Consider the following 70,990-nt stretch of genomic DNA (forward strand, 5'->3'; position numbering starts at 1 on the left):
ATTGCTCCAAGGTACTTAGCAACTTGCTCTTCAGTAATATCTTCATCCTCTTCAGAGGAAGGATATTCATCAGAGCTCATGAATGGCAGAAGTAAGTTCAATAGAATCTCTATGGTCTCTGTATGAGTCTCAGATTCCCTTGGTTCCTCAAAGGGGAACTTCTTTTTGTTCAGAGGACATCCCATGAGGTTTTTCTCACTGGGAATCATGTCCTCCTCACTCTCTCTAGGTTCGGCCATGCTAGTCATGGTTATGGCCTTGCACTCTCTCTTTGGATTTTCTTCTGTATTTTTTGGGAGGGTTATAGGAGGAGTTTTAGTAACCTTTTTACTCAACTGACCCACTTGTGCCTCCAAATTTCTAATATAGGATCTTGTTTCATTCATGAAACTTAGTGTGGTCTTAGATAGATCAGAGACTATGGTTGCTAAGCCAGAACGACTCTGCTCAAAGTTCTCTGTCTGTTGCTGAGAAGATGATGGGAAAGGTTTGCTATTGCCAAACCTATTTCTCCCACCATTATTGTTATTGAAGCCTTGTTGAGGCTTCTGTTGATCCTTCCATGAGAAATTTGGGTGATTCCTCTATAAAGAATTGTAGGTGTTTCCATAGGGTTCTCCCATGTAATTCACCTCTTCCATTGCAGGATTCTCAGGATCATAAGCTTCTCCTTCAGAAGAGGCTTCTTTAGCAATGCTAGATGTAGCTTGTAATCCAGTCAGATTCTAAGAAATTATATTGACTTGCTGAGTCAATATTTTGTTCTGAGCCAATATGGCATTCAGAGTATCAATCTCAAGAACTCCTTTCTTCTGAGTTGTCCCATTGTTCACAAGATTTCTTTCAGAAGTGTACATGAACTGGTTATTTGTAACCATTTTAATGAGTTCCTGGGCTTTTGCAGGCATTTTCTTCAGATGAATAGATCTACCTGCAGAATGGTCCAATGACATCTTGGATAACTCAAACAGACCATCATAGAAGATACCTATGATGCTCCATTCTGAAAGCATGTCAGAAGAACACCTTCTAATCAATTGCTTGTATCTTTCCCAAGCTTCATAGAGGGATTCACCTTCCTTCTATTTGAAGGTTTGAACTTCCACTCTAAGCTTACTCATCTTTTGAGGTGGAAAGAATTTAGCTAAGAAGGCATTGACCAGCTTTTTCCAAGAGTTCAGGTTGTCTCTAGGTTGTGAGTTCAACCATATACTAGCTCTGTCTCTTACAGCAAAAGGGAAAAACATGAGTCTGTAGACCTCGGGATTAACTCCATTGGTCTTAACAGTGTCACAGATTTACAAGAACTCAGCCAAGAACTGATGAGGATCTTCCAATGGAAGTCCATGAAACTTGCAATTCTGTTGCATCAGAGAAACTAATTGAGGCTTAAGCTCAAAGTTGTTTGCTCCAATGGCAGGAATAGAGATGCTTCTTCCATAGAAGTCGGGAGTTGGTGTAGTAAAGTCACCAAGCACCTTCCTTGCATTGTTGGCATTGTTGTTATTTTTGACTGTCATGTTTTCTTCTTTTTCAAAAATTTCTGTCAGGTCCTCTCTAGAGAGTTGTGCTTTAGCTTCTCTTAGCTTCCTTTTCAGAGTCCTTTCAGGTTCAGGATCAGCTTCAACAAGAATGCATTTATCTTTGTTCCTACTCATATGAAAGAGAAGAAAATAAATAAGGTATGGAATCCTCTATGTCAAAGTATAGAGATTCCTTGATGTGTCAGAGGAAAAGAAGAATAGAAGGATGAGGTAGACAGAGGAATTCGAACTTATAGAAAGAGAGAGATGGGGTCCGAATTATCAAAGGAGGATAAGTGTTAGTGATTAAATAGAAAGGGATGAGAGAGAAGAAATTTGAATATTAAAATTAAAATGATTAATTAATTAAAAAGATTTTTGAAAAAGTGGTTAGTGATTTTCGAAAATTAGAGAGAGAAAGATAGTTAGGTGGTTTTGAAAAAGATGAGAAATAGTGAAAGATTTGAAAATCAATTTTTGAAAAGATAAGAAGTTAGAAAAGATTTTTGAAATCAAAATTTGAAAAAGGTATGATTTTGAAAAAGATATGTTTGAAAAGATATGATTGAAAAACAATTTTTTTTAAAAAGATTTGATTTTTAAAATTGATGACTTGACTAACAAGAAATTAAAAGATATGATTCTAAAATTCAAATATTGAACCTTTCTTAATAAGAAAGTAACAAACTTGAAATTTTTGAATCACAACATTAATTATTAGCAAGGATATGATTGATATGATTGATATGAGAGGATATGAAAAAGATAATATTTTGAAAGATTAGTTTTAAAACTTGAAAAATTGAAAAGGATTTAAATTGAAAACAAAACTACCTCCTTGGTGCTATCCTGGCGTTAAACGCCCAGAATGGTATCCATTCTGGCGTTTAACGCCCACTTGGCTACCTCCTTGGGCATTAAACGCCCAGCCAGGTACCCTGGCTGGCGTTTAAACGCCAGAATTCCTTCTTCACTGATAGTTTTGAGTGCCCAGCTTTTTCTCTGTGATTCCTCTACTGTATGTTCTGAATTTTCAATTCTCTGTATTATTGACTTGAAAAGACATAATTTTGAAATTTTTTTTTGAATTTTTAATGATGTGAGAGAAAAACAACAAAATGAAACTAATCATGAAAAACTAAGATCAAATAAACAATGCATGCAAGAACACTTTGAATGTCAAGATGAATATCAAGAACATAATTTTTTTTTGAAAAAAATTTTAAGAAAAGAAAGACATGCAAGACACCAAACTTAGAAATTTTCATACTAGAGACATTAACAAATTGAGAATGCACATGAGAAACAACAAAAGACACAAAATAAGATAATTTAAAGATCAGACAAAGAAAATCATTAAGAACAACTTAAAGATCAATGAAGAACACAATGCATGAGTTTTCGAAAAATGCAAGAAAAAATAAAAACATGCAATTGATATCAAACTTAAAAATTGACACTAGACTCAAACAAGAAGCACAAAATATTTTTGATTTTATGATTTTATAAATTTTTTTGTATTTTTTTCGAAAATTATTTTAAAAAAGAAAATAAGAAACCCAAAATTTTTAATAAGAATTCCAGGAATCATGCAATGTTAGTCTAAAGCTTCAGTCTAAAAAGATAAGACTTGGCTAACCAAGCTTCAGCAGGACATTACATACAATAGCCAAATTGATGGGAATCAACTAGCTCCTGTGATGATAAAAGCATCATCTGAAACTCTAGAATTCATTCTTAAAAATTCTGAAGGAGAAAATAAAAAGAAAAATACCTAATCTAAGCAACAAGATGAACCGTCAGTTATCCAAACTCGAACAATCGCTGGCAACAGCACCAAAAACTTGGTGCACGGAATTGTGATTCACACTTTTCACAACTCCGGTACCATTAACCAGCAAGTGCACTAGGTCGTCCAAGTAATATCTTACGTGAGTAAGGGTCGATCCCACGGAGATTGTCGGCTTGAAGCAAGCTATGGTCATCTTGTAAATCTCAGTCAGGCAGATTCAATTGGTTATGGGGTTTTGATAATTAAAAGATGAATAAGACATAAAATAAGATAGAGATACTTATGTAATTCATTGGTGGGAATTTCAGATAAACGTATGAAGATGCTTTGTTCCTTCAGAATCTCTGCTTTTCTACTGCCTTCATCCAGTCATGCGTACTCCCTTCCATGGCAAGCTGTATGTTGGGGGATCACCGTTGTCAATGGCTACTGTCCATCCTCTCAGTGAAAATGGTCCGGATACGGGTTACGTATGGCTAATCATCTGTCGGTTCTTGATCGTGTCGGAATAAGATCCATTGATCCTTTTGAACACTGTCACTGTGCCCAACAGTCACGAGTTTGAAGAGTGTCACAGTCATCCCATCCCAGATCCTACTCGGAATACCACAGACAAGGTTTAGACTTTTTGGATCTCAAGAATGCTGCCAATTGATTCTAGCTTATACCACGAAGACTCTGATCGCACGAAATGGAAGACTCTGTTGTCAGGAGAGGCAACCATGCGTCGTGAACCAGGAGGCCAAGAGATATGCATTCAAGCTTGTTTTTAAGTAGAACGGAAGTGGTTGTCAGGCACGCGTTCCTAAGTGGGAATGGTGATGAGTGTCACTTGATCATCACATTCATCATGTTAAAGTGCGAATGGATATCTTAGAACAAGAATAAGCTTGAATTGAATAGAAAATAGTAGTAATTGCATTAATTCATGAGGAACAGCAGAGCTCCACACCTTAATCTATGAGGTGTAGAAACTCCACCGTTGAAAATACATAAGAACAAGGTCTAGACATGGCCGAATGGCCATGCCTCCCAAATAACATGAAACAATCGAAAAAGGGTTCAAAGACCTGATCCCAAGATCAAAGGTGATCCAAAGATGAAAATATAATAGTAAAAGGTCCTATTTATAGTGAACTAGTAACCTAGGGTTTACAGAAATAAGTAAATGATGTAGAAATCAACTTATGGGACCCACTTGGTATGTGCTTGGGTTGAGCATTGAAGCTTTCACATGCATAGGCTTTTTTTTGGAGTTAAACGCCAGCTCTGGTGCCAGTTTGGGTGTTTAACTCCAGCTTTTATGCCAGTTCTGGCGTTTACCGCCAAAAAAGGGTCTCTGACCGGCGTTTTGACGCCAATTTGGGCCATCAAATCTCGGGCAAAGTATGGACTATTATACATTGCTGAAAAGCCCAAGATGTCTAATTTTTAACGCAATTGAGAGCGCGCCAATTGGGCTTTTGTAGCTCTAGAAAATCCATTTCGAGTGCAGGGAGGTGAGAATCCAACAGCATCTGCAGTCCTTTTTCAGCCTCTGAATCAAATTTTTGCTCAGGTCCCTCAATTTCAGCAAAAAAATACTTGAAATCATAGAAAAATACACAAACTCATGGTAAAGTCCAGAAATGTGATTTTTACATAAAAAGTAATAATTATATACTAAAAACTAACTAAATCGTACTAAAAACTACCTAAAAACAATGCCGAAAAGCGTATAAATTATTCGCTCATCACTCCTTCACCTTGTTCTCCGCCGTGGTGGCCCGGCCTTGAGCATCATTAAGTTATTTGGAGAGGGAGAGGTCCTGTTCAATGAGGCGATTGATTTCCTCACTTGCCTCTTTCACCTTCTTCTCCTCCTCGGCATGTCGGGTCTTTAGGGACTCCCCCTCGACCATCATGTTAGCGATATCTCTCTGGGCAGCTCTATGTTTCCCATCCAAAACTTGGCACTAAGCCAAGACTGTTTCCACTTTTCTAGCAATGGTGGCAGCTCAGAGAAGGCTCCAGTACATCCATCTCGCTTGAGCGGCTAGATCCTCATCCCAGAAGAAATCCTCAGTGCCCAACAAGAGCTATGAGTCAGAAAAGAACCCCACATCAACATTTTTCTCCATCATAGTGAGAACTTTCCCTGTGCTGGAGTCAGTTTTCCTCTTCTTGGGGTTGGGGATGACGATCACTTCTACCTTTAGCTCAATCACAACCCCTTTACCCCGCTCAGCCTCGTCGGTGGCAATGTTCTTGGAAGGTGTCTTGGTTAGAAGACGGGACTGAGCTTCACCCTCGCCGGTTAGGGGAGCCTTGGGTTTGGCAGTAGGGGTGTTCGAGCTATCCGCGTCACCTTTGGGAAAAGGTAAGTCATTAGACGGCTCAAAGAAGTATGCCCCATCGCCATCCCAACTGCAAAAGAAGCGAAAAGCAAAGTTATGAAATCGGAAGTAAAAGAGAAAGGCACAAGACGGGAAAAATGGAAGAACAATAAGGGACAGAATCTTACCCACACAATCGTGACCGGCCTCCCAGTCACCCATTAAGATATGGAAATTGAGGTTTTTAGGACAAAAAATCGCCAACAAGACATCAGTGATCTATTGGTTCTGCCGACCTAATCCATCTAGGTCATTTTTATTAAGTGATTGGAGCCGGCACAGAAGCTCCAATAAGTCGGAATGCGCCTTTCTCCCAAAAGGGTGACGACCTCGAGCTGGCCTTACCTTGAAGAGAGTTTCTTTAAAACATGAAATGAATCCTTGAAGAAACCAAAGATTTTCCAGTTTTGCACAGTTCGAAAGGAAAGGTACCCCTTTTATGCTTACCCTTTCGGGAGGAATTTGTAAGCAAGAAAAAGAAGAGGAAAACGTCGATGGAGGCTGGGAGCTCCAGGTACTCGCAAACCATCTCGAAGCACCGGATGTCTACCTAGCTGTTCGGATAGAGTTGCGAGGGAGCAACGTCACACTAGTTTAAGAGGCCCATAACAAACAGAGAAAAAGGAAGACAAACTCCCAGAGCTGTGAACATGGGCTTATACACCCACATCTATTTAGGAACTCCGGGAGCCTCGAGGTTGAGCTAACAAACACGTTCTTGAGGGCCTGGCACGAAAATGTTATAGTTGGCTTTCTTGGGACCACCGCCGCATAACGCTCCCAAATTGCAAAACTTTTATAATTACTTCGCAGTCACTCTAGAGGATGTGCTCGTGACGTCGGTGGTACACCAGGTGTAACGATTCACATGAGGTTGCTGTGCCATACCTACAGTGGGGCACCACTTATGTTAAAATCTCACGAAGTCGGAAGCTTGGGCTAAGCCAAAACTAAAACTAATTTCTTCAACATCATTACTATCCTATATTATACCATCTCTAGGCCTAAATCCAGAAAAAAAACACCTACGGCACCCCCTAAGAGCTAGCTAATTGGCACTAGTTCCGTCAAAGCAAAACAACAGCAAAATGCGATAATAACGGCAAAAGAAGCATCAAAGTGGGCAAAATAAATGTAAAATAGTGCTCACTTACCAGTATCTGAGACAAAAGAAGATGAAATAGAAAATTGTAATAGCGCAAGATTCACAAATGGCATGGAGGCGAATGCAGCAAATTGCAGAACAAGAGGAAAAAGAAATGTCGAAGGGGGTGAGTAGCAGTTTTGAAAAGGGAGTGAAAAAAGGGAAGTAGAAAGTGAAAAACGAACGAAAAATATGAGTGTGGGGATGATAACTATCGAGGAAGAAGCTTGAATGGCCAGGGTAAAATGGACCTTTCCACTTGCTTTCAAATCTCTCGTAAATGGCATTAAATGCCCTAGGAACGAAAACCGAAACGATACCCTAAGCAACAGTTGGGGGAAGCCCACACGCGCTAAAGGCACAAATCCCGCAAACGAAGTCACGACCAGGTGAAGACAGTTGCACGGGAAGACATGAGTAAGATAAACGTGCCAATTGCGATCCTCACAGCTTGCCACGTTGGGGGTACTGTTCTGGCCTAATCCAATAAGGACTGGAGGTACACCTGACCTATTTCTGACCCGGCGAGTCCCCGACCCGCCCAAGTCAACATACCTCGCATGATGCCATCCCCTAGTGAAGGTTTGGACAGCTGGTAGATGCTTCCAGACATGGGCCCAAACGAAAGGACCCACCTGAACAGTACGGATAAAGGGAGGGGACCTGCTATTCCCTCAGGTACGTCACCTTTTACCCTAATTAGCCGCCTTATTGTACGGACACTTACTTTAGCATCGGAGTATCCTTGCAGGTGGCCTCATTCGCCGACTTACTGACGATCGTGGCCGCACTCTCCCTCGCTAAGCTCGCGCCTAGGTCCAGATTCTTATCATCCCACCATTGCTCAAACCTAGCCGTACAACCGACCATCCATCCCGGTGAACAATCGAACATAATTCAAGTTGAACTTGTTACTTTCATCAATGTTGATATTCTTTTTCCTTTTTTTTTTTCCTTTTGAACTTTAATGTTGATATTTTGCTTGTTTTGCAAATTCTTGTGATTTTGTTGGGCTACAGCGACACTTACACATGCATTGCTTACAACCATTTTGGAGAGGGACTTATCCCGAGATTGCAGCGGCAAATTGAAATGTGTTTACACAAGATAGGTTGGATTGGAGTTACAACAAAAACATTAGGAAATTGAAATCAATAACTTTAATTGGACTTTTTCCACTCCTCCAATTGAGAATCTGTAGTTAAGATGTTGAATATGAATTATTGGATTATGATGTGGATTATGGATGATGCAGGTCTAGACACAAGCTGTGGAAGTGCTAACTGCAAGCTAATACATTCCGCTTTAGCCCAACCAAGGTAGAAACTCCTCATTCTTTTTTCTTTATTATTATTATTGTTATTATTTCTTTTCTTCTCTTTTTGTAATTTACGTTTTACATTAAACTATGTGTCAACGACTCAAGGTCACTACGTTAAGGGGGAAAAGAAAAGAAAAAAGGAAAAGAAAGGGGGCCGTACAGCGCAGAGTGGTAATTGGTAGCTTCGAGCTGAAGCCTGAAAGTGAAGACTGAAGAAGAAGAGAAATGGAATTGCTTCCGGGTCCAGCGGACGCATCTTCGATCTCCAAGAAGCATGGCTTCCGATCCCTCAAAATGGTCACCGTCGACATGGATGAACCCCTCCCCCTCCACCCCGTGGGCGTCCTCTTCGGCACCCTCGACAACGGTCTCCGCTACTACGTCCGCTGTAATTCTAAGCCCCGCATGCGTGCCGCTCTCGCTCTCGCCGTCACCGTCGGGTATTCCAAATCTAATTCATTTCTCACTTCATCCTTTTCTCCGGGTTCCCCCCTCCCCTCTTTCGCCACTGCAGTTTTCATTTTCATACTCATTCTCACCTGTTCTTGTGTGCGACTACAGTTTTGGAATTTTTTTTTATTATGTGCGCGTGCTGATTATGAAATTGATGATGAACGAAACCTCCTATTTACGGGCAGATCAGTTCTGGAAGAAGAGGATGAGCGTGGAGTTGCTCACATTGTGGAGCATCTTGCTTTCAGTGCCACTAAGATGTACACTAATCATGACATCATTAAGTTTCTTGAGAGCATTGGAGCGGAGTTCGGCGCCTGTCAAAATGCCGCCACCTCTGCCGATGACACCGTCTATGAGATGTTTGTTCCCGTTGACAAGCCTGAGCTTTTGTCTCAGGCCATTTCGGTTTTGGCTGAGTTCAGCTCTGAGGTATGTTTACTAGCGGCTATGAATTCCATGTTGGTCAGTCTTGGAGGCTTTTTTACTTTATTTGTTGTGATTAGGCTGTTTTCTGCAGATTAGAGTATCGAAAGAGGACTTGGAGAAAGAAAGGGGAGCTGTCTTGGAGGAGTACAGAGGGACTAGGAATGCCACTGGAAGGCTGCAGGATGCTCATTGGGTCTTGATGATGCAAGGGTCGAAGGTACCTCTATTAAACACAAACAATTTAATGAGTCTGTCACAATTATTTGTTATTTGGTGATAACTGATAAGTTTGGAGAGCATTTTCAAACTCGTCTCACATTCCAATAATCATGGGTGTTTATTTCCAATTTCATATATTTTATACATTTCTTCTTGTTGACATGATGTATGACAGGATATATGTAGGGTACTTTACCTAATACGGCAAGACTTAGTTGTTATTGTTGATTCTTCTTATTGTCAATTAGTTTTGCTGGAATATATACTTAATATGAGATCTTACCAAATTCATGTGATTAGAAAAGTCAAGTTGCTATTGGATGATGTTAAAATGGTCTTGTAGATAAGATGTGATTTTTGGAAATTTTATAAAATTTTGTTTTGTAAAAGCATTTGATTGATTGCAGTATGCCGAAAGGTTACCAATTGGACTAGAGAGAGTGATTCGGACAGTTTCTCCAGATACTGTGAAAAACTTTTACAAGAAGTGGTACCATTTATGCAATATGGCTGTGATAGCAGTGGGAGATTTTTCTGATGCAGAGGTTCTTTTGTAATTTATCTCTTTAAAAATTTGAATGTGCTGTTTTGGTCATGGCTTATGCTAACCTTCCTCCCACAATTTCAGACTGTAGTGGAGCTGATAAAGACCCACTTTGGCCAAAAAGTCCCTGCACCTGATCCTCCACTTATACCAACATTCCAGGTTCCATCACATGAAGAGCCACGATTTTCATGTTTTGTTGAATCTGAAGCTGCAGGGGTAAGTAAGTAATGAATCAACAACCTTTCTTCAGTGACCAGTCTATTTGTGTGAAATTAACATGCTACTCTTGGTTTGGCTAATAACAGTCTGCAGTGATGATTAGCTATAAAATGCCAGCAGACGAGCTTAAAACAGTGAAAGACTACAGAAACCTACTTGCAGAATCCATGTTCCTATATGCCTTGAACCAGAGATTCTTTAAGATATCACGCAGAAAGGATCCACCCTATTTCTCTTGCTCAGCTGCTGCTGATGTTCTAACTCGTCCATTAAAGGCTAATATAATGACTGCATCTTGCAAAGGAAAAGGGACTATTGACGCACTCGAATCAATGTTAATGGAGGTCTTTATTATTTTGAGGGCTGCATTATTTTTCTTTCGCTTTCTTCCTCTTCCACTCTTTTCTCTCTTTTTCTTTCCTAATTTAGGAAGCTATGTTTTAGGTTGCAAGGGTACGGCTTCATGGCTTTTCAGACCGTGAAATAGCTATTGTTCGTGCATTGCTGATGTCAGAAATTGAATCTGCCTATTTGGAGCGGGATCAAATTCAATCTACAAGCCTAAGAGACGAATATTTACAAGTATATTTGTCTTCTTTTTCTTTTGCTCATCAAAATGTGTTACAACAAATTGTATGTTTTGGGAATAAGTTTTTCTACTTTCTTTTTTTCCCCACAGCATTTTCTCCACAATGAACCTGTTGTTGGGATTGAATATGAGGCTCAGCTCCAAAAAACTCTTCTGCCACGTGAGTTGATATATCATTTTCTTTTCTCTTCCTATATTAAATCTGTGCATGAATCCAATTTGAGAGGCCATGCAACTGACTTATATTAATTAATAACATTTTAGATATAACGGCAGCAGAGCTCTCTAAATGTTCTGACAAATTAAGGACATCATGCAGCTGTGTCATTAAGACAATTGAGCCCCAGACGTTTTCTGTAGTTGATGATCTAAAAAATATTGTAAAGAAAGTCAATCTTCTGGAGGAAGAGGGTAGAATACCTCCTTGGGATGACGAACATGTACCGGAAGAGATTGTCTCTACAAAGCCAAATATGGGGTGAGTTTGACCGCAAAAGATTTTACCCTTTTCCTAACTTACTCTTGGCTCTTAAATATCTTTCGTTACTTGAATCAGTCTTTAAGGTGTTTCACATGTGCACATATCCTTGCAGTGATAATAATTATTGTCAATTAACACTAAGTGTGTACTCTGCAGTTATTCACTAGCTCCTAGATAGCCTACTTTAGTCTTTCAAACTTCATGTTATTAGGAAAGAGTTGTTGACGTGTCTTAATTTTCTTCATGGTTTTCCTGTGTGCTAATTGATAACAGTAAGAAGTAGTTGGAGTTATACCAGTCTGCTAAGTGTAATTAGAAGTGGTTAGAGTTTGTTATAACTGTGCCAGCTAGGACAAGTTAGTTATACTAATCCTTGTCTACAAATACAGTGTAATAAGTCTCTCTCTGCAGTTGGTTCAATAATCACAAATCAGAATCTTCTACACTCTTCTCAAACTCTCTTCTCTCTCAAACTCTCTTCTCCCTCATTGAACTCAAGCCTGATACCTTTCACTAATCTTTGCAGTTTTAGTGATTATCAAAGATAATTCTAGTATAAGAAGAATTAAGCATTGTTGGTTCTTGTATAACTACTACTACTTGGATTCATCTGGAGTAAAATACAGGAAGTGCATTCTCCTTGGCAAATATTATGGTTGTTTGGATTACTTTTTGGTTGTTTCTCTGCACATCTTGTTAAGATAATAGATTTATTGTTGACTAGAATTCCAGTAAGGGATTTTCCACGAGATGAGATGTTTTGTTTTGTTTTTACTGTTTCCTTTGTTGTGTTTGGCCATTAGCTCTGTTTTATTAACCCAAAGAAAGGGAAGTGCTTGCCTGTTTTTGTTTTCCCCTGTAGGACAGGACCTGATTGTTCATATTATGCTTTAAGGCATATTTCCTTCACTAAAATATTGTTTTTCTGTGAAGTACTAAAATGCCGATATAATCTGTTTAACCAGCTGGGATTTTATTGCAATGAAGGGCCAAACTAATATCTGGGTCAATTTCTTCTATTTTAAGTTATTTTTCGGAAATAACATATCCGTATCTCATTTCCCTTTTTCATCTCTCTAAATCAGGCATGTTGTGGCAGATAGGGACTATCCAAACATTGGAGCTGCTGAACTATTTTTGTCAAATGGCATGCGGATCTGCTATAAGTGTACAGACTTTCTTGATGATCAGGTTCAATTCTCAGGAATTTCTTTCCAAATTTATGATAGTTAATACATGTTGCTTAAACGGACAGTGATCTATTATTACTACATCACTGATTGACAACCTGCTTGCAATTTTATTAAATTGCATGATTAGTATGATGGAGAGAAGGGGAGCCTTGGAACAACGGTTGAGTTGTCTCCATGTGACCTCAAGGTCACGGGTCCAAGCCATTGATGTAATTATCAGGTTAGGCTGCGTACATACCCTTTGGGTGTGAGCCTTCCCCGGACCCTGCGTTAATGTGGGATGCATTATGCACCGGGTGCCCTTTTTGTGATAAGATGGAGAATTTTATTGTAATAGAACAACTCAACGAAGTGCTAGGGGGAAAAAATGCATCTTCTTGATTATGTTTTTAGGAGTCATAATTATTCTCAGATAATTTACACATCTAAGGTGTTAATTTTGTAAAATTGAAATTTACTTGTGTGGTACTGTAAGTGTGAAAAATTTTGTAGAGATTTTGGGAGATAATATCTATGCTGTTTTTTCAAAGGGCAAAATACTACTAGTGCTAATATTAATTATTGCAGATGCCAAGTGTCTTAGATCATTGTTTTATTCTTTCTTCATCCTTTTCTTTCGTTATTGTGATCTTTGGTGGGATTAACAGCATTCGTGAGAAAATGCTTCTTTTCTCTTAATTTTATTTATGGATCTTTTTACTGTTATACAGATATCATTGTTTTAAGTTTCCAAGAAACTGAAGTTACTGTTAATACATGATCAGCTGTATATACTGGTTGTCATGGCAAGATTTGATTTTTATGCACATACATTATTATTAGGAATCTGGAAATACTGTTGCTCTCAGGAGTAATGTTGCCATTTTAGCATGAATTAATACTTTCTCAGCAGGTTATCTTCACAGGATATTCATATGGAGGCTTGTCTGAGCTCCCAGAGAGCGAGTATTTCTCTTGCTCTATGGGAGCAACCATTGCGGGGGAAATTGGCGTCTTTGGTTATAGACCATCTATCCTAATGGATATGCTTGCTGGCAAGAGAGCTGAAGTTGGTACCAAGATTGGTGCATATATGAGAACTTTTTCTGGTGATTGCTCACCTACTGACCTGGAAACTGCTTTGCAGGTACATTTGATTCAATTATGAAAGTTGTGTATTGAGTTTATGATTTTCTAGCAAATTAAAGCAGTCACATGACCAAGTGAGAAGATTTAAACCATTTAGTAAGGTCTAAATCAACATGTTTATGTTTAAAGCAAGAACATATTCTGAATGACCTATAAGGTAAGGCATTCATATGTGAGATATATTTCTCCATTTTTTCATCTGTTTAATGTGTACCCTACAAATACTTTTTGCGTTCTACACCTCAGTCCAATATGTGAATATCCTCTATAAGGTAACTTTTGCCATCACTTGATTTTGTACTATGCCCTATTGCTGTGTAATCCCTCAAAACCGGTAATTTTACTGCTAGCTTTTTGTCTTTGTTGGTGACCATACAATTCACCAAATGATTTATATTATAGGTGGTCGTCTGAATTCTTTGAAGTCTTGTGATCCTTGTGGCTTGTAGTGGCTTCAGCTTGAAATGTTCGATTAGCTGCCGCTTTGTTGTATTTTCTTCCTTTTATCCCAACACCTTTGGAAAAAACCTTGCATTTTTTAATCCTGTCAGTGGTAGCTGTGTGTTAAAGTTGAATGCATTTGTTAAAGAAGCACTCCAAAGAACAATCACTTGAATGTGCTTCATCTCAGCTGTTTTCTAATATGTATATTTTAATTTTCCTCATTTCTGATTGCAGCATACTGTTATTGCATAACCCAGTCTGCTGCATAATTTGTGACATTTAAAGAACCTGGGTTGAACAGCAGGGGTCTTCTGGTGAGGGGGGACAGGGTTGTTTGCTAAATCAACATGAACTGTTGATGTTTATAGTAAGATTAGTTCAAATGATCACTGTGGTGTGTCTAGTACTAGATTTAATTGCAACTATGTTTTCCTGTCATTTAAATCAGCCACATGTGACTTCCACTGGTCTATACTTATCACTTTAAATTATTCTCCAGCTTGTCTATCAGTTGTTTACAACCAATTTAACACCCGGCGAAGAAGATGTCAAAATAGTGATGCAAATGGCTGAAGAAGCAGTTTATGCTCAAGACAGGGACCCATATACTGCTTTTGCAAACCGTGTAAAGGAGCTCAACTATGGAAACTCCTATTTCTTCAGGGTATGATTATTTTCTGGTGTTACTTTAAACCATTGACTAAGTAAGACTGCTCTTGATTTTCAACTAACTGCCTGTCTTGCAGCCTATTAGAAAAAGTGACCTACAAAAAGTTGATCCACTGAAAGCCTGTGAATACTTCAGCAAATGTTTCAGAGATCCATCAACTTTTACTGTTGTGATAGTTGGGAATATTGAACCTACCATTGCAATGCCCTTGATATTGCAGTACCTAGTGAGTTAAAATTTGGAAATTCATTTCTTTAAAGCCAGGAGATATTGAATACTATTAATTTTTTCTTTTGAAATTCCTTGCAGGGTGGAATACCAAGGCCAGCTGAACCTATTATGCATTTTAACCGTGATGAACTGAAAGGATTGCCTTTCACTTTTCCAACGACCATTTCTAGGTATTTACAAGTAAAAATGTAGTAATTTTTCAGTAGTTTTGCTTCTGCAGGAAAATATGTGAAATTATTCTTAGGCTCTCAAATGTACTACATTCTTTCTAAAGGAAAATGACCATGATTATGTACATCCATCTCCTGCAAAAGACAGTATTGTGCCTTTTTGACAATCTGGGTGTTACTAGTTTCTTTCAATTTTGTGTGGACACTGAGGTTCACTTTTAAAAGATAATGTGAACTTCCATATATGACATACTTTGTGCTTGTAGAGAAGTGGTTCGGAGTCCTATGGTGGAAGCACAATGTTTAGTGCAGCTATGCTTTCCCGTGGAGATGAAGAATGGAACCCTGGTATGTGCTCTTTCCCTTTTGTATGCTGAATTTATGCAGTTATCTGAAGACGACCTGTTCTTACTGGAATTTATGCATTACTGGGCATATGTGGGGGATTGGGGCATGGGGCATGATTGCAGGTGGAAGAAATCCACTTTGTTGGGTTCCTAAGCAAGCTTATTGAAACAAAAATAATGCAAGTTCTCCGTTTCAAGCATGGACAGGTGTATACATGTTACCTGCATTTTCCTTCAGTTGTTTTTAATTGTATACTTAGGCACTACTTCTGTGCACCAGATATACTCTGTTGGTGTTTCAGTATTCCTTGGTGGTAATAAACCCTCAAGAATAGGTGATGTTCGTGGTGACATTAGCATAAACTTCTCTTGTGATCCAGAGATATCTTCCAAGCTGGCAAGTATTCTGCATATGCTAAATAGCTAAACTTTCAATATAGTTACTCAGTGTAATTTACTGTCTCGTAAATCATTTACAGGTGGATCTTGCTTTAGATGAAATTTTGTGCCTTCAAGAGGAAGGGCCTTCTGATCAAGATGTTGCAACCATCCTTGAAATTGAGCAAAGAGCTCATGAGAATGGATTGCAGGTTGATTTAACAGTTTTTTTTATTAGCATCATAACCTGTTCTAAGCTGTTGATGCAGCGAAATATGTGAGGTAGACATAGAAGTTCATATATCTACCATATCAACTGTAGACAACGATACAAGTCAAACACATGTTCTTCTCTCATCTCTTATGTCCCCATGTGCATTCAAATTCAAGATTTAAAGGGGTACAAGTAACATCCGACCTGTATCGTTTTCTTATTTCAGTATGTTCTTTCAGGAAAATTATTTCTGGCTGGATAGGATTTTACGCAGTTATCAATCAAGAGTCTATGCTAATGATGTTGGTGCTTCTTTTGAGGTTAGTGGTATTACTGTGTATTTTCCATTTCATTATAAGATCACCAAAGTATTAATATTCAATTCTACCTTTTCTGTTTGGGATAGAATTTAGACTGCAGTTGAATACTTTTTATTTTTTGTGAACTTAGCCCCCTCTAATATGATCTGTTTGAATGTGGCAAATTATTACAGCATTGGTTACGAAGTAATACATTTACTCATTTTAATTAGATGAAAATTGAAATTTGCGATATTGAAATTATTCCCTGGTTCAGATTCAGGATGAAGGTCGAAGAAAAGTTAGATCTTCCTTGACACCAAGAACTGCACAGTTGGCCCTGCAAAGGATGCTGCCATATCCTTGCAAAAAACAGTATACTGTGGTAATCCTAATGCCCAAGTCATCTCCTTTCCAATTACTGAAATCAGCATTCCAATCTACGCTAACAGGACATGCCAGAGAAGCAACGGTCAGTTACATTCAGGCCCCTCGCCAGGTTTTATTTTGGCCGGACTATAATAATATAATAATACAACAATAATCTATCTCATTACTATCTTTTATTTTTCTGGCAGATTTTAGTAGGAATCGCTGCCATGGTGGTTCTTGGTATTAGTTTGTGGAGACATTCACGGAGTGCCCAAAGTAGCAAGTAGCACACGTGTTTAGAGGAGCGTAAGTTTTCAAATTTCAACTGCTTCTTCACTCTTCAGGTTAACAGAAGATATCATAAGACGTACATATGAGCATGAGCACTGATCACTCAAAAACACAGGTTTTTGTGAATTAGGGGGAAAATTAGGTAGGTGTTTATTCTATTTGGGCTCAATGAGATCTAGAAACATGTTTTAATTGATTTATGCTGCTGCACAGAGTTGTTCATGCACCTTGGTCGCATCTTTACTCAAAAAAGGGAGAACGGAACTCATACAGTTACACACACAAGGGGGGTGGGGGGATGATGGGGAAACATTTGTATTACCAAGTTTGGTTTCTTTAGTTGGTGATGCATGGCGTAGTTTTTATTTTTATTTTTATTTTTTTTCATTTATTCTTAAATATATAAATTTTAATATTTTCTTTATAGAATATTTTGTATTATTAAATTTCTTATGTTATATTCAGAGTAAATAGTCAAAATAATCTTTCAAATTTTATTCGTTAGTTAAATTGATTTTTATTCAATCAAATTCTTTTCTACTCCATTTTCCATTCAAATTTCTTTATTTTCACTTTTGTTAGGATTTTAAACCTCACAGAACTATGGCTATATTCTGTTAATTTTGAATTTTTGATATATTGATAATATAAAATATTTTAGACAACTATTTAATTATATTTGTTTTTTTTTTTCTGAATGACTATTTACCTTAGCAATGTATATAGGGCTGGTAATATGAACCCTAGCTAACCTAATCGGATAGGGTTGTTTACTCGACTCGTTGCGGGTAGGGTCGGGTTACGGGTTTAAAGATATCCTATCCACCTTTAATATATTATAATATATATATTAAAAGGGTTAACCACAAAAAACATTCCTAAATTATTTAAACGTAGGCAAAAGTATACCCGAATTTTACTATCGACAAAAATGTCTTTAAATAATTTAAAAATACAATACCCAATAGTAAATATATATTTTTAAAAAATATTTTAAAAATTGAATTTTGATGAATTTTTTGTAAGTATGATTATAAAAATAATATATTATTATACATAAAAATTGGTAATTTTTTGTTAAGTATATAATTTTTTATAATTATTTTTGTTAGCAACCAATAATACTTTTAAAAAATCACAAAATAATATATACTTAACAAAAAATCACAATTTTAAGAATAATGATATTTTATTTTTTTAATTATTTTTGTAAAAAATTGCATCAAAATTCAATCTCTAATGTATTTTTTAAGAAATACATATTTAATGTTAATTTTTTTGTAAGAATATCTAACATTAAATATGTATTTCTCAAAAAAATATACTAGAGATTGAATTTTGATACAATTTTTTGCAAGTATGATTAAAAAAATGAGATATTAGTATCCTTAAAATTTGGTGATTTTTCGTTGAGTATATATTTCTTTTGTAATTTTTTTTGTTAACAACCAATAATATTTTTAAAAAATCACAAAAAATATATACTTAAAAAAATTATCAAATTTTAAAAATAATAATATCTCATTTTTTTAATTATTCTTGTAAGAAATCACATCAAAATTTAATCTCTAAGGCATTTTTTGAAAATATATATTCGCTGTTGGGTATTGTTGTTATGTTTTTAAATTATTTAAAGGTATTTTTTTCGATAGTAAAATTCGGGTGCATTTCTGTCCGTGTTTGAATAATTTGAGAGCATTTTTTGTGGTTAATCCTATTTAAAAATTATATATGTAGTGAAGGAAGTGAGTATTGAATCCATAATCTCTTCTTGTAAAAGTTTAAAATAACTACTAAACTAATCATTTTTTAATTACTAATTTAGTACGTTTGTTATTTAAAGAGGAATGTTGCAAGAATTTAGAGTTACAAAAAGAATGAGGAGACATTTATCTTTGTTTGTCTTATTTTTTTAAGATTTTATTATTTTTAGTTTTAATTTGAATTTAATTTTTTATTTTTTATTTTATTAATATGTATGAAAAATGAAATGATTGAATTTTGTATTTAGTTGAAAAAAATTTGATTTTTCTGCAGGTAGGGTCGAATAGAATAGAGTTGAAAATTTTAACCCGGATAGAGTTTTTCAACTTGCAGGTAGGGTAGAATAGGGTTGAGTTAAAAGTTTTCAATTTAAAAATAAGATTAAGGTAAAGTCTAAATCATATTCTATTTTATTCATTGTTAGTCCTAACAATATAAATAGTGGTGTTTTTTTTGACACATTATTACGTAATTGGATGCCCGTGTAAGATTATTTTACACGTATCCAAATTGAATTCTATTTTAAATTTATTGGGGTATTTTAAACTTCATATATTTGAAATACAATTTTAAAATGTTGAAAGCGAGTTTAATTTTTTTAAAATATAGTTTTCAAAACCAACACGTTTGAAATGTACGAATGAAGAAAATGGAAGATCAATCAAATATTAAAAGACGAGAAATCGATTGTGTGTGAGTAAGGGATAAACATGGAAACAAGCGTAGAGAAGAAATCAACAAAAATAACAAATAAATAAATAATGTTTCAAGAATTATAAGTTATAAAAATGTTTAGTTGGGGTATGAAATTGCTATAATCCAGAAGAAACTTTTATAAATAAGTGTAAATTAAAATAGAAAAGTTTAAATTCTCCTTTTTTTATTAATTTAATTGAATTTGGTTATCAAATTAATTTGATTATATAATATGACGTTTTAACTGATTTGAGGAGATACTATAAGTCTAATAAGTAAATACCCTTTCCAGCTCCTATCCATTTTGAAAATTGACTACACGTCCCCTAACCTTTGTAAATTATTAAATCGGCCCTTATCCATGTACTTCGTGATACCAATTAGCCCTTGAGTTGGTTTCTCCGTTCAAAGTCGACGGAAAACGCTGAGGTGTAACGTGCAACCCGTGACATGGCGTTGTATCATCAAACGTGGATTGCTCTGTGGGCATGTAGACAAATAAGTCCCTGCACACTCAGCAAAGCGACGTCGTTTTAAAAAGAAGTCCTTTTGCTCGTTTAGGGTGAAAACTCAGTCTCCCCATTTATGAACCCTAACACTAGTGCCTGAAACATGAGCAATCCAGAGCAATATTCAACCTCTAACACACGCCATATCTGGAGGAAGAATATGGTGGGTTCGAGTAGCAATGCAAGTGAGGGTAAGAAGGCCAAGTTCCAGCACCCTAAATGCAAGTGTGGCACCTATGCAGTCATGCAACAGTTTGGGACAGCCAAGAACCCAGACAGAATCTTCCTGGGTTGTTCCTACTATGGCGTAAGTGTGCACCCATCTTCAGTTTATGTAATCAACTTCCTACGTTGTTTAACAAGTTGTATTCACTATAATGGCGATTGCAGATGGAGCAACGTCAATGTAACTTTTTTGTTTGGCTGGACGAACTGATTGCTAAACGTTTTGGGCATGAAGATGACAATGATGTTCAAGGAAGAATGATGATGGTGGAGAAAAGGTTGGAGCAACTGGAATTCAAGATTGAAGATGAATATGAAGGAAAATAAAAAAAATGTAGCGATACCCATGGTGTGTTTGTTATGCTGGCAATGTTAATTCTGTTAACAGCAATTGTGTTTGTAGTGTTTTAGGGTATATTGTGTTGCTTTAAGTGATGCATGGACAAGGTTAATTTGCTCTGTAATTGTAGATTCTAAATGAATTGAATGTGAATTTTTCTTTGTAATAATGTAAAGGCTGAACCCAAGATAAATCTGCACAATGCTGTATAAGCTAAAAGTATAATGTTTATATTCATATTGCTAAGCACAAAAGCATTTACATATTGAGCCAAAATCATCAGCACATGTCTGAATTCACAAAACAAAAAACATGTTCCAGTAGTGTAAAGTGTATTACTTCTTATAACTTGACAACCAAAAAACTTTACACCAAAATATTCATAACTATAACTACGATTATGTCATTTTTGAAGTCTTGGTAGCCTAAACCCATATGTTGGCTTGAATTTGTGGGGTGCATTTAGGCCTGGTGTGGGAATAAACATGAAGGAGTTGTGGCAGTCCCTGAGTCAGTTGCTCCTTCAGTTGGAAGTTGTTGCTGAGTTGATGGTTGTGAGATTGGAGTTGTTGCTTGCTGTAGAGGTGGTTGAACTGTTGGGGCTGTGGCCTGCTGTTGAGGGTGGTGCACTGTAGGTGCTGGAGGTCTAGTTATAGCTTGCTTAGGTCTAAAATTTGGCCCGTGGTTAAAAACAGTTGGGGTAGCAGGGTTTGAGGGCTCAGTGTTGTAGTCCACACCCTAAACCACATGAAAACAATTCAATTTATCGTATATGCTCTTGGGCCAATTAATTTTATAGTTAAAGGGTATGAATCTGTAAAATAACATTACCTCTACTGGTGGTTAGGCAGAGTGTGAAGATTGAGTGTCAACCCTTGTCTCTTGTTGGACTGAATGAGTGTTGGAGGTCTTTGGGACTTTTTTCTTTTGCCTTTTTGCTTTACCCTGTGAAAGACACATGAGAAGCAAAGTAAGCACAGCCATGATAGAAAAAAAAAACTTAAAGTTTAGGGTCTCAGACAAAAAACTACCACTAGATCAATAGATGTGGCAGTAACATTTTGGGGAACATTGGTTCCAACTTCTTCCTCGGCCTGTGCAAATCCAAAAATAACATCTCAACTACTATACTGCTCAATTGAATAGAGGAAATAACAACTACTACAATGGAAAAGAAAAATATGTAGAACTCCTTTAACATGTGCTTCCTGCTGATCTGGAGGTGGCTGTGATGATTGGTTTCCAGTTTGTTGTTGCTTTGCCTTCTTTCGTTTTGGCTGCCAATTCGGATTTGCAAGAGGGCCTTTGCAAGTCATGTAGTAGTGTCCCTTTTGCCCACATTTACTGCATGTTACTTGGAATGACTTCCTGACCTTGTGACCTTGTTGCTGCATTTGTGACTCAGCCACCACATCAACAACCCTTTTTTTGGTTGGTCTCCCAGGGGGTCTCCTAATGATTGGTGCCTCTGGACGCAACCTGTTGGTTTCTTCCCAAAACTCCTCAGAATTCACTGGTTTAATGGAGTCCCCATAAGTAGCCCGAACAGCTTCCATTGTAAGCCATTTGTGTGCAAAATTCTCTGGCTTCAGCCCTTATTTCCTTAACCTTGAGATAGCAGCCACTGCATGCTTGCATGGCAACCCTGGTAGGATAGATACATAAATGACTTTTACTCAATCAATATTTACTTAAATCATTTCCAAGAAATCAGTTGATGAATAAGCCTGTTAGTTGCCAAATGTTGCAAGCACATATTTGTCTTTGCAAATTAACAGCCACTCTGGTCTGGTACCTCTGGACTTCAAACAATACCCTTGCCTCATCCCCAGCCCACTCTACTGTCCACTTATTGCTCTCAGGAATGATTTACTCATCCAGCCTTAGTTGTTGAACTGGAGCCAATTTACCCTTGCATTTGCTTATTTTGTGCTTGTGCCCTGCCATCTTTCGCATAATGTAACTTCGAAGCTCCTCGCACATAGTTAAAATCGGTTTCTCTCTATACTCCACGATCTTGGCATTCCAAACTTCGCACATGTTATTGGTGATATTGTCACACTTCGGGCCATGGCTAAAGTAAGCCTTCGTCCATGCACCAGGATCAAACTTCCGTAGATACTCCTAAGCGTCCTTGTTCACCTTCTTCACAAGTTCCATTGAGTCTTTGAATTCTCTCATTGTTGTTCTCTTAGCAACTTTCCAAACTAGCCCTTTTGTGTGCTTGTCCTTAAAGTGCTTGATGAAGTTTTTCTATATATGTAAGACACAATTCCTATGATGGGCTTGTGGCATTACCTCATGCAATGCCTTAGCCAACCCCTGCAATAACAATTCAGCCAACAGTTGAATTAACAAGTAAGCACAGAACACAAACCATATAACAAAAAGAAACACAAAGAAGGAAGTAATGTAACCTTCTGCTGGTCAGACATGAAGTTCCACCCATTGGCAGCCACAAAACCAAGTTCATCGTGCAGGATTGAAAGAAACCATTTTCATGAATCAGTGTTCTCAGCTTCAACTACAGCAAATGTTATAACAAAGAAACTATTATTGGCATCCTGCCCCACAGCTGACAACAGATGACCACCAAAGTACCCTTTTAAGAAGCATCCATCCAATCCGATCAGAGAGCGACAGCCCGCCTTGAAGCCTTTCTTGCAAGCATCCAGTGAAATGTACAACCTATTGAAGAGTGGACGACCCTTCGATTGAGGAATTACATCAATCATACCAGTGGATCCAGGATTGTTTCTGTGAATTTCATTTAAGTAGTCATGTAGCTTTCCATATTGTTCTCGCTCCTTTCCAATTGCTTTCTCTCTAGCAGCTTTCAAGGCTATGTATATCATCCTATAGTTTATATGGACATTATAGTCCTGCTTCATGTGCTCTAGTGCCTCTTTCAGAGTCATTAGCGTTGAGTTACCAACCTTTTTACCAATTTACTTGTCACCCAAGCTCTATCAGCCATGTTACTGCTCAAATTCCTACCACAGTTGTGCTCTCCAATGAATGTCTTGATTTGAAAACTTAGACTCTGACTATTATGAGAGCAAAACACCAGCCATGGACAACCCTCCTCAGCACACCTTGCTCTAATCCTCTTTGGCTCATTCTTCAAATACATAAGCTCTTTTCTCTCATATACAAAGTAGTCCTTAAGTGCTTGCTTGAACATTGCCATGGTCTCAAAGTATTATCCAACCTGAAACTGAACATCACCATACTCTGCATCCTCATTGAAGTCAGGATATCTTGCCTTATGCTCCTCATTTGAGTCAAAAATTGAAAAGTTAAATGCCTCAGACTCATGTTCGTATGGCTTATCCAGGTCTGAGTCCAATTCCTCAGCCACTGGATCTGAATTGGACTTATCCCTTGCCTCATCATTTGGGTCAACATCACCTGGCCCATTATCTTGATCTCCACTAGGCCTACTGTTTGGCTCATTGTCTGCTTCTTGTTGGGATAGAACATGTTTTCTTTTTCTTCCAACATACCTATTTGCCTTCTTCTTCTTAGTACTAGGAGACATGTTCTTATCACCAAAATTACCAGGTAGTGCATTTTTCTTCTTCTTAGGTGTCTGTTGTCTAACACAACTCTTCTTCCTAGCACTCTTTTGTCCAGCATCCATTGCCTCTTTCATCCTCACACTAGGCTGTTTCTTCCTCACACTCTTCCTCTGTACATTTACTTCCTCATCACTACTACTACTATCGGATTCTAATCCAGTTGGAGGGGGGGTAGGGTTCGTCTTCAGTTGTTTCATATCCGTCATCGGAAGAAGGTGAATCTACCTCAACAACATCAGGCCCATATACTGGTTGACTAACATCATGCTCAAAGTAAATAATCAGCAAATCCGACTCCACATTCTCCATCTTTTTATCACACATTTCATTGATTTCCTTATCTCCTTTAAGAACATGCAACCCATACTCTAAATCAAGGGCACTGCCATCATACCAATACATCTGTTTGTAACTTGTATACCCTAAACCCTTGAACATTTTCTCCAAATCCTTGAAATTAACATAATCTATGTCTAATGGAGGAAATGTCTCAATACTACCGTCACAGTAGAACAATGCACCATCTTCATCCCATTCAAACCAACCCCCATGATGAAAAAAAGGACTATTTCATATGACATCTATTAGAACAACAATGTGCAATAATTAGAAATTAATTAACTACTTCCATCACGCCTCATTTTAACATTTTAGAACATGCATGGGGTGATCACTAATCCAAATCATTATTAACAATAACCAAGTTCAGTAAAAAAAATGGAGCAACACAAGCTAACAAAGCTTCAAGATCAGATAGCGACACTAACCTTAGTAGCACCGTCAGTTCCTCCGTCTGCAGCACCGCCAACACCTCTCTGTTGGAAGTCTCTGTCAGCTTGCTTGGAGGAAAACGTTTCGATCTCTTAGGGTTTCTTCGTAATTTTGAGGAGAGAACGAGGGTGAGGTATGGTAATTAAAGTGTGCACAAGGGGGAGAATGTGATTTCACCCCAAACGAGCAAAATGATGCCAAGCAAAATGACGTCGCTTTGCTGAGTGTGCAGGGGCTTATTTGTCCACATGCCCACAGAGCAATCCACGTTTGATGATACAATGCTACGTCACGGGCTACACGTTACACCTCAACATTTTCCGTCGACTTTGAACGGAGAAACCAACTCAAGGGCTAATTGGTATCACGGAGTACATGGATAAAGGCCGATTTGGTAATTTATAAAGGTTAGGGGGCATGTAGTCAATTTTCAAAATGGACAGGGACCGAAAAGGGTATTTACTCAAGTCTAGTTGTATACATACAAAAATATAAAAATAAGGATAAAACATAGTTTTATCTTTAAAATTTGTCACAAATTTTAAAAATATCTTCAAGTTTTTTTTTTTGTTTTAATTTTACCATAGAAGCTTTTTATGTACACCAATTATATCTCTAAAAGCTAAAATTTTAAAACACATTCAATAATAATACTTGACAACAAAAAATTATTTGTTTATGTTAAAATTTATTCTTCTGAAATTCTTACCGAATTAAATTTGAATTTCTTAAATATTGAGTTCCTATGGATATAAATCATACAATTGATGCAAATAAAAATTTCTGAAATAAAATAAAAAATATTTTAAAAATTTTTCAAAAAGTTCAGAAATAAAAAATATATTTTCTCTTAGAAAAAACTTCTTTTACGAATATTTAGGCCAGTACCGAACCTTAAACGAAATCATAATTGAGATGATGGCCCATGGGTTAGACCTATCTCATCGACCCAACAAACAGACAAAATGAATACATAAAAGGCCTGGCCAATAGGCTCTTTTAGGGTTTTTATATTCGACCATCCCTCTCTTTGTGTTCCCTTTAATATCTGTATCCTTGCGCCAACCTCAAACCCTTGCAAATCCGAAAAGGTCTCTCTCTCACTCATTCACTCACCCACACATACACTCCATCACAGATTCAATTTCTATTTATGTATTCCGTTGACGAGATATTTCTGTTTGTGCAGTGCAGGAGGTAAGTAAACATGGTGGAAAAGACCAAGGGTAGGAAGGAAGAGGTTGTTACTCGAGAGTACACCGTCAACCTCCACAAACGCTTACATGGCTGGTGCTCACTCACTCTTACAACTTTGCTTCTACCATTTCTGCTTATTAGCGCTTTTGATTAATAATACCAAATGTTTACAGTTTACTCATATGTCAAATTATTGTAAAATGTTATAATTAGTCCCGTCTTTTTCCGTTGCTTTCTCTCGTTAGTTGTGGTGCGTTATGCACAAATGAAAAGCATTTCTTGTTTGTTGCTAATGACTTAGATTTCCTAATGATCCATACTTTTTTATTATTACATATGAAATGATAACCCCCTTGATAAAGTCAGTAATTTCCTAATAAAGTTTGTTGTTATTTACATTTGGAACAGTTCATACTGTAATTACATTTCATGATAACTTAGTAGTTAATTGTTGTCATTATGCAAAACAGCACCTTCAAGAAGAAGGCTCCTAAAGCAATAAAGGAGATAAGGAAGTTTGCTCAGAAGGCCATGGGGACTAATGATGTGAGAGTGGATGTGAAGCTGAACAAGTTTGTGTGGAGCCAGGGGATCCGGAGTGTGCCGAGAAGGATCCGGGTGCGCATTTCCCGCAAGAGGAACGACGATGAGGATGCAAAGGAAGAGCTTTACTCCCTTATTACAGTTGTTGAAATCCCTAAGGAAGAGCTTAGAGGTTTGGGCACCAAGGTCATTGAAGATGAGGATTGATCTTCTATATATATTTTTTCCTGAAATCTTAGAGACATACATGTAGTTGTGACAATTTCAGTCTGGTTCTTTCTAATTTTTGTAGCAAATTATCCATCCTTATAGTTAACTAATATGGTTTATCCGTTTTCTATTTGATTTTATTGAGCCTTTGTACCTTCGGGATGTGCGAGTTTATAGACGATTCCCTCTGTTTTGTCTGCTTTACTGAGTTGAAGCCTAATGAAAGAGCTTTGTATTTTTGGCGCGCTTATTCAGTTATTCCTCATGTTTCTTTTGATTACTGCCAAGGGTGTTTTGGAAACAGACAACTCATTGAAAACAAAATGATCTTGCTGAACACAATGCAATGGATGGTTATTTTATAAACTGCTACTTTGTTTTAAACAAGCAATTCAATAATTTTGTTTTTCATCCTATTTTCGCATAGGATGTATGTAGTAAAAATTAGTTATTAAATAAGTTATGTATTTGTGTATAATTGTATTTTGTATTTTAAGTTTCATGGTATATTCTATGAGTGATGAGTCATGAGTGATTGGTTTGAGAACTGAGTTTTTGTGTATATGTAGTATGGATGCTCACATTAAATGCCTCACTCGATTTAAACATGCAAATTATATGCCACAAAATGGATAAAGATGAACTTCCGTCTAGGAAGTTTCAAAGACTAATTTTTTGGGCTTTAAATTTATAAAAGTTATATTAATATTATTTAGTACAATTTTTTAAAGATATTTTAAATTTTTAATAAAATTGTTTAAGAATTTTTGAAGAAGTCAAGAAATTTGACTTCTTTTCTTTTCAAAAGTTGTTTTTTATTTTTATTTATTAAAATAATTTTAAAATAAGTATTTCTATGATAAAAATTTAAATATAAAATAATTTATTTGCAAACTACTTTTAATATAATTCATTATATTTTAAGGTTTTTTTTCAAAAGTAATTAATTAAGTTATTTATTCAAATTTATCTTTATTTTTTAGAGTCAAACTAAGTTTCTTCATAGAATGGTATGTTTTTCCAAAAAAATGTATGTCAATATTTTTTTTTTTTTTTATAAAACTAGTGTACTCGTATTTTGTACGGGATAATATATAAAATTATATAAAAAAATTTATTAAAAAAATTAAATAAATATATATAGTAATTATTATTATTATAAATATTTGACAAAGTTATATTTTTTTTTTGGTGACAAAATTATATTTAAAATCAAACTCTCAAGATTGTTAATATTAAAATATTAAAAATAATTAGTATTTATTTAATCAATTTGAGTTTGTTGAGTGACCATCTCATTTGTTCGCTTAAACAACTATTAGGAGTTAGAATCTCACCTTATGTGTGTAGCAATTCATTGGCTAGCAGTAAACCCTTAATAAATGGAGCATCAATACATGGTTAGACTTGCGAGGAGTACCCAAATATGTGGGTACCCAACTCATACCCGGTTGGGGAGAATAATAACTTGACCCGAGTCGGGACAGATTTTGCTTGGGACAGGGTATGGTTGGGTTTAGGGTGTACCCGCCCCGACTATATACATATAAACACTTTTTAGGAATTAAGAGTTGCCTCAAATCACAAATTCAGTGATTCATAACTTCAGTCCATACTCTATAGCCATGCCAGAGAAACCTAGCCATCCTCACCTAGAGTCTTCTTATCCTCAGCTTCTTCACAAAAAACCTTATAGCTCCCGTCATTGTCGTTGCTGAGCTCATCGCCGCCTATCCCTTCACAGCTCATGTCGCTATTGCTGCTTATCCCGTTATTGTTGCTGTTGATCCTGTCGCCAACTTTCTCCTACCGAGTCCATTTTCTCTAAGTAAATTCCTCTCTTTCTCCCTATCCCCTCTCTCTCCCTCCCTCTCTCTCTGAGTTCTGTTAAGTTCTTCTCTTCTTCTTCTACAGCCTCATCACTTAGTCACCGTTGCTATGAGCGCGAGGGTTGTCGTTGCAATTGTTTCATGTGAGTCTTGACGTGAGATAAATACCAGCTTACAAATTTTCAAAGGATTTTCAACTCAATGTCGCAAGTATAGCCTAAACCGACAAGTGACCTCAAATCAAAATTTAGAAGAATGCTATAACAATCAAATCAATTAACGAGAATAGAATCCCGTGTCATTTTTTTAGGAATTGCAATAAAATGCACATCATTAATTAGGAATTTTTGAGTTGAGTGTAGAAAAAGTAAAGTGACTAGAATTTAAAGGCAATGAACAATTAACAACTAAATTAAAGTAACCAAAATTATAAATCAAACAATTAATTAACTAACAAGCATGTTCCCTAATTTTAAAGATTTGCCTTACCATCTAGTCAAAATCGATTACAAATCGAATCGCATCATATTATATCATACCAACTCGAGTCTTTTACAAATTTAAAAATATTGTTGAAATTCTTTATAACTCCCTTTCAATCGAATCTTCTCCCAATTTTATAAGTTGCTAAACTGGCCTCGATCGACTATCAATATTTTTTTTATTGAGTAACACATTTGTAAATAAAGTTGATTCACCAATTGTCACTTATTAATTTTTTTTTAATTTTAGAATGTTGATAATTAATGGCTAGAATTTAAGATTTTATATAAAAAAATTTAAAAAAAAGAGTGTTACAAAATTAAAAGGTCTGAAATATTAGAAACCAAATCCAAATATTTAGAACCAAAATAATACTTTGGCAAGAAAAATAATTGGGGTCAATAGCTGTGTATTAATGTGCAAAAAAATTGGCAACGGGCGAAGGGCGAAGGGCGAAGAAGAGGAAAATGAAGAAGCTTGCAAGGAAATGGCGCAATTCAGGGGACGACAAGTTCTCTCTTCCCATCCACGACGATGAAGACTCTCGTCCCATGGACCCTCAAGGTTTCCACTTTTCCATTTTATTCAATGCAACTATCAGTTTAGGTCATTTTGTGATTCCAATTTTGGTTTACAGAGCAAGAAGAGTTTGTTCGCTCTTTAGAGGCCACTCAAGCTGAGAATAATCGCTTTTGGAGGGTATCATCTCCTTTTTCTTTTTAAGTCAATTTGATTTTTATCTTTTTTATATGAACTCATCTCTGATTTTATTTTCCTTTTTTATTATGTAGAGGGTGTTTGCCATTCTGCTCTTCTGTTACATGCAGTTTCTTTTGTATTCCATCTTCAAACAGGTTACATCTCCCTGGGAGATGGTATGTTGCAACTGTCTTTCAAGCTTGCATGTGATGTGAGAATGTTGCGTGGAATAATAGCTATTTGTTTTATTTCTTTTCTTTTATTTTGTTATCTGATTTTGAGTCTTCTGAGGCTTGTTATGTGTTTGATCCATGTTGAAACAATTAAACTTTTTTGCTTTTGTCATGAAGGTAACGTATTTTGTATGCCTTGGATGAAAATAAGTCATTTGCCTATTTACCAAGAGGACAATTGAATTTTGTATGTTGGAAGGCTTTGTGGTCTTACACTCTTATTATTCCTTTTCCAAATATATAGCATTGAAGTCATTGTAGCTAATAACGTTTTCATTTTCTGATTTTTGTGATTGTTTTACTGAATATGCTGTTAACCTTTCTTTGTTCTTGATAAACAGAGGCCTTATGCCTATTTCATGGAGGACATCTACTCATGGATGATTATCTCTGCAGGTTCATTCCTTTACTTATCTAGAATTATATACATATAATCAGCTAGACTTCCTATTCTAGCTTCCTTATTGTTTTTCTGCATTTTCTATATAAATTGTGTCTTTAGTCCCTATGTTCGGTTTTTATCCTTTGCCTTCGTTATCAGTAAGTATGAACTTGCAATTGAAGTAGACACATGATATGCTATTAATTTGTCAATTTATGTGGTGGCGGCTGTTGTCAAAAACTAATTGAATAGCTTTTACAGACTGGATGGCTGTTTTAGTGTGCTCATTTTCCATGAAAGGATTGATTGATGAGTCAGTGCATCACAGAAGATGGATCTGGTACTCGTGGTTTACTGCCATTGTTCCTGCAATGTTCTGGTTATATTACATGTTGAGGTAAGTTCATAGATAACCACCAAATAATCATGGTCACCATATGGAATTGAAAAATCAACTAAGATATAAAAGCATGAAATTACTGGAATATAATATATAATTTAGCTATGTGGTTGGTATACACTATCATAGGGAACTTCTTTGTATTTTAGTACATTTGAACCAATGCATATTCAAGAAAGCATTCAAGAAAATCAAGATGTTATGCCTGCTCTGGTAATATTTTCCATTCTATAACTGCTTCCTATACTATCTTCAGCTATTCTTTTTGCTGTTTATATCCCCCTTCAAATATGTGCTATTTCAGGTGCTTCCCTCACCTCTAATATATAACACTAATTTTCTTATAGGCTGCCTAAATTCCGTTGGGATGTTATCTTTCTGCCATTTGGTCCTCTTGGGTAAGCGGTGTTAATAATATATTCTTTTCTTTGATCTTTTATTCCTCTTTTACTTATTTAATTTGTGTAGCACTAAACAGGTAAGTTTGTTGCTTGGTTACTAACTTACTATGCTGCTGCAGGGGAGCCACAATCTGCCTCTACGTGGATCATTTGCTAAGCGAGTCATCAGAAGAGATAAGAAAGCTTCGTGGGTACATGTATAGCTATAAAGCAGGCTAGAATGGCATTGTGCCCTGGTGCCATGGGAAGCAATTTTTGGAACGGATTGACCGGATAACCTGTGAATTATTTTCAATCAGTCATATGGATTGAGGCTGATACCCTTATCAGCCAACAGCAGGGAGAGTTAAGATAGGAACAGTCACCTGATCAGAGAGCAAGTGACATGGTTTAAGGTGGCATCTGGTGGAGTGGCGATGTTCAATTTTGGATGCTATAATAATTTTCGTTTTACTGAGCAACTTAGTGAATCACATTTCTCTAAAGTTTATGCAAGTTGTGTCATTGCTGTTAATCAACAGAATTTTATAACTGTTCGTACCTTGCGTGAATTTGCCATTACGGCTGACAAGTTTAGACTTTAGACATGTTAACTTACATGGGTATTGAATTGTTTGCAAAATAGGTTGGATATTGCAAAAGAACAATTGAACTTTTTGTGGGAATTTCAGTGAGTTCCTTGCTTTATTGGCTGAAGATAGGCAGCATAATGCTAAGCAAATACCTCTGATTTTTGCTTGTGAATAAGAAGAAAAGTCGTGGAAGAAGCTAATTGTTGTGGAGGAATGAAGACTATGATTGATGCTACGCTTCAATGCAAGGCTTGTATCCAGAAGATATTAAGATTCTTATGCTCTCCAAAGTTATATCGGGTAAAATTAAGGGAAAAAGAAGTTGCTGTTAATCAGCACAAGTCATAATTTAATATTAAGGAAATACACAAGAAATATAAAACCCTTGATGAATGGATAAAATTGAATTTTCATTAGAACATAGCATAGCATCAATTTTGTTTGTTGCGATGGAGTTTAAAAGTTAAAACAGTGTTCAACTTTATACAACTACATATAAATGACGAATTGCACAAAATGCAAATCGGACTTTATTCATATTGAATAAATTAAGTACATCCTTGTGTTGTGAGAAGTAAACAGAATATCGTTTCCTGGCCATGCTCAGGAAAATATTTATACAAAGCTCTCTAATGAATGAAATACAATACTGTGGAGATAAATATCTGATTTATATATAAAACCCAGCAAATCCACTATTCATGCTATAAAACTACATCTCTACCTTGTGCAAGAGAAGTGCCACTGGAAATAAAGATCATAGATCTGCTCTACCAGGATATCGTGGGAAGGGAATAACGTCTCTAATATTTTCCAAGCCCGTGGCAAAAAGAATCATCCTCTCAAAGCCAAGACCAAATCCAGAGTGTTTAACTGTTCCATACCGCCTCAGATCAAGGTACCATTCATACGGCTCAAGAGGTAACCCCATCTCCTTAATTCTGCAAAATGTAAATAAGTATAGACAATGTGAGCTATCTTCTGTGGACGGAAACAAATCACCAGGCAGGGTAAGCAGACAAATTTTGTCTCTTCATACCTTTCTTGAATGACATCATATCTCTCTTCCCTTTCGCTCCCACCAACCAACTCTCCAACCTGAATTTAGTTTGAAAGCTTTTATTATGCCAACAAACAACGAAACTAGGTATCTTGATATCTCATCAGCATCCACGTACTGAAGACAATGTTCCAAATCAAATCGACAGATCCATACCTTTGGGACAAGAACATCCATAGCAGCTACAGTCTTTGAGTCATCATTGACTCGCATGTAGAATGCTTTGATTTCTTTTGGATAGTTATAGACAATGACAGGCTTCTGAAACTTTACCTCTGTTAGGTACCTGCATAACACCATGCCCCCATGATATCATTCAATACAAATCAATAACAAGAAGAACTTGAAAATACAAATCTAAACCTACCTTTCATGCTCAGATGCCAAGTCGATTCCCCATTTCACTTCATTCTCAAACTTTTTACCATTCTTCACAGCCTCCTCAAGGATTTCCACAGCTTCTGTATAAGTAACTCGAACAAAGGGTGTTGAAGAAACCATTTTCAAACGATCAATGCAACCTTTATCAAACTTGTCAGCCATAAATTCCATATCTTCTAGACAATTGTCAAGTAACCACTTACACAAAAACTTCACGTATGCTTCGGCACAGTTCATATCATCCTACACGACAAAGTACAGCAGAAAATCAATATCTAAGGCCAGGTGAAAGCATCAGTTCCAAACATAGGAGGAGTTGGAAGGGATATGGGCAGTTGAACTGCGCATGCAACAAAGTTAACACCGGAGAGGAAAAAATAACCCGGAAGCATATTTCCTAAAACTTGAAACAATGGCCATTGACGATATGTCCATTGGTCAGAGAGATAGTCCGAGTTTCACATACCTTTAATTCAGCAAATGCAATTTCAGGTTCTACCATCCAAAATTCTGCCAAATGCCTGGAAGTGTGAGAATTCTCTGCACGAAACGTTGGCCCAAATGTATATACACCACCAAGAGCAGAAGCATAGGACTCGACTTGAAGCTGGCCCGAAACAGTCAAAAACGCTTGGCGGGCAAAGAAATCATTATTATAATCCACCTTTCCATCCTTTTGAGGTATACCAGGCTTCAACTTAGATCTCTCCTCCAACTTGGAGAGACTCTCCTTAGCTTGTTTAAGCTCATCCACAGAAGCATTAACTTCTGCCTTGCTTGCTTTAGCAGATTTCAACTGGGAAACAATATCTCCTTTCTCCTTCACAACAAGTCTAGCAGCTTCTACATCAGCTTGGGTCGGAAGAGGATTCTGCGCTAGTTCCTTCTCCAGTTTCTCTGCCTCACTGAGCAAAGTTGTAACTTGAAACATCTCCCCAGCACCTTCACAATCACTGGTCGTGATAATCGGAGTGTGCACATAAAGGAATCCTTGGTTATGGAAAAAGGTATGTGTAGCATAAGCAAGAGCGTGTCGAATTCGGGCAACAGCAGAGATCTGCAGCCATACACGACTATCCCATCAGAAACATAACCTCTCTTCAATTATCAAAATACTCTTGCAATAAACTAGGAAATTGAAAACAACATAAAAATACTAAAAAGAAATAGAAAGAACGGATTTTGGGAATATTACGGTGTTGGTTCGGGAACGAAGGTGAACGAAATCACGCAAGAACTCGAGGGTGAGTCTAGTTTTGGGCAAAGGGTACTTGGCGGGATCGACCGGACCAACATGGAGAACCTTCTGGGCGCGAAGCTCCACCTTCTGCTTGCCCTTAGGGTTTGGGTGCGCCTTGAGCTCGCCGTCGACGACGACGCAGGTTCCGGTGGGGACCAGCTGCCCAAGGTCTCCTAGGGAAGCATCCACGATGATCTGCAAGTTTGCGGCGGACGATCCGTCGTTGAGCTCCAAGAAGGCGAATGCGTCCTTGTCGGCTTTCCTCCCTGTCTTCACCCACCCACCCACACGGGCTTTCCGGCCCACCAGGCCCGAGCCGCCGTCGGGCCGGGAGACTATGGATCGGATGGGGACACGGTCGGAGAATTGGGCTCTGGGGACTTCATCGGCGTCGTTGAGTGATACGGCTGCCAGTTGGTCCCGCATTGGCGGCGGCGGAGAGGAGAGTGTTTAAGCTGAGAAGTAGAGTGAGCGAGAGAGAGAGAGAGAGAGATCCGGAATGAACAGAAATTATTTTTTATATGGACAAATAAATGGTGTAATGCAACATTATTGGCTACTGGGGTGATATATCAGTTGAGTTTGCTCTGACACAACACGCAGCTTGTGTGCTGCCTCAAAAGGCAGGTAGCGTGGAGCTGACGCAGCGAATCAGCTTTCCCCAATAGCAGGATGCGTGCTGCTCGTTTACCAGTGTGTATCAAAACATTCTAGACACTTTATTTCGTCAATCAAACTACTCCTATCATAAATCATAATACATGAGCATTCACGTTGTTTTATCTCCAATGTAGAGACCTCTCCGGATTTTAGGCTGATTCATTTCTGAGGTGGAATTTTCTTCGGATTATCAATTTTTGTCTACAAGGCATATTTGTTGGATGCTGATTTGGTGGTGATAGTCAAAGTTCTTCGGGATTTTCTCGTACGTGGAGTTGGATTTTCTAATAATTTGGTATAAACGTGATGATTGTCTTCAGCCTTAGATACCAGGATTTGACTCTGTCTCACTGTCGTCAATCAGACAAGATACGTAGCTTCTGAAACTTATGTATTCGAAAATAAGAATGTTTCTTTGTTAGGTTTTTGTTTCCTCCTATTTCAATTTTCGATTTTTATTAGTGCTGCAAAGGATGGTTTATTTATACGGTTTTCATTATTTTTATTAGTGCTGCAAAGGATAGTTTATTTATACGGTTTTCATTTATTTTGTATTTACGTGTTTTTGTTATTTTAACTATGTTCTTCTATTATGTAGTTATTTTAATATTTTTTGTGACCGAAAAAAAACAAACAACAATCAAGAAAAGAAAAACGAAATAAGAAACTGCTTAAAAAACTATTTAAGAAAGGCAGTCCGATTGAATAATACTCTCAAATTTTTTCTAAGGCAACGGAAGCTTCACTTGGGGAGAAAGGATCCGGATTATTGTCTTTGTCATGATATCTGCTACTGTGTTTGCATCTCTCAAGATCTATCAGAAATCAGCACGCTATTTCCAAGACATGATATCTCGAATTTTCAATAACAAAGGATCAATAAAACCAAAAAATCCTGGAAATTATTGACAATAATAAAGGCCTCCACACAGTCTGTCTTACATATAGCATCTCTTTGCTTGAGTCCCAAGCTAAAAGAGAACCTCTCTAAATAGCAAACAATTCTCCTTACAGAATATTATGACTCTCAATTGTTCTCAGATAGCCTCGTTGCCACCTTCCCTTCCAATCTCTGCGAACACAGGAAAAACCAACCCGAGCACCATTGCTAGGATAGCTAACATCACAATTAATTTTAAAAGTGCCCACCAAGAGAGGAATCCAAGAGCCATTAATGGTGGAGGGGATGACACTCGTTGGAACTCAAAAATATTCTGGAGCTCTTTTTCCAAGGACAATGCCATACTAATCACCTTATCCGTAATCAAAGGCTTGTGGGGATGAAAGATCTTATTATTCCTCCAATGCCAAATCCATCAGAGACCAGAAAAGAATCTAATGGAGAGCTGTTTGCTATTATGTAAGAACAAACTCATCAAATTCAGAGGTTGACCACATATCCCCCAAAGCTTGTCAAACTAGCTGGACTTTTGGACAATCCCAAATGCAATGTAAAATCGATCCTTGACTTGAGAAATATCGTGGACAACTATTCGTGTGCAAAATGCCCCTCCTAAAACGAAATGCAGCAGTAGGGAGAGCCTCCCAAAGACATAGTCAGGCCAAGAATTTGTGCTTTTCCGGAACCTGTTAACACCAAAGCCAAAGCCAATTTTCCCTATCCTCCCAACTAAACATCTTCTTACTGACCTACAAATAACCACTACGAGCATTATAAACCTTTGAAGCCGCACCAGTCCAACACCAACCAACCTCTGAACCAGCTTGAACATCTAGGTTGTTAGAGTTAATGTTGCTCTGCAGAGACTAATTCAGAGGAAAATAGATATTCTCAAAGTTTCACTGTCCAGATGACCAAAGATCCAAGATCCGGAGATCTGAATCAGAAATGCGAACATAATCTATTTCATGACACAATCGTCTCTCTCCTCTCCATTTAGAAAACCAAAAGTTCTGTTTCAAATCCTTAATGCACCATATACTTTTCCAAATATAAGATCCCCTGCCTCGAGACCGACTGAAGCAATTATCCTTAGAGGAATGGTATTTCTCCATCAATAGTTGAACCCATAGCTTGTCAGGATGGTGAAAAAGTTGCCAAACTAGCTTTCCAATAAGAGCAATATTAGCACAAAAAGGATTTCTAATTTCCAGATCCCCAAACTTCTTAGGAGTGACCAACACCTTCCAGTTAACCAGATTCAGACCTCTACTATCAGCTTGACCCTTCCATATAAAGTTTTGCATCATGAATTCTATCTTATTAGTTACCCCTTTAGGGAAAAGAGATACCTGCATGCGGTAAGTAGGAATCGCAGTCACTACCGAATTAAGTAAACATAGTCTACCTACCTTATTAAGTAATCTCTCGTTCCAACTGGCTAGCCTTCCCTGAATCATGTCCAGAACATCGTTAAAAGTTGCGCATGTCATCCGAGAGTGATTAAGGTTCACCCCTAAATACTTGCCCAAGTTATGGACAAATCTGATGAAGGATACTACGGTGAAAATCTCTTTTCTTCTTGTTGCTGAAATATTCCTGGAGCATAGCGCTGTAGATTTCTCCACATTAACCTTCATCCCAGAGGCTTTGTAGAAGTTTTCCAAAGCTACCATTACAGTTTGAACTTGTTGTTCTTCAGCTTTACAAAAAAGAAGAAAATCATCGGCGAACATCAAATGAGAAATTCTTGGACTGTCTCTAGAAACAGCAACCGACTTCCACAAGCCCCTATCAACTTGTTGATTAATAAAACAAGACAATATCTCCATACATAACACAAATAGATACGATGACATAGGGTCTCCTTACCTAAGACCTTTACTTGGAGTGAAGCTATTTAATCTATCCCCATTCCAGAGAATAGACAGCAAGGAAGCAGTGACACAATGCATAATCAAATTGACTGTCGGAGGAGGAAAGCCAAACCACACAAGGGTTTGTTTCATAAATCCCCAATCCACTCTGTCATACACTTTCTCCAGATCAATCTTAGAGGCTAGGGTGCCTCTCTTTGACTTTGTTTTCTTCATAAAATGGAGAACCTCTTGTGCTTTAATGATGTTGTCTGGGGTTCTTCTCCCTGGGATAAACCCTCCTTGAAAGGGCCCAATAATCTCTTTGAGATGAGACGAAGTCTATTGGCCAGGACCTTCGTTATAACTTTGTAAATCATATTACAGAGACTAATACGTCAGAAATCCTTCATGGAAATCGGGTTTTCTACCTTCGAAATTAGAACCACAAGAGTTTCCGTCGTCCTTGGATCCATATCCAAACTAGAGAACGCATGACGAACCATAGTCCAAACATCAAAACCAATAGTCTCCCAATATTCTTTGAAGAATAAATCCTTAAACCCATCAGGATCCAGCGCCTTAAAAGTATGCATAAGTTAACTCGGGTGAATTGTAAAGAGCTGGATAAGAAATTTAAACCTTTAATTTTTATTGTGGTTGAAACTCATTGTCCATTTCAACACTTAAAATTGTTTTGGGAAAGACTTGGTTATCACTCTGTTGGTATAGTAGAGGCATCAGAACATAAGCGAGTATCTGGTTCCTTTCTGCAATGCAAGATGCTCACTGCAAATGGATTGGTGCTTCCGATCAGTGTGTTACAATTGAGGTTTAGGTAAATAATGTGATTTGGAGGTGCAGTGTTATCTATAATAGTCCTCAGTTTAATACTAGAGTTCTGATATGGGATTATCTTGTTACTTATTCCTTGTCTTTTTGCGGGCCATGGATTGTTCTTGGTGATTTTAATGAAGTACTATTCTCTCACGAATCTAAGGGTTGCCTCTTCTTGAGTCGCCATGCAGATCGGCTTGCTGCCTCTTTAGGGGATAGTGGTCTATTTGACTTGAAGACTATTGGAAGACAATTTCCTTGGTACAGAAGGGTTAAAAATGGTGTTGAAGTGGCGAAAAAATTTGACCGGGTTTGTATCAATAGTGGATGGTTATTGATGACTTACATCATCTACCTCTTTCTCTTGTCTAAAAGGACCATAGAATTGGTGAATTCTCATTCAATTTATGCAATTACATGAACTATATGGTGAATTTATGGGAGATTTCTTTGAATTGAGTCTTGCTTGAATTTCAGATGAAAAGAGCAACAAAAGAGGAAGAAAGCAAGAAAAAGGAGCTAGGCATGTGTACTGGGCATGCCACTTGGTACAAATGCCACCATTTTGACTGGGCGTGGCACGCCAGCTATGGGGCATGGCACGCCAGCTATTATTTCCAGGGAGCAAATTGGAAGAGTTTCTATGGGCGTGGCACGCCAAAGTAAGGCGTGGCTCGCTAGTTATCATCTCCAGAGAGAGCCCACGAAGGATTACTATGGGCGTGGCACACCATTGCTGGGCGTGGCACGCCAGGTACATGAACCAGGAAGGAGTCCTTGAAAAGTTTCAATGGACGTGGCACACCAAGGCCAGGCGTGGCATGCCAGTTATGACTTCCAGAAAAGAAGTAGTGAGGAATTACAATGGGCGTGGCACGCCACTGCTGGGCATGGCACGCCAGACATTTTGGCTAGAGAGGGATCTATGAAGAATTGCAAGGGATATGCCACGTGATGAGCGGATAATTTATACACTTTTTGGCATTGTTTTTAGGTAGTTTTTAGTAGGATCTAGCTAATTTTTAGTATATTTTTATTAGTTTTTAAGCAAAATTCACATTTCTGGACTTTACTATGAGTTTGTGTGTTTTTCTGTAATTTCAGGTATTTTCTGGCTGAAATTGAGGGACCTGAGCAAAAATCTGATTCAGAGGCTGAAAAAGGACTGTTGATGCTGTTGGATTCTGACCTCCCTGTATTCGAAATAGATATTTTTGGAGCTACAGAAGCCCAAATAGTGCGTTCTCAATTGCGTTGGAAAGTAGATATCCTGGGCTTTCCAGAAATATATAATAGTCTATACTTTGTCCATGTTTTGACGATACAAACTGGCGTTCAAACGCCAACTTCATGCCCTATTCTGGCGTTAAACGCCAGAAACAGGATAGAAGCCGCAGTTAAACGCCTAAATTGGCATAAAAACTGGCGTTTAACTCCAAGAAAAGTCTCTATACATGAAAGCTTCAATGCTCAGTCCAAGCACACACCAAGTGGGCCCAGAAGTGGATTTCTGCATCATTTACTTATTTTTGTAAACCTTAGTAACTAGTCTAGTATAAATAGGACCTTTTACTATTGTACTGACATCTTTGGATCTTGACATCTTTGGATTATCCTTAGATCATCTTTGGAACATTTTTCCTTAGACTTGGAGGCTGGCCATTCGGCCATGCCTGGACCTTCATCACTTATGTATTTTCAATGGTGGAGTTTCTACACACCATAGATTGATGTGTGGATCTCTGCTATTCCTCGAGTATTAATGCAAAATACTATTGTTCTTCTATTCAATTCAAGCTTACTCTTATTCTAAGATGTTCACTCGCACTTCAACATGATGAATGTGATGATCCGTGACACTCATCACCATTCTCAATTTATGAACGCGTGCCTGACAACCAATTCCGTTCTACCTGCGAAAGCTAGAGTGTGTATCTCTTGGGTATCTAATCAACGATTCTCATCGTTTCTCCTCTGACAATGGGGCATCTGAATCTAAGATTAGAACCTTCGTGGTATAAGCTAGAAACATTTGGCAGCATTTCTGAGATCTAGAAAGTCTAAACCTTGTCTGTGGTATTCCGAGTAGGATCTTGGAAGGGATGACTATGACGAGCTTCAAACTCGCGACTGTTGGGCATAGTGACAGACGCAAAAGGATCAATGGATCTTATTCCGACATGATCGAGAACTGACAGTTGATTAGCCATGCGGTAGCTGTGCCTGGTATTTTTCATCCGAGACGAGAAATCTGACAGTTGATTAGCCGTACAGAAACTATAGAGGACCATTTTCACTGAGAGGACGGGAGGTAGCCATTAACAACGATGATCCCCCAAGATACAACTTGCCATGGAAAGGAGTATGAATGATTGAATGAAGACAGTAGGAAAGCAGAGATTCAGAAGGAATAACGCATCTCCATACGCTTATCTGAAATTCCCACTAATGAATTACATAAGTATCTCTATCTTTGTTTTATGTTTATTTATCTTTTAATTATCAAAACTCTATAACCATTTGAATCCACCTGACTGAGATTTACAAGATGACCATAGCTTGCTTCAAGCCGACAATCTACGTAGGATCGACCCTTACTCACGTAAGGTATTACTTGGACGACCCAGTGCACTTGTTGGTCAGCTGTGCGAAGTTATGAAGAGACGTGTGAGTTATGGTATTGTGCACCAAGTTTTTGGAGCCATGCCTGGTGATAACAATTTTGTGAACCAAGTTTTTGGCGCCGTTGCCAGGGATTGTTTGAGTTTGGACAACTGATGGTTCATCTTGTTGCTTAGATTAGGTATTTTTCTTTTTATTTTGTTCTTCAGAATTTTTAAGAATGAATTCTAGAGTTTTAGATGATGTTTTTATCATCACAGGAGCTAGTTGATTCCCATCAATTTTGCTGTCGTATGTAATGTCCTGCTGAAGCTTGGTTGACCATGTCTAATCTTTTTAGACTGAAGCTTTAGACTAACATTGCATGATTCCTGGAATTCGTATTAAAAATTTCGAGTTTCTTATTTTCTTTTTCAAAATAATTTTCGAAAAAAATAAAAAAAATTTATAAAATCATAAAAACCAAAAAAATGTATGTCAATATTTATTTTTTTTAGAAAACTAGTGTATGTTCTCGTATTTTGTACGGGATAATATATAAAATTATATAAAAAATTTTATTAAAAAAATTAAATAAAATATATATAGTAATTATTATTATTATAAATATTTGACAAAGTTATATTTAAAATCAAACTCTCAAGATTGTTAATATTAAAATATTAAAAATAAATAGTATTTATTTAATCAATTTGAGTTTGTTGAGTGACCATCTCATTTGTTCGCTTAAACAACTATTAGGAGTTAGAATCTCACCTTATGTGTGTAGCAATCCATTGGGTAGCAGTAAACCCTTAATAAATGGAGCATCAATACATGGTTAGACTTGCCAGGAGTACCCAAATATGTGGGTACCCAACTCATACCCGGTTGGGGAGAATAATAACTTGACCCGAGTCGGGACAGATTTTGCTTGGGACAGGGTATGGTTGGGTTTAGGGTGTACCCGCTCTGGCTATATACATATAAACATTTTTTAGGAATTAAGATTTGCCTCAAATCACAAATTCAGTGATTCATAACTTCAGTCCATACTCTATAGCCATGCCAGAGAAACCTAGCCATCCTCACCTAGAGTCTTCTTATCCTCAGCTTCTTCACAAAAAACCTTATAGCTCCCGTCATTGTCGTTGCTGAGCCTATCGCCGCCTATCCCTTCACAGCTCATGTCGCTGTTGCTGCTTATCCCGTTACTGTTGCTGTTGATCCTGTCGCCAACTTTCTCCTACCGAGTCCATTTTCTCTAGGTAAATTCCTCTCTCTCTCTCTCTCTCTCTCTCTCTCTCCCTACCCCCTCTCTCTCCCTCCCTCTCTCCCTGAGTTCTGTTAAGTTCTTCTCTTCTTCTTCCACAGACTCATCACTTAGTAACCGTTGCTATGAGCGTGAGGGTTGTCGTTGCAGTTGTTTCATGTGAGTCTTGATGTGAGATAAATGCCAGCTTACAAATTTTCAAAGGATTTTCAACTCAATGTCTGGGGTTCTTCTCCCTGGGAGAAACCCTCTTTGAAGGGGCCCAATAATCTCTTTGAGATGAGATGAAGTCTATTGACCAGGACCTTCGTTATATCTTTGTAAATCATATTACAGAGACTAATAGGTCAGAAATCCTTCATGAAAATCGGGTTTTCTACCTTCGAAATTAGAACCACAAGAGTTTCCGTCGTCCTTGGATCCATATCCAAACTAGAGAACGCATGACGAACCATAGTCCAAACATCAAAACCAATAGTCTCCCAATATTCTTTGAAGAATAAATCCTTAAACCCATCAGGATCCGGCGCCTTAAAAGTATGCATAAGTTAGCTCAGGTGAATTGTAAAGAGCTGGATAAGAAATTTAAACCTTTAATTTTTATTGTGGTTGAAACTCATTGTCCATTTCAACACTTAAAACTGTTTTGGGAAAGACTTGGTTATCACTCTAATTGTATAGTAGAGGCATCAGAACATAAGCGGGTATCTGGTTCCTTTCTGCAATGCAGGATGCTCACTACAAATGGATTGGTGCTTCCGATCAGTGTGTTACAATTGGGGTTTAGGTAAATAATGTAATTTGGAGGTGCAGTGGTATCTATGATAGTCCTTAGTTTAATACCAGAGTTCTGATATGGGATTATCTTGTTACTTATTCCTTGTCTTTTTACGGGCCATGGATTGTTCTTGGTGATTTTAATGAAGTACTATTCTCTCATGAATCTAAGGGTTGCATCTTCTTGAGTCGCCATGCAGATCGGCTTACTGCCTCTCTAGGGGATAGTGGTTTGTTTGACTTGAAGACTATTGGAAAACAATTTCCTTGGTACAGAAGGGTTAAAAATGGTGTTGAGGTGGCGAAAAAATTTGACCGGGTTTGTATCAATAGTGGATGGTTATTGATGACTTACATCATCTACCTCTTTCTCTTGTCTAAAAGGACCATAGAATTGGTGAATTCTCATTCAATTTATGCAATTACATGAACTATATGGTGAATTTATGGGAGACTTCTTTGAATTGAGTCTTGCTTGAATTTCAGGTGAAAAGAGCAACAAAAGAGGAAGAAAGCAAGAAAAAGGAGCTAGGCATGTGTACTGGGCATGCCACTTGGTACAAACGCTACCATTTTGACTGGGCGTGGCACGCCAACTATTATTTCCAGGGAGCAAATTGGAAGAGTTTCTATGGGCGTGGCATGCCAAAGTAGGGTGTGGCACGCTAGTTATCATCTCCAGAGAGAGCCCACGAAGGATTACTATGGGTGTGGCACGCCAGGTACATGAACCATGAAGGAGTCCTTGAAGAGTTTCAATGGGCGTGGCACACCAAGGCCAGGCATGGCATGCCAGTTATGACTTCTAGAAAAGAAGCAGTGAGGAATTACAATGGGCGTGGCACACCACTGCTGGGCATGGCACGCCAGGCACTTTGGCCAGAGAGGGATCTATGAAGAATTGCAAGGGATATGCCACGTGATGAGCGGATAATTTATACGCTTTTTGGCATTATTTTTAGGTAGTTTTTAGTAGGATCTAGCTACTTTTTAGTATATTTTTATTATTTTTTAAGAAAAATTCACATTTCTGGACTTTACTTTGAGTTTGTGTGTTTTTCTGTGATTTCAGGTATTTTCTGGCTGAAATTGAGGGACCTGAGCAAAAATCTGATTCAGAGGCTGAAAAAGGACTACTGATGCTGTTGGATTCTGACCTTCCAGTATTCGAAATAGATATTTTTGGAGTTGCAGAAGCCCAAATTGTGCGTTCTCAATTGCGTTGGAAAGTAGACATCCTGGGCTTTCCAGAAATATATAATAGTCTATACTTTGTCTGAGTTTTGACGATACAAACTGGCGTTCAAACGCCAACTTCATGCCCTATTCTGGCGTTAAACGCCAGAAACAGGATAGAAGCTACAGTTAAATGCCCAAACTGGCATAAAAACTGGCGTTTAACTCCAAGAAAAGTCTCTATACATGAAAGCTTCAATGCTCAGTCCAAGCACACACCAAGTGGGCCCAGAAGTGGATTTCTGCATCATTTACTTATTTTTGTAAACCCTAGTAACTAGTCTAGTATAAATAGGACCTTTTACTATTGTACTGACATCTTTGGATCTTGATGATGAGCGGATAATTTGTATACTTTTTGGCATTGTTTTTAGTATGTTTTTGATATGATATAGTTAGTTTTTGGTATATTTTTATTAGTTTTTAGTTAAAATTCACTTTTCTGGACTTTACTATGAGTTTGTGTGTTTTTCTGTGATTTCAGGTATTTTCTGGCTGAAATTGAGGGACCTGAGCAAAAATCTGATTCTGAGACCAAAAAGGACTGCAGATGCTGTTGGATTCTGACCTCCCTGCACTCGAAGTGGATTTTCTGGAGCTACAGAAGCCCAATTGGCGCGCTCTCAACGGCTTTGGAAAGTAGACATCTTGGGCTTTCCAGCAATATATGATAGTCCATACTTTTCCCAAGATTTGATGGCCCAAACCGGCGTTCAAAGTCACCTCAGGAAATCCCAGCGTTAAACGCTGGAACTGGCACCCAAATGGGAGTTAAACGCCCAAACTGGCACTAAAGCTGGCGTTTAACTCCAAGAGGAGTCTCTACACGAAATTTGCTTCATTGCTCAGCCCAAGCACACACCAAGTGGGCCCGGAAGTGGATTTTTATGTCATTTACTCATTTCTGTACACCTTAGGTTACTAGTTTTCTATAAGTAGGACCTTTGACTATTGTATTAGAGTCTTTGGATCTTTATATCTTTTGATCACTTTAGATCTTAGATCATTGGGAGGCTGGCCATTCGGCCATGCCTAGACCTTATGCTTATGTATTTTCAACGGTGGAGCTTCTACACACCATAGATTAAGGTGTGGAGCTCTGCTGTACCTCGAGTATTAATGCAATTACTATTGTTCATCCATTCAATTCCTCTTGTTCTTGTTCCAAGATATCACTTGTTCTTCAACTTGATGAAGGTGATGATTGACGCCCATCACTATTCTCACCCATGAACAAAGTGACTGACAACCACTCTTGTTCTACAAGCATTTGAGGCTTAGTGAATATCTCTTGGATTCCTGATTGCACGATGCATGGTTGATCGCCTGACAACCGAGTGCTCGCCTGACAAACGAGCCAGCCATTCCGTGAGGTCAGAGTCTTCGTGGTATAGGCAAGAACTGATGGCAGCATTCAAGAGAATCCGGAAGGTCTAACCTTGTCTGTGGTATTCTGAGTAGGATTCAATGACTGAATGACTGTGACGTGCTTCAAACCTGTAACTTACTGGGCGTTAGTGACAGACACAAAAGAATCACTGGATTCTATTCCAGTAGGGGAGGGAACCACACCGGTGATTGGCAGCACTGTGACAGAGTGTGTGCATTAGCTTTCACTGCGAGGATGGGAGGTAGCTGCTGACAACAGTGAAACCCTACACGAGCTTGCCATGGAAAGGAGTAAGAAGAATTGGATGAAGACTGTAGGAAAGCAGAGAGACGGAAGGGAAGGCATCTTCATACGCTTATCTGAAGTTCCTACCAATGAATTACATAAGTATCACTATCTTTATCTTTTATGTTATTTTCGTTCATCACCATATACATTTGAGTTTGCCTGACTAAGATTTACAAGATGACCATAGCTTGCTTCAATACTAACAATCTCCGTGGGATCGACCCTTACTCGCGTAAGGTTTATTACTTGGACGACCCAGTGCACTTGCTGGTTAGTTGTGCGAAGTTGTGTAATGCCATGGTATTGGGCCACCAAGTTCTTGGAGCCATTACCGGGGATTATGAGAGTTGTGAAAAAGTATAGTTCACAATTTCGCGCACCAAGTTTTTGGCGCCGTTGCCGGGGATTGTTCAAGTTTTGAGCAAGCTTTTGGTAACATCAGTGCCAAGATCCGGCAACAACATCAAGTTTTTGGTGTTATTGCCCGGGATTGTTTAGGCTGGACAACTGACGGTTCATCTTGTTGCTTAGATTAGGTATTTTTTTTCAGAGCTCTTAAGAATGAATTCTAGTGTTTCAAGGTGATGTTCTTATCATCATCAAAGCTGATTGATCTTCATCAATTTAGCTCTTGAATGCAATGTCCTGCTGAAGCTTGGCCGGCCATGTCTAATTTCTTTAGACTAAAGCTTTAGACTAACATTGCATGATTCCTGGAATTCTCATTAAGAATTTTGATACCTTTATTTTCTTTTTCTACATAATTTTCGAAAAATCCAAAAAAAAATTATAAAATCATAAAATCCAAAAATATTTCTTTTTTGAGTCTAGAGTCTCATCTTAAGTTTAGTGTCAATTGCATGTTTCTGTTCTTATTGCATTCATGCATGTGTCCTCATTGATCTTCAAGTTGTTCTTGATGATTTCCTTATTCTGATCTTTGAATTCTATTGACTTGAGTGTTTTGTGTGTCTCATATGCATTTTCGTTTTGTTAGTGTCAGTAGTATACAAACTGCTAAGTTTGGTGTCTTGCATGCATTGTCATTTGATTCTTGTTGCATTTTGGTTTGTCCTTATTATTAAAAATCCAAAAATATTTTTAATTTATGTCTTTTCAAGTCAATAATACAGAGAATTGAAGATTCAGAACATACAGCAGAGGAATTGCATAGAAAAAGCTGGGCGTTCAAAACGCCCAGTGAAGAAGGACAGACTGGCGTTTAAACGCCAGCCAGGGTACCTGGTTGGGCGTTTAACGCCCAAAAGGGTAGCATTTTGGGCGTTAAACGCCAGAATGGATACCATTCTGGGCGTTTAACGCCAGGATGGCACAAGGGGGAAGATTTTGTTTTCAAAATCAATTTTTTTTAAGTTTTCAAAGTTTTTCAAAATCAAATCTTTTTCAAATCAAATCTTTTCAATCCAATCTTTTTCAAAATCAATTTCTTTCCTTTTTCAAAAATACTTATTAACAATTAATGATTTGATTGAACATTTTTTGCCTTTTCTGTTGAGGAAGGTTTTATGTTTGATTCATATCTTTTCTTGTTAGGCAAGTCATTAATTTTTAAAATCATATCTTTTCAAATTGTTTTCAAATCATATCTTTTAAAATTGTTTTCAAATCATATCTTCTCAATCACATCTTTTTAAAACCAATCATATCTTCTTAACCACATCTTTTTCAAAATAGTTTTCAATCAAATGTTTCTGATTTCTAATTTCAAAATCTTTTTCAAAAATCATTTGATTTCTTTTCCCTTTTCATTTTCGAAAATTAAGTAATGTTTTTCAAAAATATTTTTTTAAATTTTCCACTTAATTTTCGAAAATTACTTCCCTCCTTCTCACATCCTTCTATTTATGGACTAACACTATCCCTTAATGCAAAATTCGAACTCCATCTTCTTTGATAAGTTCGAATTTTCCACTTCTGTCTTCTACTCTTCTTTTCCTCTGACACTTCAAGGAATCTCTATACTGTGACATAGAGGATTCCATATTTTCTTGTTTCCTTCTCTTTCTTATGAGCAGGAGCAAAGACAAAGGCATTCTTGTTGAGGCTGATCCTGAACCTGAAAGGACCTTGAAGAGAAAGCTAAGAGAAGCCAAAGTACAACTCTCTTTAGAGCACCCGAACGAACTCTTCAAGGAAGAAGAACTCATGGCAACCGAAAACAACAACAATGCCAACAATGCAAGGAAGATGCTTGGTGACTTTACTGCACCTACTCCCGATTTCTATGGGAGAAGCATCTCTATCCCTGCCATTGGAGCAAACAACTTTGAGCTTAAGCCTCAATTAGTTTCTCTAATGCAACAGAATTGCATGTTCCATGGACTTCCACTGGAAGATCCTCATCAGTTTTTAGCTGAGTTCTTGCAAATCTGTGACACAGTCAAGACTAATGGGGTTGACCCTGAGGTCTACAGACTGATGCTATTCCCTTTTGCTGTAAGAGACAGAGCTAGAACATGGTTGGACTCTCAACCTAAAGAAAGCCTGGACTCTTGGGAAAAGCTAGTCAATGCCTTCTTGGCAAAGTTCTTTCCACCTCAAAAATTGAGTAAGCTTAGAGTGGAAGTCCAAACCTTCAGACAGAAGGAAGGAGAATCCCTCTATGAAGCTTGGGAAAGATACAAACAATTGATCAGAAAGTGTCCCACTGATATGCTTTCTGAATGGAGCATCATAGGTATTTTCTATGATGGTCTCTCTGAACTGTCCAAGATGTCCTTGGATAGCTCTTCTGGAGGATCTCTTCATCTGAAGAAGACGCCTACTGAAGCTCAAGAACTGATTGAAATGGTTGCAAATAACCAATTCATGTACACTTCTGAAAGAAATCCTGTGAACAATGGGACTAGTCAGAAGAAAGGAGTTCTTGAGATTGACACTCTGAATGCCATATTGGCTCAGAATAAAATATTGACTCAACAAGTCAATATGATTTCTCAAAGTCTGTCTGGGATGCAGAATGCACCAAGCAGTACTAAGGAAGCTTCATCTGAGGAAGAAGCTTATGATCCTGAGAACCCTTCAATAGAAGAGGTGAATTACATGGGAGAACCCTATGGAAACGCCTACAATCCTTCATGGAGGAATCATCCAAATCTTTCATGGAAGGATCAACAGAGACCCCAACAAGGTTTCAATAACAATAATGGTGGAAGAAACAGGTTTAGCAATAGCAAGCCTTTTCCATCATCTTCTCAGCAACAGACAGAGAGTTCTAAGCAGAATACCTTTGACTTAGCAACTATGGTCTCTGATCTAATCAAAACCACTCAAAGTTTCATGACTGAAACTAGGTCCTCCATCAGAAATCTGGAAGGACAAGTGGGTCAGCTGAGCAAGAAAATTACTGAACTCCCTCCAAGTACTCTTCCAAGCAATACAGAAGAAAATCCAAAAGGAGAGTGCAAAGCCATTAACATGGCCGAATTCTGGGAGGAAGAAGAGGCAGTGAACGCCACTGAGGAAGACCTCACTGGACGTCCACTGACCTCCAATGAGTTCCCCAATGAGGAACCTTGGGAATCTGAGGCTCAAACTGAGACCATAGAGATTCCATTGGACTTACTCCTGCCATTCATGAGCTCTGATGAGTATTCTTCCTCTGAAGAGGATGAGTATGTCACTGAAGAGCAAGTTGCTAAATACCTTGGAGCAATCATGAAGCTAAATGACAAGTTATTTGGAAATGAGACTTGGGAGGATGAATCCCCTTTGCTCACCAAAGAACTGAATGACTTGTCTAGGCAGAAACTACCTCAAAAGAGGCAAGATCCTGGGAAGTTTTCTATACCTTGTACCATAGGCACCATGACCTTCAAAAAGGCCTTGTGTGACTTAGGGTCAAGTGTAAACCTCATGCCCTTCTCTGTAATGGAGAAGTTAGGAATTTTAGAGGTGCAAGCTGCAAAAATCTCACTAGAGATGGCAGACAACTCAAGAAAACAAGCCTATGGACTTGTAGAGGATGTTCTTGTTAAAGTTGAAGACCATTACATCCCTACTGATTTCATAGTCCTAGAGACTGGGAAATGCATGGATGAATCCATCATCCTTGGCAGACCCTTCCTAGCCACAGCAAAGGCTGTGATTGATGTTGATAGAGGAGAGTTGATCATTCAAGTGAATGAAGAATCCTTGGTGTTTAAGGCCCAAGGATATCCCTCTGTCATCATGGAGAGGAAGCATGAAAAGCTTCTCTCAAAACAGAGCCAAACAGAGCCCCCACAGTCAAACTCTAAGTTGGTGTTGGGAGGCCACAACCAAACTCTAAGTTTGGTGTTGAACCCCCACATTCAAACTCTAAGTTTGGTGTTGGGAGGTTCCAACACGGTTCTGAGCATTTCTGAGGCTCCATGAGAGTCCTCTGTCAAGCTAGTGACACTAAAGAAGCGCTTGTTGGGAGGCAACCCAATGTTTTATAATTAATTATTTTCTTTTGTTATTTTATCTTTTTTGTAGGTTGATGATCATAAGAAGTCACAAAAATAATGAAAAAAGCAAAAACAGAATGAAAAACAGGAAGAAAAACAGCACACCCTGGAGGAAGATGCTGCTGGCGTTCAAACGCCAGTAAGCCTAGCAGTTGGGCGTTTAACGCCCAGTCTGGCACCATTCTGGGCGTTTAACGCCAGAAAGGGGCACCAGACTGGCGTTAAACGCCAGGAAAGGGCAAGAATCTGGCGTTAAACGCCAGGAATGGGCACCAGCCCGGCGTTTAACGCCAGAAATGGCTCAAAACGTGGATTTTGATGCCATTTGGTGCAGGGATGCCTTTTCCTTGACACTACAGGATCTGTGGACCCCACAGGACCCTACCATCACTCTCTCTCCCCCATTCACCAATCACCTCAACACCTCTTCCCCAAAAACCCCTCACCTATCAAATCCCATCTTTCTCTTCACCACTCACATCCATCCTTCATAAACCCCCACCAACCTCACCCTTCAAATTCAAATCACTTTCCCTCCCAAACCCACCCATAATGGCCGAACCATTACACCCCTCTCTCCTATATATACCCTTCTTCAACCCTTCATTTTCACACAACCTAAACACCTCTTCTCCCCCTCTTTGGCCGAACACACCACCATCTCCCTCTTCCTCATTTCTTCTTCTTTTACTCTCCTCTTTCTTCTTTTGCTCGAGGACGAGCAAACATTTTAAGTTTGGTGTGGTAAAAGCGTTGCTTTTTCGTTTTTCCATAACCATTATGGCATCCAAGGCCGGAGAAACCTCTAGAAAGAGGAAAGGGAAGGCAAAGGCTTCTACCTCCGAGTCATGGGAGATGGATAGATTCCTCTCAAGGGTGCATCAAGACCACTTCTATGAAGTTGTGGCCTTGAAGAAGGTGATCCCCGAGGTCCCCTTTTCACTCAAAAAGGGTGAACATCCGGAGATCCGACATGAGATCCGAAGAAGAGGTTGGGAAGTTCTTACCAACCCCATTCAACAAGTCGGAATCTTGATGGTTCAAGAGTTCTATGCCAATGCATGGATCACCAAGAACCATGACCAAAGTGTGAACCCGAATCCAAAGAATTATCTCACTATGGTTCGGGGGAAATACTTGGATTTTAGTCCGGAGAGTGTGAGGGTAGCGTTCAACTTGCCTATGATGCAAGGAGATGAACATCCTTACACTAGAAGGGTCAACTTTGATCAAAGGTTGGACCAAGTCCTCACAGTCATATGTGAAGAGGGCGCACAATGGAAGCAAGATTCAAGAGGAAAGCCGGTCCAATTGAGAAGGCATGACCTCAAGCCCGTGGCTAGAGGATGGTTAGAGTTCATACAACGCTCAATCATTCCCACTAGCAACCGGTCCGAAGTTACCATAGATCGGGCTATCATGATCCATAGCATCATGATTGGAGAAGAAATAGAGGTTCATGAGGTCATAGCTCAAGAACTCTATAAGGTGGCGGACAAGACCTCCACCTTGGCAAGGTTAGCCTTTCCTCATCTCATTTGTCACCTCTGTTATTCAGTTGGAGTTGACATAGAGGGAGACATCCCCATTGATGAGGACAAGCCCATCACCAAGAAAAGGATGGAGTACACAAGAGATCCTACTCATCATGAGATCCCTGAGATTCCTCAAGGGATGAATTTTCCTCCACAAAACTATTGGGAGCAACTAAACACCTCCCTAGGAGAGTTAAGTTCCAACATGGGACAACTAAGGGTGGAGCATCAAGAACACTCCATCATCCTTCATGAGATTAGAGAAGATCAAAGAATCATGAGGGAGGAGCAACAAAGACAAGGAAGAGACATTGAGGAGCTCAAGCACTCCATAGGATCTTCAAGAGCAAGGAAGAGCCGCCATCACTAAGGTGGACCCGTTCCTTGATTTCCTTGTTATTTATTCTTCTGTTTTTCGAATTTTATGCTTATGTTTATCCATGTTTGTGTCTTGTGATCATTAGTGTCTTAGTGTCTATGCCTTAAAGTTATGAATGTCCTATGAATCCATCACCTTTCTTGAATAAAAATGTGCTTAATTGAAAAAGAAAAAGAAGTGCATGAATTTTGAATTTTATAACAGTTTAATTATTTTGATGTGGTGGCAATAATTTTGTTCTCTGAATGTATGCTTAAACAGTGCATGTGTATCTTGAATTTGTGGTTCATGAATGTTGGCTCTTGAAAGAATGATGAAAAAGGAGACATGTTACTGAGGATCTGAAAAATCATAAAAATGATTCTTGAAGCAAGAAAAAGCTATTCAAAAAAAAAAAAAAGAGAAAAATCAAAAAAAAAAAAGAAAAAAAAGAGAAAGAAAACGAAAAGAAATAGAGAAATAAGAGTTGTGATCCAAGGCAAATAAGAGTGTGCTTAAGAACCCTGGACACCTCTAATTGGGGACTTTAGCAAAGCTGAGTCACAATCTGAAAAGGTTCACCCAATTATGTGTCTGTGGCATGTATGTATCCGGTGGTAATACTGGAAGACAGAGTGCTTTGGGCCACAGCCAAGACTCAATAAGTAGATATGTTCAAGAATCATCATACTTTACTAGGAGAATCATTAACACTATCTGGATTCTGAGTTCCTAAAGAAGCCAATCATTCTGAATCTCAAAGGAGAGAGTGAGATGCCAAAACTGTTCAGAGGCAAAAAGTTAAAAGCCCCGCTCATCTAATTAATACTGATCTTCATAGATGTTTTTGGAATTCATTGCATATTCTCTTCTTTTTATCTTATTTGATTTTCAGTTGCTTGGGGACAAGCAACAATTTAAGTTTGGTGTTGTGATGAGCGGATAATTTGTATACTTTTTGGCATTGTTTTTAGTATGTTTTTGATATGATATAGTTAGTTTTTGGTATATTTTTATTAGTTTTTAGTTAAAATTCACTTTTCTGGACTTTACTATGAGTTTGTGTGTTTTTCTGTGATTTCAGGTATTTTCTGGCTGAAATTGAGGGACCTGAGCAAAAATCTGATTCTGAGACCAAAAAGGACTGCAGATGCTGTTGGATTCTGACCTCCCTGCACTCGAAGTGGATTTTCTGGAGCTACAGAAGCCCAATTGGCGCGCTCTTAACGGCTTTGGAAAGTAGACATCCTGGGCTTTCCAGCAATATATGATAGTCCATACTTTTCCCAAGATTTGATGGCCCAAACCGGCGTTCAAAGTCACCTCAGGAAATCCCAGCGTTAAACGCTGGAACTGGCACCCAAATGGGAGTTAAACGCCCAAACTGGCACTAAAGCTGGCGTTTAACTCCAAGAGGAGTCTCTACACGAAATTTGCTTCATTGCTCAGCCCAAGCACACACCAAGTGGGCCCGGAAGTGGATTTTTATGTCATTTACTCATTTCTGTACACCTTAGGTTACTAGTTTTCTATAAGTAGGACCTTTGACTATTGTATTAGAGTCTTTGGATCTTTATATCTTTTGATCACTTTAGATCTTAGATCATTGGGAGGCTGGCCATTCGGCCATGCCTAGACCTTATGCTTATGTATTTTCAACGGTGGAGCTTCTACACACCATAGATTAAGGTGTGGAGCTCTGCTGTACCTCGAGTATTAATGCAATTACTATTGTTCATCCATTCAATTCCTCTTGTTCTTGTTCCAAGATATCACTTGTTCTTCAACTTGATGAAGGTGATGATTGACGCCCATCACTATTCTCACCCATGAACAAAGTGACTGACAACCACTCTTGTTCTACAAGCATTTGAGGCTTAGTGAATATCTCTTGGATTCCTGATTGCACGATGCATGGTTGATCGCCTGACAACCGAGTGCTCGCCTGACAAACGAGCCAGCCATTCCGTGAGGTCAGAGTCTTCGTGGTATAGGCAAGAACTGATGGCAGCATTCAAGAGAATCCGGAAGGTCTAACCTTGTCTGTGGTATTCTGAGTAGGATTCAATGACTGAATGACTGTGACGTGCTTCAAACCTGTAACTTACTGGGCGTTAGTGACAGACGCAAAAGAATCACTGGATTCTATTCCAGTAGGGGAGGGAACCACACCGGTGATTGGCAGCACTGTGACAGAGTGTGTGCATTAGCTTTCACTGCGAGGATGGGAGGTAGCTGCTGACAACAGTGAAACCCTACACGAGCTTGCCATGGAAAGGAGTAAGAAGAATTGGATGAAGACTGTAGGAAAGCAGAGAGACGGAAGGGAAGGCATCTTCATACGCTTATCTGAAGTTCCTACCAATGAATTACATAAGTATCACTATCTTTATCTTTTATGTTATTTTCGTTCATCACCATATACATTTGAGTTTGCCTGACTAAGATTTACAAGATGACCATAGCTTGCTTCAATACTAACAATCTCCGTGGGATCGACCCTTACTCGCGTAAGGTTTATTACTTGGACGACCCAGTGCACTTGCTGGTTAGTTGTGCGAAGTTGTGTAATGCCATGGTATTGAGCCACCAAGTTCTTGGAGCCATTACCGGGGATTATGAGAGTTGTGAAAAAGTATAGTTCACAATTTCGCGCACCACTTGACATCTTTGGATCATCCTTAGATCATCTTTGGAACATTTTTCCTTAGACTTGGAGGCTGGCCATTCGGCCATGCCTGGACCTTCATCACTTATGTATTTTCAACGGTGGAGTTTCTACACACCATAGATTGATGTGTGGATCTCTGTTGTTCCTCGAGTATTAATGCAAAATACTATTGTTCTTCTATTCAATTTAGGCTTATTCTTATTCTAAGATGTTCACTCGCACTTCAACATGATGAATGTGATGATCCGTGACACTCATCACTATTCTCAATTTATGAACGCGTGCCTGATAACCACTTCCGTTCTACCTGCGAAAGCTAGAGTGTGTATCTCTTGGGTTTCTAATCAACGATTCACATCGTTTTCCCTCTGACAATGGGGCATCTGTATCTGAGATTAGAACCTTCGTGGTATAGGCTAGAAACATTTGATAGCATTCCTGAGATCCGGAATGTCTAAACCTTGTCTGTGGTATTTTGAGTAGGATATGGGAAGGGATGACTGTGACGAGCTTCAAACTTGCGACTGTGGGGCGTAGTGACAGACACAAAAGGATCATTGGATCTTATTCCGACACGATCAAAAACCGACAGCTGATTAGCCATGCGGTAGCTGTGCCTTGTATTTTTCATCCGAGATGAGAAATCCGACAGTTGATTAGCCGTATAAAAACTGTAGAGGACCATTTTCACTGAGAGGACGGGAGGTTGCCATTAACAACGGTGATCCCCAACATACAGCTTGCCATGGAAATGAGTATGAATGATTGAATAAAGACAGTAGGAAAGCAGAGATTCAGAAGGAATAACACATCTCCATACGCTTATCTGAAATTCCCACCAATGAATTACATAAGTATCTCTATCTTTGTTTTATGTTTATTTATCTTTTAATTATCAAAACTCTATAACCATTTGAATCTGCCTGACTGAGATTTACAAGATGACCATAGCTTGCTTGAAGCCGACAATCTCTGTGGGATCGACCCTTACTCACATAACGTATTACTTGGACGACCCAGTGCACTTGCTGGTCAGCTGTGCGAAGTTGTGAAGAGACGTGTGAGTCATGGTATTGTGCACCAAGTTTTTGGAGCCATGCCTGGTGATAACAATTTCATGCACCACCACGCTAGTCTTATCCTCCACAACGGGCATGACACGCTAGGTCGAAGGCGTGGCACGCCAGTTCAACTGAGCAGAGGAGAGGGGAGAAGCAGCACCAAAGAGGCATGCCACTTGGTACTTAGGGCGTGGCACACCAAGCTTGTGAGTTCAACCATCCTCATGGGCGTGCCACTCGAGCTCTAGGTGTGGCTCGCCAGTTCACCAAACTAGAAAGGGTACATGAAGCTCCAACAAGGGCGTGGCACGCCAGGTCGAAGGCGTGGCACACCAATACAAACTCTCAGAGAGGAAGGAACATTGCCTTATTGAAGGCGTGCCACTTGAGACTTTAGGCGTGGCACACCAAGTCAAAGTATCAATGGGTGTGCCACTTGGTATTTTGGGCATGGCATGCCAACCTTGTTCGCATCATGAGCGTGCCACTTGAGTCCTAGGCGTGGCATGCCAGTTTACTAGACCAGAAGGGAATGATCGTGCACCATAAAGGGCGTGGCACGCCAGTTTAACCTTCCAAAGAGGAGAATGAAGACCTTAATAAGGGCGTGGCACGCCAGACCTGGACGTGACACGCCAGTTCAATCTTCCAGGGAAGAGAATAAAGACCTTAATGAGGGCGTGGGATGCCAGTACAAGTGACCAGAGAAGAATATTGCTGAGCTTAACAAACGCGTGGCATGCCACTGCAAGGTGTGGCACACTAGTTCAAAAGACCAGAAGAGGAGCTTGATGATATCAACATGGGCGTGCCACTTTGGACCTTTGGCGTGGCACGCCAGTTCAACATGCATCATGGGTGTGCCACTTAAGAGATGGGCATGGCATGCCAAGCCAACTTCACTAAGGAGGTGTGCCACGCACACGCCACTCACATGCCCTTAATAAATGATTTTTCTCTTTAGTTTTTAATTGTAATTTCCTTTTCTTTGTGTAATTTTCATTTCTAGTAATAAGAGTAGTATAAATACCCCTTGAAGAGTACTGAAGAAGGGGTTGTTGGTTCTTAGCTTGGAACTTTTACTTTTATACTTACTTCACTTCATCTTCTTCCATCTTTTGTACTTTTCTCTAAGCTATGAGTAGCTAAACTCCCTCTCATTAGGGGATGGAGCTCTGTTGTACTTGATGGATCAAATGATAGTGAATTTCTTCTTCTCTTCACCTTTCTTTGATTTGTTAGAAGGAATTTCGTTCTTCATGTTTAGTGTTCAGTCATCATGGAAAAGAGGTTGAATGTAAAATGGGTTTCATGGGAGCCTTGGAAAAGGAAACATGAAACCATGCTTGGAATCCCTTCTCACATTGAGTAGATATGTGTTTTGGGATTGGATATGGTGACATAAATTCTACCCAAATACTTGGATCTATGAGGATGTGTGGTAAAATCAGGGACCAAGCTTATCTCTCTTCATAAGCAATTAGACCAATGAATTGACTGATTATCAAGATTTGAGAGATTAAATCACTAAGGAATTGGGGTTCAATCAATCATGATTGCCAAGAGGTCAATGAGTTGCATGATTGAAGATGAGATGATCTGAATTTGATCCAAAGAAAGCAACATCTCCCAACTCCAATGAATCTTCCCTATCCATATATTTCCTATTCTTTATAGCTTTCTTTAATTTCTCTATCAACTCATTCCCCTTTTATAATTCAGTCATTTATGTTTCTGCAATTTACGTTCATGGTCTTTACATTTCTGCCCTTTATTACTTTCCTTTATCTTTAAGTCATTTACAATTCTGCCATTTAGAATTCTGCACTCAACAACTATTTTTTAGTAGCTTGAATAAATCATCCAGTAACTAAAGTTGTTCAATATATCAATCTCTGTGGGATTCGACCTCACTCATTGTGAGTTATTACTTGACAATAATTTGTATACTTGCCAAAGACGGGTTCATTATAGTGATATGGTGAATTTCCAGTCATCAAGTTATCTCTCTTTCCAGAGGCTTATGTAGAAATTTTAAATAGTCTTCAGTCTGATCAATGTCCTATCCTAGTATGCTATACATGTCGTCCCCAACCGAAAAAGAATTGACCTTTTCGGTTTCTTGCAGCTTGGGCAACTCACCCGGGGTATAGAGATATTGTGAACTAGTCTTGGCGGGTTGTCTATAAAGAGGTGCATGACAAGCTTTAAGAAGTACAGAAGAACTATCTAGAGTTTCATTCTGATGTGTTCGGCAACATTTTTGTTAGGAAATGCGAATTGGAGAGGTAGATTAATTTCCTTCAGAAGTGACTAGAAGTAATGGAGGATTGTCTATGCGGCAAAAAGAATAACAACTGATTGAGGAATTTAATAACATGGTTATGCATGAGGAACTTCTATGGTTTTAAAAATCTAGAGAGCAGTGGGTAAAATTTGGGGATAGAAATACCGAGTTCTTTCATTTTCAGACTCTTGTGCGGAGAAAGCATAATAAGATTCATGGTCTCTTTCTTCAAAATGGGTTGTGGGAAATGGATCCGGAGGTCCTTAGAAGGGAAGCTGGATCCTTTTATAAACACCTATTCTGCCAATCGGAGGATGTAGATTCAGATTGTCTTGGTGATGTGCCGTTGCCTTCCCTGAATGATGAAGCCTGTTGTAGCCTTACAGTGCTAGTTACTTTGGAAGAAGTTAAGTTAGCTAGTTATTTTGGTGTTTACTTCAATTCTTCTATTTTTTAAATTATAACTTCATTCTCTTCTTCTTAAGTTATTTAGTATCTTTCGAGATTTACTCTAATAAGAAGTTGGTGTTTAGTCTTTTAATTTTTCTATGATATTTTCTGTAATTCGTTATTGTGTATTAGTTCTTCTATTTCATTTTTGTTACTATGATGGTTTGAAGGATTTTGTCCATATGGAACTTTAGAATTGGGGCTAGGTAACGTCATTTAGCTATGAATTGAAAAAAGTAATGGTTATTTTTGTGATGTAGATAATAGCTATTCATGATGTTAAACTGTTCTGAATTAGAGTAGGAGTGTACAAATTAGATTTTGGTAGTTTGGTGAGAGAAATGACATCATCTACTCTAATAAATAGTATTTTTGGTCAATGAGAATTTCGTTACTTGCGGTCTACTCTCACTCTCACTCCTTTTTTCTATGTTATTACTCAATCACATAAAAGAATGTGAGAATAAGAGGAAGAATACCATTGTTTGTGTGATTGACGAATAAGGGAAAATGTACAAGAATGCGGAGAGGAGGTTCTATGGAGAAATGAGTTCTACAAAGAGCCTTCATGTAACATGCTATCACCCTAAGTCTTACCTCTAGCCGTAAAGCGAAGGATAACAAAGTTCCACGACAGTTCTAAATCTCATACAATATATATATATATATACATATATTTGGAAAGAAATAATAACACTAGAACCCCGATGAAGGAATAAAAACTCAAAGTCACATAAAGTGAAATTACAAAGCGCAAAGTGTTCACACACGATAACTAAACGTGTAGGCAAGATAAGAATAGAATATATAAATATAGAACCTTGCATTAAAGCTCCAAGATACAAGGTAGAAGTGAATAATTAAACAAATTAAACATATATATAATATACAAAAGGAACTAATCACAGCTATGGAGTTTAGGCCGACTAGTCAAGAAATACAACAGAGTTTTATAAAAGGCTTACTTCCTATCTCTCAAAGTTTAAAACAAAAACCTCTAAGGTAACCAAGTTATATATATACAAAAGATGAGAGGATAACTACAACAAAAGTAAAGTAGGATAAAACAAAAGAAAAGGCATCCTCCGCTCTGTCACCATATCTACAAACTCACCGAGGTGGGTTGTGACTTGCATCTGAAAAACAACAACATATGGTATGAGAACCAGAAGTTTTTAGTATAGTAACAATGCCCAATATATAAGATATAAGGTCCCAGGATGCCAAAGGCAATCCTAGAACTTTACACTGATATAGAGATTTAAAACTTAGAAACAATTTAACAATCCATAAAGGGTTATCTAATCCTAAGGAATTTCTAACTAACGGAAACACCGTTGTCCCACAGCCTTTGCTAGTCTAAACTCCATGTGATCCCATCACCACCGCCTACCAAGCCTCTTCAATCCCAGCAAAAAGCACAATTAATGCAAACAAGCAAAGCACAAGTAATATACATATACAGCAAGTAAAAAAAATAGCAAGTAGGCATGTGATTCATTTAGGCATAACAGGAGTTATGCAAAACAAACAAGCATATAAAAGATGCATATGATGAATGTATGTTCCTATTGGCTATGATATCACATTGTCGGTTATAAGTTGCTAACCCGACACATTCTTTTGGATGTAGTCTTTCTGCCACATTAGGGATATAGTGGCCTGCACACTATTGTTCTGATGATATAATGCCTGGCACACTGTTATTCCAAAGATATAGTGTCTGACACACTCTTGTGGCATAGAAGGTTATGCGAGCGGGATACTACCTCAGCCTTCATATCTCAACGTAAGCTGGATTAACCACTGTCCTTATGCCAGCGCCGTCGACAAGGGGGATTAACTTGCTCATAGCACAAGTTCATATAATTTACTCACAGTGGTCACTGCTCATAGCACAAGTTCATGGATTCTCATCTCATCAATCTCATCAACCATGATCATTTAATTCCCAAGTTCCAAACTCATCATTAGTCCTTAAAATTTTATCCTTTCAACACTCCCCCAATTCACTCATGTCATTCCATCCACAGTTCATCCTAAGCCTGAGTCACTGTCTCTAAGAATCAAATAGAAAATATCTAAGCTTAAGTCATCTAACTCATCCTCAATAGTCTCAAGGCCTAATAACTAGTTATAAGTCTTAAATAGAAGTTATGAAAGTTTAGAAAGTTAGAGGAACCTTTAAAATGAAGAAAAACAAATTTTCAGCAAAAAAAGGGTCATGCATATGCATGCACCTATCCGCGTACGCATGGGTGTCAAAATGCACATGTCGCGTACGCATGCTACACTCGCATACGCAAGACCTCAAAACAGCGAAGGAGACTCGCGTCGTGGGCAACATGCCACGTACGCATGCCTAAAAAATCATTGTTTTCGCATATGCACGCCTGTGCCGTGTAAGCATGGGTGCATGGCAGCAGCCAATCTCTGCGTCGCGTGTAGCAGTCGCATACACATGCCATTTAAAACTTAAAAATTTTTTAAAAGCTACAGAAATCATATTTTTATACCAAACTTCAAACACACATAATTTTTTCATTTTAAAACATTTTTCGGCCGTTCTTCAAACGTCTTAAAACTCACAGACCCAACTTTCATTTAAATTAATTTTTTGTCAAGAAAAAAAGGTCCAGAGGCCAAGTTATCCCTCATCAAAGTTCATCAAAAAAAGGTTTTACAAAATTTGGTAAAGTTCTCTAGTTTTTCAAAACTCCAAAACCAAACCAGTTCAAACATACTCAAAACAACCCAAATATCCATAATAAGCACTCTCCAACCATTTCTCAATCATATAACTATCAAAACCATTCAATCCTCATAATTTTCCTTAGGTTCTTATCAATATAATCATCATTAATCATCATCAATCATTAACCCAATCCATCAAATTCTCATTCCTTAATTCAATCATCCCTCTATAAATACCATATATAAAACGATCATTAATCATCAATCATCATCACATTAACATCCACCACAATCATATTTCAAAACATACAATTATTCAACCTCCATTAACATGCATACGCCGCAAACACATTTCAAACAACCATATATTCAATTCAATCGTATCCTATGGTCCACTAGCCTAAGTTTGACGAAACATTACATATTACATAAAGAAAACTGAAACCATACCTTGGTCGATTCACAACACTCTCAATTTCACCAGATTGATTCCAACCAAGCTTCCACAAGGTTCCTAAGTCTATCAAGCCACTGAACACAATCCACAAGCTCCAATAATCACAATTTTCAAGCTATACACAATTAATTTATCGCAATTAATACCTAGGATTTACCAAAATCACAAATCCATAAGTGTTCAGGGAATTCTTACCTTACCCAAAGGTGTTTGGGGCACAAACCAACAATAACCCACTATTGGATGGCACCTAAATAACCAAAATACAAAATTTATTCAAAACCAAAACCTACATTTTTGAAATTGTTAGGGCTGAAGGAAGGAGTGTGAAACATGATTTATTACCAGAAATTCTTAGTTAGAAATGATAGACTCAGCGAGAGCTTCACATAGCCGCAAACGGGACACAAATTGGAGCATTGTAGCTCGAGTTATAAGCAAATAAAGATAAAAGTGAATAGTGCCACTTCTTCTTCCTCTCTCTTAATTCTCAGGTGCAACCCTCTTTTGTGTGTGTGTGTGTGTGTGTGTGTGTGTGTGTGTGTGTGTGTGTGTGTGTGTCTGTGTGTGTGTGTGTCTGTGTGTGTGTGTGTGTGTGTTATGAGCTGATTTAGCTCACTAAAGTTGTTTATATATGTTGGTCTCGGGCCCAACATGAGCCCAGTCCGACTGATTAGCATTTTTTTTCTTTTGGCCCAACTTGGGTCAAAACCCTTAAGATTAACGCCCGATTTTTATTTCTAAATGTTTTCTAAGAATTTCTATAGTTTTACTTTCTCTCACGTAGTATCGGACAGACTTAAGCTGGTACTGTGGACTAATTTACTGGTACACATTTTTAAGCAAATTTTCGCAGAAAGTGACATTTTTCTACTCGAAAAATATCACTAAATCTGAATCTCACATTTAAATTTTTAAATTAAAATGTCTAAATTTTTGAACCTATTCCAGGAAATTAATTTATTATTTTATTCTTAATTAAATGATTGATTCAATTTCGATTCTTACATTCTCCCCTCCTAATTAGGAATTTTGTCTCCAAAATTCAAATCGCATGTTATATCCTCAAGACTCCTCCTTCCATGAAGTGTTCTACTACTTATCATTGTCAACCTAAGCAAGTCGTCAAGGCATCTCATGTATCACAGTTCTAGCGTGCGGATGCTCCCTCCCGCCTTCCGCTGTGTCACTCTGATAAATTGCCATTAAGAATCCGAATTGCTTAACTACACCCACCAAAAATCTCCTTTCCCATTGGTCCCTCCAACCAAACTCTAAGTTCGGCCAGCCCTAACGGCAACGTTCCATAGGATAAAACTATGCTAAACTTGGTCCTAGCAACATATCATACCAACTTTACGTGCTTACCTCTCATCAGAGGATCCGACTCCATCGCCTCATTTGCATCCATAGCAAACACACGGTCTGGTTGTTGATTCTGACCCGCATTTTGGTTTCCCCACGACGATAATTTTTGGCTAGGTGTCCAGGCAATCCACAAGTATAGCATATATAACTTATCCTCATTTGGTGAAACTGGGCATTGTTGTTCCTTCCAAAGTTCCTTTGACCTAGAAGACCCTGAGGTGCATGTCCATCTCTCTTGAAGTTCTGTCCCCTCGGTGAAAAGTACTCTCCATGACCTCGGTTGTCGGTCTCACCACGATTTTCTCTTACCACTGCTACCTTCTTGACACAGTCCTCTACAACCCTTGCCTTGTTCACTAGTTCTGAGAACCTCCTTATCTTCAACGAAGCCACAATAGTCATAATGTCATCCTTGAGCCCTCATGAAAAATTCTCAAAAACCTGTAAAGCTCCTCGAACTTGCTGGTGTACTATGTACAGTCATAAACCCTTGCTTCAGCTGCATGAGTTCCAACTCTCTTGCCTCTTGATGCGTGAGCATCTTTACCCTATTTTCTGCTTATTTTCTAGGTAAATTAAGTTAGAATTTAGTGAGTTTAAATATATTTTAGTGTTAAAATCATCTTTGGATGCTACTTTGAGTTATTTTGGTGTTTCAATCATTTTAGGTGAAATTCGGATCAATCTGGCAGAGTTTTAGGCACGAACAAGAAGAATTGGAGCTGCCCACCAAGGCGCTAAATGCCAAGCTAGTGTTTAGCGCCAACAACTCAGCATTGGAAAGAAGCGTTATGGCCTTTTAGGTACTAAACGCAAAAGCTGGCGTTTAGTGTAACACCCTAATTACCCTAAGGCTTACCTCATGTCGTAAAGCAAAGGTTAATCAAAGGTTACAACAATTCTAAGAAGGAGTAATAATTCTAGAAGCCCGGTTAAGAAAATAACTCAAAAACAGGATTTGGAAAGCGCAAAATGTACTCACGAAGCTACTAACTTAACGCATAAGATATAGATATAATATAACAAAATATAAAAGTATAATAGCATAAGAATCTAGCCACGACTTGCGGAGTTTAAGCCGACTAGCAATATATAGACAATACAGAAATCAGAAGATTTAAAACAGCTTATAGAAGTTTTTCCTCTCAAAGTAAGCCTCTAGGCAAAAGTAAAAGCAAAAGTGAGAGTAAAATCAAAATAACCCTACTAGCAACAAAATAGAATAAGATCATCCGCTTTGCTACCATCAAACAACTCACTGAGGTGGGTTGCGACATGCATCTGAAAAACAACAACAATGTATGGAATGAGAACCGGAGGTTCTCAGTATGGTAACAGTATCAAGTAATGTAAGATCTAAGACCCCGGGACACCAAAGGCAATCCTAGAACTTTATACCAAGCAGATATTCAAGCTTAAATGAAATAAAAAACTTAAACATTAACCAATAAATAAGGTATCTAAACTTAGGAGATTTCTATCTAAAACTAGTCACCACTGTCCCACAGCCTTCACTAACCTACCCTCCGTGCGATCCCATCGCTGTCGCCTACCTAACCTCCTCAACACCGAACAACCACAGATAATGCAAGCAAGAAAAGCACAGGTAGTATGCATATATATAACAAGTAATTCAAGAAGCAAGTAGACATGTCATACAATTAGGCAAGCTCAAGTAAACAAAGCAAGCAAGCATATAGAAGATGCATATGATGAACGTCTGTCCTATTGGCTGTGATATCACATGTCAGTTATTGTGCCAAATCCGACAGAAAAATTGGACGGCAACTCCCGGATTAGTCTCTTTGTTGCGCATACTCAGGAGGAATAATTCCAAGGGATAAGTGCCCTATCACCTTCTGCTTTCAGAGGGAAACGTTCCGAGGGAGAGTGCCCTACCACCATCCTCTCGATGCCGCATGATTACGTGGGTTAGTGCCCTACCACCTTGCAACCAGAGAGAAACCCATTATCAGGAGGAAAATACTGAGAGTGATGTCCCTACCACCTTCTCCTTTCAGAGGGAAACGTTCCGAGGGAGAGTTCCCTACCACCGTCCTCTCAAGCAATAATATGAGTGAGAAGCCCAGCTTCAAGCCTCACATTTGAACGTAGGCGGGAGACTGCCACAGCCCTTACGACGGATAACAATGCATATCATAATCATGTATTCAATCTTAGAGGCCACTCCTCTTAGCACACCTCCACTCATACTCATTTCATCAACCATAATCATTCATTTCCACGTTTCAACTCTTCACAACAATCATCAATTCATAACTTTCGATCCCGAACTCACAAGTTTGTTAACTTTCTCAATTTGTAGATCTTTCTTCTTATGCACTCCCCTAACCAAACCTCCTAGGACCTTTCGTATGTTTTAATGCCTAAAAATAAGTCCAAGAGTCTTAAAATGGTGTCACAGAAGCTTACAATCTTGTTGAGAAGGTGAAATAGTTGAACTAAAACTTAAGTTTGAAAAACAGGGTGTGTGTGTACGCACAGGGGTGTGCGCGCATAGAGGTGCGCATACACACAGGTAGTAAAAATTTTAACTCTGTTCATCCGCACAAGGCGTGCGAACGCCCTCAACAGAGTGCACCTTCCAACGTGTGCGTGCGCACAGGTCTGTGCGCGCGCACAGATTGTAAAACTTTATTAGTTATGTGTGCGCACAGATTGTGCTAGCGCTCTAAACAGACAGCCTTCCCCTGTGTGTGCGTACGCACAAGGCTATGCGTGCGCATATGTTTAAAAATTCACAGGGACGTGCGTGCGCACATACTAGAAATCACAAAATTCTGCAACTTTGCAGAATTTCAGATTTTGACACCTAACTTTGAATGATCATAAATTCCTCTACAAAATTTTAATTTTTACAAACTTTATATCAGTTTAAAGAGTTTTCAATGAACTTTAATTTAAAGTAAATTTCAACAAAATTTGAAAAATGAGGCTTGAGTTATGATCCGTCAAAGTTCACCAAAAATCTCTTTTTACCAAAAACACTAAAAACTCAAATTTAACCAACTCTCAATCCAAATACCAACTCAAACACTTTTCAACCATACCAAAGCAACCCAAAATCCATACCAAGCACTGCTTCAACCATTTTCTCAATCACATAACCTCCTAAACCATTCAACAAGTCTAAATCCAACCTAATTCACATAACATTTTCACCATAAATCAACACAAAACCATAATCCTCAATCAAGAATCCCACATAATCAACTTTAACATAATCCCACTACTCATAGGCATCCTCTACCCTATCTCATCATAATTTCACATAATCACAATAATCCAATCGCAACATCAACAAATCATAGTTATTATTCTTCCACAAAATCATCAATTCAACATCATAATTTAACAACATCATCATAATCTCCATTATCACCAACCGTCTATTCATCAATTTATAGGTCACATATTCATAATTCCAATCCATCATAAACATTGCACATTTACATATTACCATGAATTTTCATAATCCTCATGAGTCATTAATATAATCAGTCACCATCAATACTCATCAACACCAATAATTTCCAACCATCATCATCAACCACCATAATCAATAACAACTAACAATAAAAAATCATCATCAATACCCATCTCCCAATCTCAACACCCACCAACACAACTCATCAATAATCATCATCAAACATACATTTATATACAATTAACCATACAATCACACCTTTTAACCTATCTTAAGGTCAACTAGTCTAAGTGTCCATGAATATTACATATTACAGAGAGGAGACCGAAACCATACCTTGGCCGCTCCCCAAAAAGCACATCGCACTAAGATTGGAGTCCAACAAGCTTTCAATCTCACCAACAAGCCATCAAAGCTCAAACTAACATCATAAATATACCAAGATCAAAACCTAAGATACACAAACAACTAAACACAAGGATTTAGTGAAACCTTATCTTAACCAACGAGATTAGGGGTAAAATCCAACAATTAGCTGTTACTAGAGATCACCTAAACAAGCAAAATCACAAAATCTACTCAACCATGACCCCAAAAATTCAGAATTCTAGGGCTGGAAACTGGGGATTGAGATGTGATTTCTTACCAAGTTTGCTTTGATAGAATCGAAGAGCTCGACAAGAACTTCGTGTGGCTGCAAATGACTTATCAATCAGAGGTCCGTAGCTCAAGTTATGGCTCCCGGAAGGTGATGATGAATAGTACCACCACCTCCTCTCTCTCTCTCTCTCAATCCGCGCCTCTCCCTCTCTTTGTGCTGGAAAAATGAGCTCAAAGCTCATTTAATAAGCTTATATATGTTGGGCCTTGAGCTCGGTCCAACTCGTCAGCGTTTTTTATCTGTTTGGCCCACTTTGGGCCAAAACCTTTAAAATTAGCGCCCGGTTTTCGATTCTAAATTGTTTTTATCATTTCAAAATAGTAAACCATTTTTTCAAAATCTTATTTTCCAAAATACATGGTACTGGATGGACTAGAGCCGGTACTTCCAGCTTAAAGTGCCAGTACACATGTTTACAAAATCTTTTCGAAAGAGATACATTTTCCAACTTAGAAAAATTCATTGAAATCAATTTTCACCTTTTTATTTTCAAATTAAAACTTCTAAATTTTGAATCTATCCCGGACACTAAAATTATTTTATTAAAATGGTTTTACGCGAAAAATCTGGTTCTTACATTTAGCACCAGGCAATCCGGATCAAACTTCACTCTTGGAGCATCTTTAGTTAGATTTAGCTTTTAATTATTGTTTTATCTTTTATTTTTGTAAAGTTTATTTACAAACAAAATCTTTTAGGTTTAGAATTTATTATTTTTATTTTAGTTTCAAATCAAAATATGTTAGATATAAAAGGGAAAAGATTCATCGTTTGTGGGGGATCTTCTCACTTCCACACTTACACACTTTTCTGAACCCTAGTTTTCTCTCTAAAGCATGAGCTACTAAACCTCCTTGGTTAAGGTTAGGAATTCTCTTTATTTATAAGGATTGAGACTATTTCTTTTCAATTTTAATTAATGTATTGATTCAGTTTCATGGAATACTTCGTTCTTAATTTTATGAATCTGGGTGGATCGGAAGAATAACCCTTATTCTATATGCATTCTTTTGATTCTTGGAAGAGATATCTCACCTGAACAACAGCTTGAAAGCAAATTCCTCATAAATCGTTAATTACTTGAAATAATTGAGATATGTAACATATAATCCTCTTAGCTTTGGGTAATTAGGATTTTTATCGCTGTAAACTAGAATTGCACTTCACCCTCGAATCGAAATTAAGTGACCAAGACATTGGCGGTTAACTAGGTTAGAGGAGACTAAATCACTAAGACATTAGGGTTTAGTTACTGACAGTTTGCCATGAAATGAATCTTGCATGATTAAAATAGTTGGTAAGAAAACTTAATCCGAACGAATAAACAACTCCGAAACCTTAACTACCTTCTCTCATGTATTTCACACCATTCTCGCTGTTTGCATTTTCTACTCTTTGAATTACTATTTGATGCTTTTAAACCCCAAAACACCCCTTCTGCTTGCCTGATGATGAGCGGATATTTTATACGCTTTTTGCCATTATTTTTATATAATTTTTATTATGTTTTTTTTAAGTTTTACTAAGTTTTCATAGGTTTTAGTGCAAAATTCATATTTTTAAATTCTACTTTGAGTTTGTGTGTTTTTATGTAATTTCAGGTATTTTATGGCTGAAATTGAGGAGCTGGAGGAAAAGTCTGATTCAAAGGCAGAGAAAGCACTGCAGATGCTGTCAGGATCTGACCTCCTTGCACTCAAAAGAGATTTTCTAGAATTGCAGAAGTACAAATGGAATGTTCTTAATGGATATAGAAAGTTAACATCCAGATCTTTCCAACAATGTACAATAGTCCATACTTTGCTTCAGAATTGAAGGCCCAAAACTGGCGTTCAACGCTAGCCATCTACCCTAGTCCAGGCGTCCAACGCCCACAGAGAGGCGGCCAGCGTCCAACACCCACAAAGGTGTCCCTAGCCAGCATTAAACACACTAAAACCCTACTAGCACGTGGAGACCACTCAAGCTCAGCCCAAACACTCACCAAGTGGGTCCCAGAAGTGGATTTTCACACTACAAGCCTAAGTCTATCTTATTCTTGTAATTCCTAGTTATTAGATTAGTATTTAAAGGAGAAGATCACCCTTGTTTTAGGATCTTCTGCCATTTTTACCCATTCGAACCATTCATTGTATTTTTCTATCAGTATGAGTCACTAAATCTCCTAGGTTAAGGTTAGGAGCTCTGCTGAGTTTTATGGATTAATAAAAGTATTACTGTTCTATCTCAATTCGTGTTTGATTCTCTATTCTAAGATGTATCTTCGTTCTTCAACCTTATGAATGAGTTGAACCGGCACAAGGTTATCTCTATTCTACATGGGTTCAGTGAGCGTCTTTTATCGGATATCAATGAACCACTAGCTTGATTATACATCTCTTAGACGGCTAATCCACGACTTCGTTGGGGACTTCTCGAGACACCAGTTCAGCCGATGTGTGGGGAGATTAGAGTCTTTGTGGTAGAGGCTAGAACCAAAGGCGCAACATTCCCTGATCCGGAAGATTTGACCTTGTATGTGGCATTTTGAGTAGGATCATCAAGGGGAATGAACTACAGAAGCATCACCCTCATTCAGAATAGATGTGCAAAAACCCTGGTGTTCAGCCTAGAGGAGAATTGGCAACCTCTCAAGAAAGGCGTTGATAACATACAACTTGCCATAGAAGAAATCATTCACAGTTGGAGTAGACAGTAAGACTGGATTAATCTGGAAGAACAAGGCATCTCTGAATCCTTAACCATCTTTTTTATCATTGCATTCACCATCAACTGAGTAATGTTATCTTTATTTTACTTTTATGTGCTTTAAACAAACAAACAATTTTTCTATCCACATGACTAAGATCTACAAGATAACCACAGCTTGATTCAAGCCGACAGTCCTCCTAAGATCGACCCTGACTCACTCAGGTATTACTTGGACGACCCAATGCACTTGCTGGTTCAGTTGTGCGAAGTTTAATTCCGCGCACCAAGTTTTTGGCGCCGTTGCCGGGGATTGTTCAAGTTTGGACAACTAACGGATTATCTTGTTGCTTAGATTTGGTATTGTCTTTAAATTTTGTTTGAGTATTTTATTTTCTTCTTTTTTTCGAAAAAAATAAAAATTTTTCAAAAACCTTTTATTTTCTTTATTAATCTTGATCTTTTGTTTGAGTCTTTGTTTTTGTTCTTGTTTAAGTCTTTTTTGAATTTCTTGAATTTTTTTCAAAAATTTTTTGAAAATAGTGTCTTTTGTTTTAGTCTTGTGTCAATCTTTAAGTTTGGTGTCTTCTTGAATCTTTTCTTTTAAAAAAAATTTCGAAATTGGTGCCTTTAGTTTTCAAAATTTTCTAAGTTTGGTGTCCTCTGCATGTTCTTTATTTGCCTTGAATTTTTCGAA

The 70,990-nt window shown here is 38.1% G+C and overlaps 4 protein-coding genes and 1 non-coding gene across 13 annotated transcripts; 3 read left to right on the top strand and 2 right to left on the bottom strand.

Moving 5' to 3' along the window:
• Window positions 1-7,833: 7,833 nt before the first annotated feature.
• On the top strand, window positions 7,834-17,309 carry LOC112790689 (zinc protease PQQL-like). Of its 5 annotated transcripts, none has more exons than XM_025833215.3 (23): window positions 7,834-7,945; window positions 8,090-8,153; window positions 8,261-8,595; window positions 8,794-9,040; window positions 9,129-9,254; window positions 9,664-9,801; window positions 9,885-10,019; window positions 10,109-10,366; window positions 10,467-10,604; window positions 10,702-10,771; window positions 10,876-11,089; window positions 12,178-12,283; window positions 13,178-13,411; window positions 14,357-14,521; window positions 14,604-14,753; window positions 14,837-14,928; window positions 15,195-15,276; window positions 15,399-15,482; window positions 15,556-15,672; window positions 15,755-15,865; window positions 16,107-16,187; window positions 16,444-16,638; window positions 16,745-17,309. In XM_025833215.3, exons 3-23 carry the CDS (start codon window positions 8,381-8,383, stop codon window positions 16,823-16,825), a joined length of 3,039 nt encoding a protein of 1,012 aa, XP_025689000.1. In that variant the 5' UTR covers window positions 7,834-7,945; window positions 8,090-8,153; window positions 8,261-8,380; the 3' UTR covers window positions 16,826-17,309. The 5 variants fall into 5 exon arrangements, 4 of the variants coding, with proteins under 4 accessions (XP_025689000.1, XP_025689001.1, XP_072089216.1 ...); XR_011880028.1 differs by lacking the exon at window positions 7,834-7,945 and having other exon boundaries at window positions 7,960-8,153; window positions 16,745-16,971; window positions 17,043-17,309; XM_025833216.3 differs by lacking the exon at window positions 7,834-7,945 and having other exon boundaries at window positions 7,960-8,153; window positions 8,799-9,040.
• Window positions 17,310-25,615: 8,306 nt separating this feature from the next.
• LOC112790688 (large ribosomal subunit protein eL31) lies at window positions 25,616-26,915 on the top strand. Of its 2 annotated transcripts, none has more exons than XM_025833212.3 (3): window positions 25,616-25,806; window positions 25,905-26,005; window positions 26,383-26,915. In XM_025833212.3, exons 2-3 carry the CDS (start codon window positions 25,923-25,925, stop codon window positions 26,660-26,662), a joined length of 363 nt encoding a protein of 120 aa, XP_025688997.1. In that variant the 5' UTR covers window positions 25,616-25,806; window positions 25,905-25,922; the 3' UTR covers window positions 26,663-26,915. The 2 variants fall into 2 exon arrangements, with proteins under 2 accessions (XP_025688997.1, XP_025688998.1); XM_025833213.3 differs by having other exon boundaries at window positions 25,622-25,806; window positions 25,910-26,005.
• A 2,099-nt stretch (window positions 26,916-29,014) lies between these two features.
• On the top strand, window positions 29,015-31,757 carry LOC112790687 (uncharacterized). Of its 4 annotated transcripts, XM_025833210.3 has the most exons (8): window positions 29,015-29,541; window positions 29,615-29,676; window positions 29,769-29,852; window positions 30,251-30,305; window positions 30,553-30,688; window positions 30,841-30,904; window positions 31,039-31,089; window positions 31,212-31,757. In XM_025833210.3, the coding sequence occupies exons 1-7, from the start codon at window positions 29,445-29,447 to the stop codon at window positions 31,045-31,047; spliced, it is 507 nt and encodes a 168-aa protein (XP_025688995.1). In that variant the 5' UTR covers window positions 29,015-29,444; the 3' UTR covers window positions 31,048-31,089; window positions 31,212-31,757. The 4 variants fall into 4 exon arrangements, 3 of the variants coding, with proteins under 3 accessions (XP_025688995.1, XP_025688992.1, XP_025688996.1); XR_011880029.1 differs by having other exon boundaries at window positions 29,143-29,541; window positions 30,841-31,089; window positions 31,212-31,318; XM_025833207.3 differs by lacking the exon at window positions 30,841-30,904 and having other exon boundaries at window positions 29,143-29,541.
• Window positions 31,758-32,160: 403 nt separating this feature from the next.
• On the bottom strand, window positions 32,161-35,479 carry LOC112790686 (asparagine--tRNA ligase, cytoplasmic 1). The gene is made up of 6 exons (XM_025833204.3): window positions 34,301-35,479; window positions 33,572-34,162; window positions 33,092-33,348; window positions 32,881-33,010; window positions 32,704-32,762; window positions 32,161-32,605 (listed from the first exon to the last, which is right to left on the bottom strand). Exons 1-6 carry the CDS (start codon window positions 34,769-34,771, stop codon window positions 32,422-32,424), a joined length of 1,692 nt encoding a protein of 563 aa, XP_025688989.1. The 5' UTR covers window positions 34,772-35,479; the 3' UTR covers window positions 32,161-32,421.
• A 13,256-nt stretch (window positions 35,480-48,735) lies between these two features.
• Window positions 48,736-48,843, bottom strand: LOC112793468 (small nucleolar RNA R71). The gene has a single exon (XR_003198157.1). It is a non-coding gene; the product is annotated as a small nucleolar RNA R71 (small nucleolar RNA).
• Between the last annotated feature and the right edge of the window lie 22,147 nt (window positions 48,844-70,990).

Source organism: Arachis hypogaea, chromosome 3 (genome assembly GCF_003086295.3).
Source record: "Arachis hypogaea cultivar Tifrunner chromosome 3, arahy.Tifrunner.gnm2.J5K5, whole genome shotgun sequence".
Taxonomy (NCBI): domain Eukaryota; kingdom Viridiplantae; phylum Streptophyta; class Magnoliopsida; order Fabales; family Fabaceae; genus Arachis; species Arachis hypogaea.

Bases quoted from the DNA above. Each gene is read 5' to 3' on its own strand.
- LOC112790689 (XM_025833215.3), top strand. From the start codon at position 8,381: ATGGAATTGCTTCCGGGTCCAGCGGACGCATCTTCGATCTCCAAGAAG. The intron at 10,772-10,875 runs GTGAGTTGATAT...ATAACATTTTAG, and splicing joins CCAAAAAACTCTTCTGCCAC to ATATAACGGCAGCAGAGCTC. The intron at 15,673-15,754 runs GCAAGTATTCTG...AATCATTTACAG, and splicing joins CAGAGATATCTTCCAAGCTG to GTGGATCTTGCTTTAGATGA.
- LOC112790688 (XM_025833212.3), top strand. From the start codon at position 25,923: ATGGTGGAAAAGACCAAGGGTAGGAAGGAAGAGGTTGTTACTCGAGAG. The intron at 26,006-26,382 runs GTGCTCACTCAC...TATGCAAAACAG, and splicing joins CACAAACGCTTACATGGCTG to CACCTTCAAGAAGAAGGCTC.
- LOC112790687 (XM_025833207.3), top strand. From the start codon at position 29,445: ATGAAGAAGCTTGCAAGGAAATGGCGCAATTCAGGGGACGACAAGTTC. The intron at 29,542-29,614 runs GTTTCCACTTTT...TTTGGTTTACAG, and splicing joins TCGTCCCATGGACCCTCAAG to AGCAAGAAGAGTTTGTTCGC. The intron at 30,689-31,038 runs GTAAGTTCATAG...ATTTTCTTATAG, and splicing joins TGGTTATATTACATGTTGAG to GCTGCCTAAATTCCGTTGGG.
- LOC112790686 (XM_025833204.3), bottom strand. From the start codon at position 34,771: ATGCGGGACCAACTGGCAGCCGTATCACTCAACGACGCCGATGAAGTC. The intron at 34,163-34,300 runs GTAATATTCCCA...GTATGGCTGCAG, and splicing joins TTCGTTCCCGAACCAACACC to ATCTCTGCTGTTGCCCGAAT. The intron at 33,011-33,091 runs GTAGGTTTAGAT...GGTGTTATGCAG, and splicing joins TTGGCATCTGAGCATGAAAG to GTACCTAACAGAGGTAAAGT.